We start from the raw sequence: 72089 nt of genomic DNA on the forward strand, positions 1-72089 counted from the left end.
TCCTTCTCCATCAGCAATTCGGTAGCAGCTTTTGTTTGCAAAAGGGAATTAAGCTTTCCTTTAAGCACCATCAGTCGCAGTTACAAAATATTAAACTCGCTTTTATGCTGACAAAGAGTAGAAAAACTAGGGATAGAATGAGATAACATACATGTATATGATTCTATCTATAGAGTAAGTATATATGATATGGGTACAGGGAAATTGGAATGGAGTTTTTGACGTTTACATGTAGTTCCGTAATTTCAAATTATTTCTGGAAATAGTTGGTGGTATTTACAAGTTCCAGAATCTATAAATTTAGGGGTTAGGGGTTGGGGTGTCTGATTCCGAAACTCCGAATATAAAGAAACGAAATTCCGTAGTCCCGAATAAGTAAAGACAAAATCCTGTGTTAAATTAAGGTTCTACCATTTAAGAATTGAATGCTTCTTTTTGTAACAGGATTGGGGTGTAAAAGCGTTGACCGAAGTACATTTTGTATGAAGCGTGGAAGCGCTTCATTCTAAAAATGTGCACACGGTCAACGCTTTTACAACCCTATGAAGTTACAAAAAGAAGCATTCAATACTTATAATTACATTTTTTAGCTATGATCATGAAAACACGAATTTTATAAATTTTTTATTTAATTCACCTGTGCACTTTATTGTGGGACCACGTGTTATCGTGAATGATAAGTTTTATTGACTGATGCAATTGCTTAAGGAATAACATGTGATGTGCAGTTAGCCAATCAGAATAAAGTATTATAATGAAACATACATCTAATGTATTTATTCCTCAATAATATCAAATTGGAATATGGGATAATCTTTCAATTTTTAAGGTTAAAGAAACATGGATAAAAACTAATCCATGCATTCATGTTTCATATTATTTATATTTTATTTATCTGTAAAGAGAAAGATTAAAGTTCGTGAAATGAATACGCAGATAGCACTGCCCCCTTGCGATGCCCAGTACTTGATTTGTCAAAAGTTGGTAAAACGGAGAAATGGATACGCAGACAGGACTGCCCCCTTCCGAAGACCAGTGCTATATTTGTCAGTCTACTTATCGTTTTTGGATTGTTCTAATGAAGTTATATGCAATACTCAGACTCTGTTCATAAAAAAAAACCTAGTTTACTAGAATTATTCCTTCTTTACCTTCAGTATCGCTTTTCCTTTTTCTGCAAGAGCCTGTTTTTAACTAAAGATCCATGATGATTATCGTTACTACTCTGGGTTAATGTTACCGAGAAACATCACCCGTTGAGATGCTGAGTTATATATCCAGGAAGAATAGTTTAAAAGGAATGATGACAAGTTATAGCAATTAAGGTTGAGGCAGAACAACAAATGACTATTATATTTATATATATATGTATAAAAAAAAAATCAGTGTCGAAATTTTAGTGAGGCAATTGCCTCACTTGCCTCAAGGGTAGTTACGGCCTCGAAAAGTATGAGTTAATTCTGTTTTTTTAACCATTTAAAATTACTAAAACACTTAATTTTGAAAATCTGTCAAATGAATGTATATTTATACATGCATTATTAGAAATATGATTAAGAAACGACTTTAAATCAAGATGAATAAATCACTAAATATGAATAAATTCCAGAGTTTACTTATTGCCTAAATCTGAGACTACTATAACACATAGTAGTCTCAGCCTAAATTTATGTTCGGCATTAGGATGAATAATCATCATCAGATTTCAGGCAATAAGCTTAATGCCTAGGCGTAAGCTTATTGCTTAGGATTTAAGCTTAATGCCTAATTTCACTTATTACCGCTAACATATACCAGAGACATATATACACATGTCTCTGCATATACATATATATATATGTAAACATGTCTAAATTGTCATCTAGTTAGCGGAACGTACGTGTTAGTCCGTATGTTGTTCCGATACTTAGATTCCGGTTCACAATTTAGCACACTAAAATTGGCGGGAAGTGATGTTGTCAAATTTTTAACACATTTGCAAAGAAGTCGGTATACCCATCTACATTGAAGTTGCTAATTTATCAAACTAAATTACACGAATGATGTTGTTGGTGTAAATATTACCAGTTTTAATTTGTTACTGTATAGGTAAAGGTCACAAATTTATATTCACCTTATCAATTTATCAGTTTTTGGAGTCCTAGCACAAAAATAAACAACATGAACAATGAAAATACAGCCTTTTTTTAGCTGATCAAAACATCAAATTACTGGGCCTTTATACAGAAGCAGAGGCTGAATGGTTTTTTGATGTCGTTTGGTATCACTGTGGGGACAAAAATTATCAGAAATCTAACAGAATAAGTGTCAGAAGTAAGACCGAGAATAACAATATGTTTGTATGAAAAACTAGTAATTATTATGCTTAGCACCTGAAACTACTATAACACAGTGTTATAGTAGTCTCCGTTAGCACATACATGTATTTATTGGAGAAAAATTCCAAATATATATTTTTTTTGAAAATGGTCATATAGCTGCATATATTAGAGATATATTTTTGGAAAAAAGGTCCTAATACATGTAATATATATATTTATTGTATGGATTCTTCAATATAGTGTTAAACAAACAACTCATTGCCATTAATAATAGTTTAGTATTTACAACCGTTTATATTGATAGGGACTGTTAATATTAATTAGTGGCTTTTTGTGGCACATTTCACTTTTTGTAGACCTTCCACTCCTCTGTTGGTAGGAAGCCATGGCAATAAAATACAACTTGGGGTCATTTATAAATAAAAGGAAACAATAAGCTTTCCCTGTTTGTTAAAAAGGTATTGAATTTACCACTTAAGATAATTGATTCTATTCAAGTATATTCAGATTTTTTTCTATGCATACAAAAACTTCAGTTGAATTTTATCCAAACATAAATTATGTTGTGACTTTTTTTTCCGAGGTATTTTGTGACTTTTTTTCCCGTGACTTTTTTCCTGTAACTTTTTTCCAGTTTACCACTTAGGCACTGGTTACATTGAAATGTAGCAATAATAAAAACGTTGTTGTTACATTGGAACCTTATTGCCTGAATTCATCTATAATTTTACCTGATGACATATTTATGACAAGTTTACGACTCTACACTAATCAACTGCCACAACAGGCAGTGGTGGATCCAGAAATTTTCATTAGAGCATACCTGCCAAATTTTCAAAATGCCCATGGGGGTTTTGCATGCAAGATGGCTGCCCCACTCCTAAAAAACCTTCAAGGGGGCCTTCAAATACAGTGTAATGTTGTTTTTTTGCTTCTTCATAGTTTTATAAGCCTTAATTCATTGTAAAATTAATTCTTTTGTTAAAATTGTGGACATGATTGCTCTTTAAAAATTTCAATTTGGGAGCCTTCATCATTTTGTCCATGGGGGAAATCCCCCACAAATAGTGACAGTTGGCAGGTATGTTAGAGGGGGCCCACTGACTCCTAGGAGGGGGCCCGCTTCAGTCATGCTTCAGTGATTCCCTATATAATCAACAGAAATTTTCTCCTCAAAAGAGGGGGCCTGGGCCCCTCAAAAACCCTCTAAATCCGCCTCTGAAAGGTGTCATAATATTTGTTGTTTTAAGTCATCCATTCATATCTGATGTGTCAGAAAAATCTTCCAAATTGATTTTAAAATTTGTAAATAGAATTGGTTAGTCAGCATTTTATCATCATACAATCACAATTGGCAATGTTTACTGTAGTTTCAAGACAAAATTGTAATTAATTTAAATGAAATAACGAAACCTGTTATGAACTCATTAGAAAGCAGCGTTTATCTTGAAATCCGTTTAAAATATTGAAATCAAATCTAGATGTGTTTCTGTCCAGTTCTGATTTTAAAATTGACACCATTTTGTATTCCCTTCTACTGTGAATAAGCCTCTGCCCTGAACACAAAGAAAGATAACTCAAATGTTATGCATTTTCTCTTTTAACTCGAAATCTTTTTTCAATCCTCTAACTTTAAGACATTTAGGTTGAGGTGTATTTAGTCATAGTGCAAAGATAACAAGGTCTTTGGAGGGGAAAAAAAGGGAGTTCTTCACTTCGTATCTCTTTAATACTGATAGATTAACTGAAAATCTCCATTCATCCTTTTAACTTAAGAACATTTATAGTGAAGTCTTTTGAGTTGTGTTGCAAAGATAAGAAGGTCTTTGGAAAAATGTTGGAGGGGAAAGAAGGGGGAAAGGTCTTCACTTTGTATCCATTATTTTAATGCTATTTTTATTAATTCTTAAGTTATTTTGCCAATTAATAAGTACAGGAATCCTGCAAATAAAAGAAATCAAGGCTTATTTGCTCATCTTCAGTATACCAACAGAAAAATAAAGAGATATGAGGCTATTTGAAAGTGATATGAGACTATTTTAAGAGTAAAAAATAGTGCACACAGAAACGCAGCAAAAACTATAACCCATAAAATCTGGTTGCATAATAAATCCCCCATGGAGATTTGTAAAAGTTGACAGGTCTGCAATATGCTTTTGATGATAATATAGATAATACATGAACTAACACATACACATATATACACGTAGTAAGTCTGAAATATTTGCAATGACCTTTCATGTATGCCTTAAACTTTAACATGATAACTTCATATAATTTTTTTTAGAATTCAATAACTTCATATAATTTTTTTTAGAATTCAATATGAACAGTCATGCCTATTTACAATTTGAATTAACCTATATTTAAAAAACTAATATTTTATAGTACTTTAGACCTAAATTAATACATGATTTGTAACTCCAATCCTGACCCTGCCAAGCCAGATGTGAGATGGTACATGTAGGTAGGAAAATAATTTTATTTTTTCCTAAAAGGTTGAACAATATCTGGATCCTGCAAGCCGGAAAATTGGAAATGAATAAAATAATATTTGACCTAGTTTTGACAATAATATTTTTTGAGTCGGACCATTTTTGCAGGTTGGTTGGGATTTGGGAAACAAACAATATTTTATTTTAGGCCTAATATGTATAGGAAAATTAACAAATTACAATCATTATTTATCATTAGTAATGTGTTTTATCAATGGAATTTATTGCATTTTCTGTACATGAAGATATGTGTAGAAATCACCTTTGCTATTTTTATTACAAACCTGTAAAATGGGAGACAATTGTTTAAATCAGGGAAAAAAGTGAAAAAATATTTAAAATTCTTTTTAAATTATCAATCTTTAAAAAACCTTAAATTGTCAGTGATGTGAATGAAGTACTTCCCTATATAGATATGTCTAGTTTTCCAGATTAAGTAGTTAAATTATAAAGTAAGGATCATAGAAAAAATATGAATGAGCTGTGAGAATGATTACAACACCCCTGCTTCCCCTAGTGATCATCATGAGCAAGACTGAAGGAACAGGGTGGAGGATTTGTATTGTCATAGCTACATGTATAAATGTAGACTTTTTTTGCAAAAAGAATATTAATATACTGGAGACAGATTAAGGCCAAATAAAAATATATGTGTGGTTCCAGTTACCTGACCGACCCTAGTTCAAACCCGACCTTAGAACTTTTTTTTTCCTGAAAAATAGATTTTCAAACGATCTGATTTTGAGGACAAAGAATTTCAATAATTAAAATCATAGATTTTTATCATCTGAATTTCCATAAGAAGTATCTTTTATGGCTAAAATGCAAGAATTCATAACATATAGTGCAACAGAAGTAACTAAAAGCGTAACACGACTGTTTTATACCGAAACACACATGTAAATGGCGAACTTCCGGTTGGGTCATGTATAATACCGGAAACAATTTCGGTAAACACATGATTTTTTCCCTGATTTTGACAATCCAAATTAAAATTAAGTAAAAAAAAATTTAAAAAAAAATTGCAGACCTACCGACCCTATTCTTTTAAAGTATGTAACTGGAACCACATGTATATTTTTATTTGGCCTAATGTTGCTATGTAATTAATTTATCTGTATTTTTTTTAAATATTTTCCAGATGTTAATCATGTAAATTAACAACAAAAAATCAAGTCTATGCACATACATATTATGGAAGGAACAGAGTTAGAAAAATACCAAAAGGAAGTATGGATGAGGAGCCAGATTGAAAGCCATGATATTCAGAGAGAGGCAGGTATAAAAGTATTTAATAGACATTTGTCTTGATTTTTTTGTTTTTGAGTAACCAAGCATTCATGTCTGCCTGATCATCTACATTTTTGAAAGTTTCTTAGCAAATTAAAGACTTTCCCTTTTATCTGAGGGTATCCATTTTGTGTATCCCATTTAACCCCCTGCTTCAGCTTGTTTTACCTAGTTTTCAATTTTGTATGTTTCTGACATGGGCTTGCCACTTGTATCATGATTGTATTCAAATAAGTTTATAACAGAATAAATGTAACGTATAAGGGTTATTTTAGTTTAAGACCCTATAATGAAACAAAAGCTCTTTCTATTTTATATTCTTTTTCAGCTACCAGTTCTACAAAAGTTAATAAAGATGACTCAGTGAAACTGATTAATATGTAAGTTTCCATGTATCTTACGACATATTTGTTTCATAAGTGCAAACCAACAAATTTAGGCAAGTGTTTTATTGTAGCATCTTTTGAAAATTGAAAAATAAAGTGAACATGAACAACTTGGATCTTTCACTATAAAACCACATCAACCAAATTTGAAAATCTCAAAATTAGAATGCAGCGAAATAGGCTACTAAGGGCTAAACACGAAAGAAAGTATCTATGAAAATAAGTAGTTTTACAGTATCATTTATTAATCTATACAAAGGCTTTTAAGCAATGTTTGTTCTTCAAATGAAAAAAAAATATATATATAATTTGACTAATTAGGTTACTATTGACTCTATATATTTGTAATTGAGATGAAGATATAATAACTGAATAATTCCTTAAATGGGTGACTATAAATCTACACTTTCCATTTTGAATGTGAGGAATACTTACCATTGCTTTACTTCTTTGGAAATATAGGACTTAATTCATATATACATGGCTGATGCACATTAATGTTTTTTTAATACAAAATGTGCAAGATCTCCTATTTTAAATCTTTCATAGACATAAACCTTGTTGAAAGTCATCCTTTTCCCCACTTCTTCTTTAGAAATAAAAAAATCAAATCATTCACATGAAACTTGCTATTTTAGCTTGAATGCACTGAAAGTAAAAGGTTGAATTATAGAATAGATCAACCTTACTAGGTATTGCAATGTTTCTAATTAAAGATGCTGAGGTTGTATTGGGTATTTTCATGCAAAACTCTGGAAAAGGTATTTTTTTGTCATTGATAATATGGATTCTGTGAAACTTTAATTAATTTATTATTAAAATTGATATAGATACACATTGTACCTAATTTATTCAATTCTTCAGATTAACAGAGTTAGGTGAAGATTTAAGAAAACAACATTTTGATAAAGACAGAAAAGAAGTCATAATTAAAAGGTATGTTTATATATAGAACGGCATACTATTATTTTCACTATATCAGCATCATCTTGTTAATGTCACTGTTTACTGAAATCTGTCCAGAGTTATAAATCTTCACAAATTATACTGTAGATATTATTTCTTGTATACACTTTCAACCTCCTACCTCGTAGCAACATGTGTAGAAATGATATGTTTGATCCAATTTGCAAAACTCTAAAAGGAGCTATCTTGGTCGCCATGTTGCACATTGGTTAAGTAGAGGTCAGCAGGAGACATTGTGTACCTGTATTCTTAATTTAACAGTATTTTATGTTGGTTCTCATGTCAAGAAGCATGTGAATGTTTTTATGGATCAACCCTGCCCTAGTAAGTGCAATTAAAATGGTTTGGATACCATCCCCTTAACCTGATATTTTCTTGTATTTCATGTCAAGAAGAATTGGAATATTTATGGTTGGAATAAAGGGGTCTTTCCTGTCCCATACTTTAATAAAATTGGAGAAAATATAATTGCCCTTTGCATACTGTATCTCCAATTTGGGAATCAATTTTTACCTGAAACAGATAGATATATGTATTAAAATAATTATGCAAAGTAAAAAGAATGAGATAAATACCACATGGTCAAATATTATCAAATCTGTTGTATGCGGATTGTCCTATGTATTGAACCCGCACTACACTTATGTGTTTTGATAGCTCCCTTAATAACTTCTGTTACACTATCCCCAAGTTTGATCAATCATTCACTCTCTTTAAGAAAATCAAGAATGGAGAAGCTATTTCAAAACTAAATCAATATATACATGTATATAGTTTTTTGCAGCCAAAGAAACCATATTACCAAGCAGACACACGTATTGAACTCTCCTGATTTAATTGACAGTGGACAGTATTTCTCGACCTTCCTTCCTTGATATCTCGAAAATAGAACTTTAACATTGAAAATTATAAATAATGTATTTAAATGCTGTAGACCGTGTTCATACATCTTTCAACAACCAGGGTTGTAGGCGTGATTTATATTGACAATTTAGTACAATTACCCTTTGCCCTGTTGATGTAGCGATTTTAGATACTTTCTGGACTATGTCAAATACTGCCTACATCTTGGAGATTTGATAATGTTTTGTCTTGAACAAAGTATTTAGTGTTTAACCAATTATTTATAACCAGTAATTAACAGATTATGATAGCTTACCAAATAATTAATGGTAGCAGTATTTAAAAGATTTGAAAAACTAAAATTTTACACACATATTACTCAGATAAATTTGATTTTTCAACTTCTAAGCTCTTTATTGTCAATAAGTATGTATGTCCCTCCTAAAAGTAAAACTCACAAAATATGGTTAGTTATAGGATTGGCAAATAGACTATTACATGATTTTACATTGCACTATAGATGAAATACCTTTTAATCATTTTCTAAAATTAAATTGATTTTGTATATATGAAGTACACAGTATTTACAAACTTGATTATGTTTCAATAGAATACAGCTTGGGAATTTTTTGGTCAGAGAAATATTTGAAGAAGAGAATATTAATGAGGAAAATAAAGAGAAGTTAAAGTGAGTATTGAATATGAAGTTAGGATCTTCCATAGGGGTTCGCAATATTGGATTTTGGGTACATAATTTGGAATTTAAAAATAACTTTGAATAAATAAACAATGTTGCTGTCCATCAGGTTGTCTTTTTCTGAATTTTCTACCAACAGACCAGACATATCTCTGTGTCAACAGTTTGTTACATGACACTGTCCATCTGCCTTCAGATTCTACCTAGAAAAGAAGGGCGAAAGATACCAGAGGGACAGTCAAACTCATAGATTGAAAATAAACTGACCATGCCATGGGTAAAAATGAAAGAGATCACCAGGCAAACAATAATACACATGACACAACATAGAAAACTAAAGCTAAGCAACACAAACCCCATCAAAAACTGGAGTGATCCCAGGTACTCTGGAAGAGTAAGCAGATCCTGCTCCACATGTGGCACCCGTCATGTTGCTCATGTTATTACAAACCCAATAAGTAGTCTAATTTGGTAGGTCACATTCATGAAAAGGAAAGTGGATTGCATTTATGACATAAGGAACATATCCTATATCATCTGTGCAACTGTTATTCCATTACAGTCAACCAACTCCTGATGGCGTCTTTAAAATTTACATTAGAACTCTTGGTTAAATAGCTTCCTTGTTATGTTTATATTTAATTATATATTGGCAGATACATTGCTGAGTTGTTAGAGAAGCAGTGTCGACTTGTAACAGAAATAATGAAAGCCTTAAAGGTATGAAGAAATGAAAATAATAGTTGAATTTAAAATGACATTGTTAGAATGGAAAGTCTTATCTAAACAAAAAGTAATGGTTCTAGTCCTCTTACTATTTATGGAAATCTTATGAAAAAATTGAGATGCACCCAAACAGATAATGTTTACAACAGATTTCAACAAAGACCTCTTTCATTTTATATTACAGGTAGAAAACTCACTTTTTGACATTAGTATAAATTTTTAATTATGTTTCTCTAATTCTTGGTCAATTTATCCCTTTCTGCACCCATTGTATATAAAAATTTAATCAACGTGTGGTTCGTTTGATCTCAGTAGTTCATTGGTTAAAATTCCGATTATGACGTCGAATTTTCTTGTTTTCCTCTTAATTTCCTATTGTGACGGCATGAAAAAAGGCGACCATGCCTGATGACGTCACATAGAAAGAACATATCTTTTTGCTGATCAGTTGCAAAGAAGAAATAAGTTTTGCCTGCTTATTATTTGAAAATCATTAGAGAAACAGATTCCACCACCAAATCTCCTGTAATACAATATTTATCCACTCTCGACAGTTAAATTTTAAATATTTAAAATGCTCAAAATTAAACTGTGGATAAGTATTGTATCACACTCGATGCAGTGGTAGAATCTATATATATATTGCTCAGTCATTCTATGATTTGTTTAGTTTTAATGCATTATAAAAGTGATATTTGAATTTTTGATTAATTGTAGACTATTCAGTCAAAATGTCAAAAATTATTTATAAACCTATATATATATCTAGATTACCATGATTAATATTTCTTTTCTAGAGAACAACTGAACTAAGAAGTAAACTTGATACTCTGAAGAAAGACAATTTTGGTAATTAATTACTTTATGTATTTGTCAATAGAAAAAAATCCATGAAGCAATCCTGAGACACATGGGTCTATGTCTGCCAAGTGATATGTGTGCTGTTTTATTGTTTATCAAATTTGTGAGATCTGATTCTCATTTAAATATAATTGATTTCAATGCTACTGCAATCTTAATGTACAACTCTATCAGTTCGTAGTAAGTTGGGTAGAGATATATTTGAATAATTAACTTGTTTAAATGATTGTTCTTAAAGAAGCAGTAAATAACAAATGATGTAACAACAAGAATATATGATATTAATAAACATGGTAAGAAATAAAATAGACAAATTAGCAAACATTTGTTAAATTGTTACATCATTTGTTATTTTCGACATTAAAAAATATAATTATGTCATGTGAATTTCTCCTATAAGTTATATTTAAGAAGTAACTGACACATGATTAGTCAAATACATTTAGATCAGGGCTTCCAAAACGGTCATATATTCCGGACATTTGTATAATGTCCGATAAAAGTCTGGCTGGGCAAAGCATGAAACGGTCATATACATTTTAGTTATCAAGGCTTTTTCGGTCATATTAACATAATTCACAATCTTTTTGACACAACCTTTTGCCTTTAACATCCACACATTTCCGGTCATAAAAGTGACATGATGATTAATTACTATCAAAACAACCCCTACTTCAATACTTTCTAATTTTAATCAAGGCTAATTAGTTGTTGGACAGGTGATATCTACCTATTCAGGTGACAGGTAAACTATGTTCAGTACCGGACATCATATAAATTGATCGGTCTATTCACAATTATTTTCTTACATTTCAGCGGTTTGTAGCTCATTGATTTAGTCCAAAAGATTAAAATTATAAGAAATTAGTTATCTACATGATTTGATTAAAAATTTTAAAAGGTTTAAATGAAAAATCGTTAGAACTACGTAGAATGAATTAGAACAAGTGTGCGCATGTGCAAAGGTGGGAAATTTAATTATGCATCCTTTATTTCTTCAAAATGCTAAAATTATCATTGATACCTGTATCTAAACGTTCATTTCAAGTATTTTGTTGAAGAAATAACGTGGAAAGAGCTTCTTCACTCAGTTATGCTTTGTAAACGTACACAGATTTTACGTATCTGTTTATGGTCCATGTTTTACCATTGTCAAGTCAACATTCGGTTTTAGAAAAACGTGATTTTAAAAACGAAAATAAAGTTTTTGACATGTCATTTTGCACAAATAAAGAGTCTATGGCAGATATGAGCACGCTGATGTGCACACTTTGAATGATGCACTGCCAATTTAACAGTTTACATCCAAACGTCAAATTCATATCAAAGTAAAGTTTAAAATCGTTTTTTAATCTAATGGTCATCTGATTAATTACCATAATTGCCTTTTGTGACTAGGTCTTAAGGGATTAAAATCGGGATCAGATATAAAATGTCCGGCTGGCTCAAATGTTTTTTGGAAGCCCTGATTTAGATAATTGATTTTTATGTAAAATGGCAAACTTATTTCTTATATTCAAAGCACTTACTACTTGTGCACTTACATACAAGTTTTAAATTCATATGAAACTTTAAAATATACAAGAATGAAGTATAAGTTTTTTGTAACTTAATAGCTAGTTTTTATTTTAAAACTGATGTAGAAGTTAGCCTAGTAGAAGAAATTTACTGTTTTATAATTGTTTGCGTCCAGCAAACAATTTGCTGATATATTTTCCATATGCAGTGAACCTAGCAAGACCTGTCTTGTAAAAATTCAGTGATCCAATTAAACACATGGATCTGTCATTGAAATAAACTATTATCTTATTGTACATGTTATACACATGCTCAATATCCATGCTTCTTTGTTGATTATTTACTAACTAAGGTGAGAATCAGCAAACTACAGTTTCAAAACAATTAATTGGCTGCCATATTTTCAAATCATAACAGACTGAGAGAGTATTTTGTTTGATGATTATATGATATGGATGCGTAAAAAGTTATAAAATAGTCCACAGTAGACTTAGTTTAGGATATATACACGCATTGGTTAAAAAATTGGATAAACTTTATTTTTCGCCGGTCACAGCTCTTTTCATATAACTTTAAACACTTACTTCAAGTTTATAATAAGTTAAAAATAATGAAAACACAGAGAAGGGTAAATTTTGCATGTATTTACATTTGTAAAATCCTCCTGGAATTTTGATGATGGAGAAATGTGGGTTGAGCAATGACATATTATGAATGAAATTGTTGATTGCATTTAACATGTTTAAATACAACACAATTCATCATGAAATAGGGAGTTTTCAAGGTTGCAGAAAAACTGCTGTTGCATGGAGCTATAGGATGATGTAAAGATGGAAATTAAAAACAAATAAACGAGAAATTTCCCCTCGTTAAAATTCTTTGCGATTACATCATCATAGATGTAATGGTACTGAAACTTATTCTACCCCCCACTTATGATATAGATGGTTAACAGCAGCTTTCTTGTTTCCATTTTGCCACGATCACTATTTATTATTTACTTCATATTACTAAGTTTCAGTTTTGGAGAAATGCTTTTACATATGATTAAATAGTACTTTAAAATTTCAAAATATGCTTCTGTACAGCGTAATTTAAATTCTTGTTGATGATACTTGGAATATTTATATCACATCAACCCCTGAACATTGATATTTTGTACATATCAAACAAAGAGGATGTGAAAAGGTGCTTGTGATAAGACAGATCTATTTTTTTTTACAGAGAAAAGAACAGAAAGTAGAAGAATAATGTTGGAGATAAAGGAGAAAAATGAAGCAAAACAACAAATTATCAGAGACCCAGAAACTATGCAGTGAGTGAAATTTGAATATAATGATTTTTTTAAAAGAGCTCTGAAAAATTAAGCTGTCTCCTTGACAGGGGAGATTTGTTGAAGTATAGAATGATAGCATTTTGAAAAATATATAAAACTTTATACTAGAATCAGGAATGTGTCAAAGAGACAACAACCCAAAGAGCAGAAAACAGTAGAAGGCCACCAATGGGTCTTTAATTCAGCAAAAAAAAAAAATTCACCTGGAGACGTGCTACTGCTGGCTCCTTAACAAAAATGTAAACTAGTTTAGTGATAATGGATGTCATACTTAACTTTATATGTTTTATTATACTAAACTTTCATGTAATTATGTATTAATTTCCTGTTACAACGAAGATAAGGAGAGCTATTGAAAAATACCATATTAATATATATATCAAATAATTATGAATCTATATGAAATAGGCATACATATTGGGCAACATTACAGCACATACAAATAATTGAGCCCCCTGATATAACTAAGTAGTGTTTAGCAATTTGTTTTGATATATTCATCTGATATTCATTTGATGTTGCAGATCCTTGAAAGAGTTTGATATAATAATGCAGAAGATTGTGATAGCCAGACATACATTGCAGGGACTTGTGCTGGGAAGTGGAGTTAACTGGGCAGATGACCCACAGTTGTTGGAAGTTGTCCTAAAACTAGGAGAAACTTTAGACTTTAAGTGACAGACTTGGAGAACCTGTTTATATTTTTCTATTCCTGAAAACCACAAATTGTTTTAATCATATGAAGTTTATGTTTGTCACATTAATATCATACTAAACTTATAAAATATCAATTTCAAGTGGCATGGCTAACATTTCTGGAAAAAAAGGTCATTAGAAATTTGACATAATACATTCTGCTGTTGTCTGCTCTATGGTCGGGTTGTTGTCTCTTTGGCACATTCCCCATTTCTATTCTCAATTTTATTATGTATCAAAATCAATAAAGCTGACTGAAAATTTCAGTGTGTGCATTATTCTTTAAAAAATAAGGCATATATGCATATTTAAAAGAAATTTAATTCATTGGTTTAGAACTATTGTTATGTCCTGGACTTGCAATTTAATTAAGTATATTTGACACTCTCTATTTATTACTGATTTTTTGTTGGGTCACAATTAACAAAGACACAATGGGGAAACAGACATGTGTAAAATACGTACTTTATAATTTCTGAAAATATTAATAAAATATCATTAAAACTAAGTAATAAATGATGCCAGTGTATTGAACTTGTAATGTGTTTCTTCATATTTGTCATAATTGCATTCATTTTATCATAGAATTCATTTTATCAAAAAAGGACACAGAATGCAAACTGGGTCATAAAATATGGTGATGATGGCATTCCTAATGATTTTACAATCATTATAGACACTTCATGTCAAATCAATCACACTTATAATTGGTCATTTATATGATAAAATATATATACTTTACAATACAATTTGTATTTGTTCAAAGTTTAGAATAATTTATTAATGATGTTAATTTATTGAGCGTTTTAGATATTTTTTCAGTCATATGCTACCAAAATCCATAAATCAGATTCATTTTCTGATAGAAATATTGTTTCCAGCTTTTCTTTAAAAAAGTCTCTGTAAAAATTCGTTAGTAGAATCTTTAGACCGGTAATATGGTTTGTTTTGCCTCCTTGCCAGTCCCAATCCTTACCCATTTATATCAGAACTTTGTTTAACTACCTGATTTACTTTGATCATGTGCTTGATAATAAAGAGGAAATACTTATATATGCCAATTAAACTTAGAGTTCTTATTTTCATGATATATACTCCATCTGCTTGTGATAAATAGTTTATAAATACGCTTTCAATAATTGGCTTTCTCAGGTTATTATTGTTTCAGTTCTTTATGACATAGAGGTGTCTCTACTAAATAAAGGCAACAGTAATATACTGCTGTTCGTAAATCCATTGAGAAAATAAAACAAATCCAATTAGGCCAAATAGAAAAGTATGTGTGGTTCCAGTTACATCTGCAAAAAGGTAGGGTAGGTAGGGATTTTTTTTTATTTTATGTTTTTTTTACATTGAGTCTATGGGAGCAATATTCTGACTTTAACAGTGCTTAATGAAAAATGACAATAAAATCTTAAGGGTAGGCTATTTTTAAGCCGAAAAAGTAGGGACTGTAGGGTTACTAGAACCACAAATATATTTTTATTTGGCCTTACCGACTAAAACTGAGGGAAACACATCAAATATAAGAGGAGAACGACAACACAGAAACACAACATTTCTACATTGCATTGACTTTTCTAGTACATTAATTTGAATACTAATAGAAATGAACCTGAAACAAAATCTGATACCAACAAAATCCAACAAACACTTAGTATTATCAAAAATGGATATAATTATTTATTTTAGCAATAATTCATATACTAGTATGTTGTTTTGAAAATAGGTGCCTCTTTACCATATATGGTTGTATTGGGTGCTATAAACAGTTTCGTATAAAAAAACTAGGGGTTATTCCCCGACTAAAAATAACCATGGAGGGAAACCCCTGTTTATTTACTCAATTGGTAAAAAGGTATCATGTTCTTTGTATTTGATTGTAAAAATTAGTTAATTAGCTTTCAATTAAAACAGGTTGAATGATTGAAATAATTTTAAAAATTATATTAACTTTACATGTTTTGAGGGGAGACAACACTGTAAACAGCAGGAGACCGTACCCTGAAACAAGATTTTTTTGAAAGGCCAGGTAAAAACCTACAAATTTCATACAGTTTTGATTATGTAAAATGTGCATGGATCACGTCTTCATGGATGTGCACATGAACTGGTTTCAAGTTTTTTATGTTCAAATTAGACCTTTTTTTCCCCATGTTCATTGGATGGAATATTTTAAATATATTAAAAGTACACATTTTTATTTCATTATAAGCTAGAGAACATTCTGATTCCAGTGATATCTAGTTTTATACAAGTATCTTTATTAATCAGTCCACCACTAAGGGTCACTTATGCATGGTCCCTCAAAATGTGACACCATAGAAAAAAACTGTTGATTGCACCCATTGATAATTTTATACAAGTATCATTGACCAGTGGCGGATCCAGAACTTTGCCTAAAGGGGGGGGGGGGGGGGGGCGCTGACTGACCTACGGGGGGACCCGCTCCAGTCATGCTTCAGTGATTCCCTATATAATCAACCAAATTTTTCCCACGAAAGGGGGGGCCTGGGCCCCTTCAAAAACCCTCTAAATCCGCCTCTGAAAGGTGTCATAATATTTGTTGTTTTAAGTCATCCATTCATATCTGATGTGTCAGAAAAATCTTCCAAATTGATTTTAAAATCCGCCTATGTTGACATCAAGGACAAGAACATTGAAATGGCAGAAACTGAATCACTTGGGGATATGGAGAAAACCACAGCTGAAGACGCTTTAACAGAGGACAGCTCAGAAATGACTATTAAACAATTGTACCAAGAAATTTTAGCAGATAAAAAATTTATCGCTCAAAGAACAGCTGAGATTTACCGCAATATAAAACAGAGCGAAGCGCGAATTGTTAAAATATGTGTCGGTCTCATTACGATTCAAGCTGAACAAAAAGAGGCAATGAATATTAATAATGAACAGATGGGAGCAATATCTCAGCAACTTCAGCAGTCTGAGAAGAGAATAGACCACAAGGCTAGTGGTAATTGCTTAACGGAATTTATGGTCAGACCAAAATTATAAGATATTTAATGTTGTGGTGAGACGGATGGACAACCTGACAACAACTGAGGTAGGAGACACAGTTCAATTTAAAAGGTCATGTAAACAGCAGGGTACCTTCCAACAACTGGCATCTGTTGAAAGTGAATTAGTTGACAATCGCAATAAAAAGTTAAAATTCCTGCAATGGACACATTATCTAAGTTCAAATTTCACCTTAGCAAGTACAACGCAAGTTTACCAAAAATATACAACAAAATCCGTGCCTTGGGTCTTTCCCTTATTGTAGTTTGCATGAACCATCAACCAAGCCAACTCTGTTGAAGGTGTCTTCACCTTGAGTCAAAAGTCTTATGTCAGGGCCCTTGGCTCTGCATGAGACAACAGTTCAATTTATTCAACAACAATCTTCATTTAAGAACATACTATAAACCTATAGTACTAATTAAGGATACCAGCAAAAGGCTTATGTGTCTTCTTACGCACACTTACCATCAACTATGAGTCAATACTATTTGGTTCAGAGCAGCACACCATTACAAAAAAAATGGCTGCAAGTGGATTCTATCAAGTTTCTCTAATGCTGAGTTCAGTGGCTTCTTACGGTATCATCTCCATTGAGTCAATGGCAAATCCCACATTTATCACTCCAATTATGACAACCTCGTCAGCTCCTGGAGCTCTTACAGTCTTTCCATAACAGCTAACTGACTCCACTGACCGATCCAGGAAAGAGCAGAGGAAACCAAAAAGTGTGTGGCAACAGCTCTTTTTCAGACTCATCATTGGAGAGAGAATATACCCGATGGCAAGAAAATCTTGGTGCAAGGGACCGGAGCCGAAGCCCACAGCTCCCAAAAATGAAAAAAAAAACTCAAATTGAAGAAGATCCTTTAATTGAGAGAAGTTCCTTTACCAATTTGAACGAACTGCTGGTAGATGACAATGGGAAAACAGGAAAAATGTGTGTAGGTCCCAGATTGCCAGGCCGATGTTGGCTTTGAGTACGCTCGCAAGGTAAACACAGATGATGATTCCAAGGCCTTTGATAAAAACATTCATTTGGAGCACCGCTTCAGCAAGAAGGACGATAAAACCAGATTGGAACCGAAGCATTCCTCCGAGGATGTAAAGATTTTTCAAGGCATGTAATAGACAGGAACCCAGAAATATTCAACAAGGCGTTAAAACAAGTAAAAACCAACATCCAATGGATTTAGTACAGCTTGTTATTGGGAAGATTATAAAGAACGACTCTGGACATTAATAGAGTAAACATACAATAGGATGTGTGCAAAGAGCCATTAACAGACGATGTTTTACTTAGGCTATACTTAGGCTAGATATTTTGGACACACTGAGCGCAGTGATAAACCTGGGTACTCCCACAATTACCATCAACAATAAAGTGATCAATGAGGCATTTGTTAACAATGAAAACGAGATTTCAACTCAGCTAATCTGCAACAACTAAACATTACAGTTCCGTCAAACTCAAAAATGACTGTTACCAATAAAACCAATAAAAGTGCTGACCAGGAGTACATTTTAGGACCATTCTCGCTGAATAGTTGCGAATTGGTTTCGCACGTAGTTGGAAAAGGAAACAGTTGCCCCTTAACCATTTTAAATGATGGCAATCGTCTGATTCGCCTGAAATAAGGTACACCTATTGATAACATAGAATAATTTGACGATGTAGTGGGTACGGCAGATGAAAACGCGATAAGTGACGTAAGACGTGGCATTGAAGAGACACGAGACAAGGTGCCCTCGGAACTGCCTCAAAGTTCAGATGAGTTACCTACTATTCCATCACAATAAACCGACCTATATCAACGTTCAATCGACTCGTTTCAAAATATTTCATTCCAACCACTAAAAGTGAAAGCGTTTAAAAAACAATTATAAGAACATGTAACATATTGATTAAAAATTTGAATTTCACTATTTGTTGTTGTATATGCAGCAATAGTTGCAAATGTAAGTGTTATAGAAAGAACCAAATTATTTTTTTTTTTAAATTTTAAAATTAATTGATAACAAATTCAAGAACATGAAGTCCAATTTTAAAGAATCATTACTTTAATTTCCGAAATTATATAGAATACCTTTCGGACAATCTTGATATTTACACCGTTTTACCGCCATCTTAAAAATGGCAGCCATATTGGATTTTTCAGAGTTGGTCCATAGCTGAAATCAAAGGGTATATAACCAAGAACTACTATGCAAAGTTTCATGCTTTCCTCATCAAGTGAGCAATTCTGCTCTATATCTGCACCAAACGGCTGGACTACCATAACTATGTACTTCAATTCATCAATTCACATGAATCTATCAAAAAGCAAACATAAATTCAACCATTATTGTATACAGTAATGTACAATTTAAGCTATTGATGCAATTCATTTATGATTTACATAATTATTCATGAAGCAGGTATCGTTGTTTTGAAAATGCTGCACATATTTTTACAATAGGCGCAATATCATTCCGCCTTTTGTCCATTATAAAGAGAACTTATTATTCTATAAATTTTCATTCGTCTTATGGAATGTTCTTGTTCTACATAAACTCCTCTTGGAAGAATCTTTTCATTGAACCATTTGCGTTGATCGGATTTTTGCATTTTGAATGGGTAGCTGCATGTCAGTATATGTTGTTGCAATATGATGTTCAGATGGGTATATGGTATCTCCAAGTAAGTAACAATCACAAAGTAACAGAAAAATATCGTGTGGACAAGTCGCATCCATCAATGTGTTAGTCATTGCGTCGTTGTTATGACCTAGGAAACAAGGTTTCATGTATTTTGTTTTGTTTTCTATGTCTATTATGACTTGCGAATGTCTGCTGTAAGGTCGGGTTGTTGTCTCTTTGACACATTCCCCATTTCCATTCTCAATTTTATAGTGTATATGACAATGCCAACTATAAAACAACTGTGTTTTTTCGGTTAGGCGATTTTTTCTTTGGAAGGTATAATTAATAGATCCATATACCTCTTCCCATTCTGGTCAAGATCCAAATATCTCTTCCCATTCTGGTCAATCATCCTTCATAAATTCCCATTCTTCAGCTGAAGGCCATGCTATCATTAATCTGAATGTTTGATGAATAATTTCATGGATAGCTTATGAATATTTTCGTGGAAAGCTTAATGAATCAAAGTTTTGCTAACATCAAACAACAATGCCATTTTTTCAAATGTAGGGTAAAATCTTCACCAAAATCAAATCCATTTAAAGTTTATTTTGCTACCTGATACGTACCGCTCTTATACTCATTTGTGTATTTTTATTCTTAATTGTATTTAACTTGCGTTATTATATTTGATAATCAATACTCGTTAAATTTAACTTTGCCTTTTAGATAGATTCATTTAAATTGTTGATTCGCAGTAATCCCTCATCTAGTGTATTCAAATGTCACACAATATAATAGAGTGGCAGAGTTGCATTAACTAAACATATATTAAACATTCATCTTTTACCTCACTGCTATTTTTGGTTTTGGTATAGGATTTGGTTTCAGTTTCAATATCGGCTTCTGGTAAACATGTCTAATAATATACTTTAAAAAATCATAAAAGTTTATAAATTCCACATACATATAGTTTAGCAAAATGTATACGATCTTCTGTATTAGTTTTGTAAGAATGAAACTTTATTACTAAGATTTATTCTGTCAAAAATCAACACATGAAATCTGTAACTAAATCTCTTGTTCTCATGACCAGTTTCTTTTGTATTGGATTGACACTTATTTTAGAAATAAACCCCAGTGATGCTAGTCCCTTTGTAGTAACTTTTTTATACTTCTGTCCATCAGAGGACACATGTAGTACTAATTTTTCATAACATGTAACATACACACTGCCGTCTTGTAGTGCGGTCACATCACTGACCCCTGATGGTAATTTTACTTTGGAAAACTTGTTATACGGGATGTTGTAATGGTACAGGTAATAACTACAACCATCTGTGTAAAATAAACCATCACATGAACCACAAAGTCTGTGAGGAATACAATCACCAGTTTCAATGGTCTTCTCTACCTCCTCTGTTTGAGGATCTATGATCAACAATCCTTCGCTACAGCCTACTACTAACTTGTTGTTTATAGTTGTGATGCCAAGACATGCTGTAGATAATTGTATCGATTTCACATCCTGTGTATTGTGAATGTCCAATATGTCTATACTTTGACAGCGATGTATTATAACAGCGACTGTAAAGTTGTTGAATACAGTTATATCATATGGTTCCTGTAGTTGTATTGTACCAACATGTGAACCATCTGTATTATAAATCTCCATTGAAGAATAATCATAATTAATACATGCAACATGTCCATCATCTGTTACCACAGCTTTGTTACTAATGATTAAACCTGGGAATAAAGGTGAGTTTTTACTTTGAGATCCTGTACCATTTGTAGTAAACTGATGATTGTAATAGAAGATGTCCTGTCCTAGTTTGTATGGTTTTCTTTCTTGCCCTATGTAATGAAATAAATAACAATGTGTTATTGTGCAATTGGAAACCTAAATCATACAGTAAATCAGGTACTACTGCATTTTAAGAAAATAAAATAAAACTGGTAATTGATTAAACATGTAATACCAGTACTCAAGACAAAAGGTAAATGTACTTTTGAAAATGAAAAAATAAAATGACTTAGTAGTGATATTTCAATCACAAAATTTCTAATCCAAGTAGGTTATATGCGATCAAATAATAACTCTTTAAAAAAAGGAGATATGTTACATTGTTTTTCTATTAAACATATATTGGTATTTGATAATCATTATTAACCTTGAGAACGATATGTGTGACAACACTTACCGTTACTTTGCTTATCAGGATTTTGTCTCCGACAAGTAAGTACTTTTTCAGCATAGAACACAAATTTCTGAAATAAAAGGAAACCAATTTGGTTGAACAGCTGCTTTTTACTATTAATAAAAAAAAAGTTGTCTGTCTTTTAAGCACCATCAATATACATGTAGAAAATCATAGTGAATTGATTTGACACAAGGGTTGATATAGTCTTACTATACAAGTTCTTGCTTGACATACTAAGGGGAAATGTGAAGCTTTGCTGAAAATTTCTTCATTTTGTCCTGAACTGTTGTGTATAAATGTCATTTTAATGCGACTTTAAACAATTTTGTGTTCTTTAATATTTTTTGGCAAAAAACATTTTTGTATTTTAAAAACTTCTTTTATAAGTTTACCCCAGGAAATGGCTCTTACCTCAGCGGAATAAAATATTACATTTTAAAAATGTGTTCTTAAAATTAGTCAGAGTGCAATTTCGATGTCTTTGAACCTGTATTTTTACCTGCGTCAATGAAGACAGGTTTCTTTTTACCTTGACCTCATTGTCATGGTTCATTGGACCATATCAAGTTTTTTTTATTATTCTATAACTATAAGCATTTGATCAAATACAGTTGGTATATTGAAAGATTGTAAGGGTACATATATATATAAGAAGATGTGGTATAAGTGTATGTCTGTTTGGGCAGTATTTTCATGGTTTATTGGTCAATGTAAATTTTAGTATTTATAAATATAGGAAGATATGATATGAGTGCCAATGAGACAACTCTCCATCTAAGTAACAATTTAGAAAAGTAGACCATTATAGGTCAAGGTACGGCCTTCAACACGGAGCCTTGGCTCACATCGAACAGCAAGTTATAAAGGACCCCCAAAATACTAGTGTAAACCATTCAAACAGGAAAACCAACGGTCTAATCTATATAAAAACAAGAAGCGAGAAACATGTATGAACTACATAAACAGACGACAACTACTGTACATCAGATCCCTGACTTAGGAAGGTGTAAACATTTGCAGCGGGTTCTAAGATCAGCTATTTTAGTAGATCAAATGCTTGTAAGGTGTAAATGTCTGTCTGACAGTTTGCATTTGACCTTGACCTAATGTGTTACGGTTCATTTATCAATGTTTAGTTTTGATGGTTTGGTCTTTTACTTATATATATTCAATTTGTCAACTATATTTGGTGCATTGCATGATTGTATGGTGCTTGTCTTGTTCAGATTTACCAATTTTAACCAAATTTTCATTGAACATTGATAATGTTAAGTTTATGTGATACTTCATCTTAAACATCAAACATGAATGTACCAAGTCAGGAATAAACTCATCATAGATACCATGATTAAATTTTGTATTTACGTCAGACGCGCGTTTCGTTACATAAGACTCATCAGTGACGCTCGAGTCCAAAAAAAAGTTGTAAAGGCCAAAAACAGTACGAAGTTGAAGAGCATTGAGGTCCAAAATTCCTAAAAGTTTTGCCAAATACAGCTAAGGTAATCTATTTCAAAAATTCAAAAGTTTGGTAAACAATTAATTTATATAGACAATAACTGTTTAGTGTCTTTAAATATCAGCTGTATTTGTACGAGGCTAGGAAACAAGGTGTATGCGAGCTTTTAGCGAGCTACTACACCTGTTTCGAGCCGAGTACAAATACAGCTGATATTTAAAGACACTAAACAGTTATTGTCTTTATCCTGCAATTAATTCTGTATATTGTTTGTGTTTTGAAAGACACAAAAACTAACATATTTAGCATTTATTTTCGATTTGTAATCCCTTGAGGCCCGCGTAGTAATATCAAAATCACACATTACGCTGAAGACGGGTTCGCAAAAAAGAATCTCGAATGGTCCACAATAATACATCACTCAAGGTGAATAATTATCTATTTTAACATAACAACTAATTTCAACAATAAAAACAAATAACAAAACATTGTCAAATTTGAAACAGACGTGTACGAGTTGTCCTACGCTTCATACTTGACATTCACTTAACGTGCATGCTGAAATTGACATGGTTGATATTGTAACACAATCATACACGTTCAAGTTTTGAAATCGACAATTGTCATCGTCATTGGAATGCAACTGGAATACACATTCAGAGGTCACACAGGTTCAAACAATACTCAGTCCGGCAGTGGGCGGAGCTTTAAAGCGATATCTGTATAGTATACAGATACAGCATAGCGATATCCGTAGGGCTGTGTCTGTATAGTAGGATACCCAATTGCAGGATAAAGATATGACCATAGCAATGATAATTCACGTCAGCACTGAAATGCTAACTACTGTGCCTGTGATACCCTCGGGGAATTTAAACTCGACCAGCAGTGGCATCGACCCAGTGGCTGTAAATAAACTCAATATATAGATACCAGGATTACATTTATTTTGTATTTACGTTAGACGTGCGCTTCGTCTACATAAGACTCACCAGTCACGCTCGAATCCAGAAAAAAAGTTATAAAGGCCAAATACAGTTGAAGAGCATTGAGGACCAAACTTCCTAAAAGTTTACAGCTAAGGTAATCTTTTCCTGAAGTAGATAAACCTTAGTTTTTCAAAAATTTAAAAGTTTGGAAACTTATTTTATAAATATGACCATATCAATGATAATTCGTGTCAGCACTGCAGTGCTGACTACTGGGCTGGTGATACCCTCGGTGAATTAAAACTCCACATCAGTGGCATATGACAGTTATTTTCCATACTTCTGGTGTATTTGAGCTTTTGATTTTACCATTTGATAAATATCTCTGTTTTGAATTGTTTTCGAAGTTGAGTTTTTTTTGTTATTTGATTATAGTTTGTTAATCAGGCCATACACCTCAGCATGTCCATTCTTGTTATTATTGTTAAACTTTACATATATTATTCTTACCTGTATTGCATCATTCATAACAGGTATTCCCCGTACAGCTGTATTTATTGTCTGGATAGATGAGTTTATTTCCTGTAGGGCAGTGTTCCCTCCTTGTACTGATCTATCTAGGCCTTGTAGGGTAGCGTTTCCTTCTTGTACTGATCTTTCTAGTCCTTGTAGTGTTTTGATTACCCTTTGTACCTATTCCTTGTAAAGATGTATTTATCCCATTTACACTTGTGCTTATTCCTTGTATAGAAGTATCCATCTCTTGAATGGAATTATCAATCTGAAAGTTTTAAAGGATATATTGACAATGTAAAGCTACTGAAAACAGTCCCGGTAATTATCTTGAGCTTCTAATATCAAAATAAGTGAAGTTGTAGATAAATGCTAATAAAAGGACCAAATATCCACTTACTGGAGTATCAGAAGCAGTGTCAGTTTTTATTATTAACATTTTATTGAAATTAAACTAATGCATAATTTAAACTACCTCTTTAAATCTCTTGTTGACATCTACAAGGTGTATGTAGTATTGTTTACAAAGTTGTTCATCAAGTGGTCTGTTCTTCATATCTTTAAGGTCACTCTGTCTGGTTTGGTCAAGTTGAGTGACATGATATGTAAGATCAGGCCACAGTGAATTGTACTTTGGCTCCGTTATACCACAATTTGTGTTATGACTAAGGTAATCATTCTTGAATTGCCTGAGATACCGGACTGCCTGTGCTTCGGCTGGTCCTAGATTGAAGCAGTTAACGAGGATGAAAAACGATTTTTGATTTATATTTCATTATAACATCATTATGACCGTGAGGGCATTTCGATGTATTGTTGCAAGAAGATTTCTACTTACGTAACTTTCGTTTTTTTACTGGTAACCAATCAATAAATACGCGGACATAAATAAACTCATCATAGATACCAGGACTAAATTTAGTATATACGCCAGACGTGCGTTTCGTCTACAAAAGACTCATCAGTGACGCTCGAATCCAAAAAAGTTAAAAAGGCCAAATAAAGTACGAAGTTGAAGAGCATTGAGGACCAAAATTCCTAAAAGTTTTGCTAAATACAGCTAAGGTAATCTATGCCTGAGAGAGAAAAGCCTTAGTTTTTCAAAAAATTCAAAAATTTGTAAACAGTAAATTTAAAATATAACCATATCAATGTCAATTCATGTCAGCACAAAAAGTGCTGACTACTGGGCTTGTGATACCCTCGGGGAAACAAATCTCCACCAGCAGTGGCATCGACCCAGTGGTTGTAAATAAACTCATCATAGATACCAGGACTAAATTTAGTATATACGCCAGACGCACGTTTCGTCTACAAAAGACTCATCAGTGACGTTCGAATCCAAAAAAGTTAAAAAGCCAAAGAAAATACGAAGTTGAAGAGTATTGAGGACCAAAATTCCTAAAAGTTTTGCCAAATACAGCTAAGGTAATCTATGCTAATATCGAGTGCAACATAACTTTCATCATCGCTTGTTATGAATTCATCTCTTCAATAAATACTCAAAAAAATATTGATTTTAGAACATAAATTAAAAGCACGAAAATGTTTTGTCGTTAGAAATATAAATATAAATAGGAAATCATTAATATCAATGCACCCGTACAGAAAAAAATGTGCTAATGCATGCGGACAATTATCTCAATAACAGTTTGCCGGAAATTATGAATGTCTGTTTAAATCCGATCTGTTAGAAAAATCAAATTATTACGAAAGATCGTCCACCATTCATGCACCTGCACTGCACTATTAATAGAATAGTAAACTAGAATGATATAGAAATGGATGAAATTTGTATAAACATATTACTGTTATATACAAATATGAATATGATATTATTACAATGAATATTATGTTATTATGGTGAGGTTCAACTCCCTGTCATTCATTGAACATCAACGCACACACTTTTCTCAGAAAAAAGTATATCTCTGTACATAAACCTCACTTGTGACCATCCACAAGAACTTACGGTCATCCGATGTTCAGTACTTCAGTACTTTGATTTAATACCCATATAGAGTCAAAAGTATAGGCGTTGGCTTTCTGATTTCAGTGGTTGTCGCCTGTTAATGTGGTTCATAAGTGTTTATCGTTTCTCGTTTTTATACGACCGTCAAAACTTTGACGGGACGTATTACGGTATACAAATGTCCGGTGTCCGTCCGTCTGTCCGGCGTAAACATGTCGCAACGTAACTTGAGAACGACTTATTCAAATTTCATGAAACTTTATATAGTTGTTTCTTATGATGGTCAAATGATCTGTATACTTTTTGGTGAAAATAAAATAAAAACTTTTTGAGTAACGGCACTTTGTAACTAAAACAGGGGTGTGTTTTTTTCACATGTCGCACTGTATCTCAAAAACGATTTTTGATTATTGCTTAAAGCTTTACACCTTTTTAGTTATATTAATCTTAAGATCTGTATACTTTTTGGTGATGATTCAAAATTTCATTTTTCAGTTATTGAGTATTTTGTAAAAAAGGGGGAGGTTTTTTTTACATGTCGCGCCGTATCTCAAAAATGATTTATGGTTATTGCTTAAAACTTTACACACTTCTTTGTTATATCAATCTTTTAAAGATCTGTATACTTTTTGGTGATGATTCAAAATTTTATTTTTGAGTTATTGAGTATTTTGTAAAAAAGGAGGAGGTTTTTTTTAACATGTCGCGCTGTGTCTCAAATACAAATTATGATAATTGTTAAAACTTTACACACTTCTTTGTTATATTAATCTAAAGATCTGTATACTTTTTGGTTTTGATTCAAAATTTTATTTTAGTGATATTTAGTTTTTTGTAAAAAAAAAAGAAGGGGGGGGGGGGCTCACATGTCCCGACGTATCTCAAAAACAATATATACAATATATGGTTATTGCTTAAAACTTTCTCAGAAACTTTATATGACTATTGCATTAAACTTTCACACCAGACGTATCATGCGCTCATTTATTATACAGATTATACCAATGGCTTTCCCGTTTCAGTAGTTTTACACTATTAAGGCTTGCTGTTCGGTGTTTGTCAAAGTTCCGTGTTTAAGGCTGTACCTATTATGGTTTACTTTTATAAATTGTTACTTGGATGTAGAGATGTCTGTCTCATTGACACTCATACAACATCTTCCTATATTTATTTAATCTTGATGAGTCAACACAGAAATGTTATTGTCGATTTTTAATTTTTTTTTTTATCAATTCTCTTTTCAAAAGTGGGGGTTATATTGGTTTATATCTGTCTGTCCTTTTGCCCGTCTGTCTGTCTCATTTTTTTCTTGAAATGTCTATACCAAGTCAGGAAAATGGTCATTGTTATAATATAGTTCGTTTCTGTGTTTGGGTCCTCAATGCACTTCAACTGTGTACTTGTGTGGCTTTATAGCTATTTTGATCTAATTGTCACCATGGTCACTGATGAGTCTTTTGTAGAAGAAACGCGCGTCTGGCGTATTTAATTATAATCCTGGTACCTTTGACTATTTACATTTTAATGTTGTGTTTCTGTTGTGTCGTAGTTCTCTTTTATATTTGTGGCGTTTCCATCAGTTTTAGTTTGTAATCCGGATTTGTATTTTCTCAAACGAATTATGAATTTCGAACAGCGGTATACTACTGTTGCCTTTATTCATACTAATTTCGTAGCATTTTGCTGAAGAATCTCCAAGTACGGTTTTTTTTTTTGCTATAAAGCCTCATGAACATGTAAAATTTCAAAAGGCGGATCCAGGGGGTGGCTTGGGGGCCGCCCCCCTTTCGTGGGAAAAATTTGGTTAATTATATAGGGAATCACTTAAGCATGACTGGAGAGGCACCCCCGCCCCCTTACAAAAAGTTCTGGATCCGCCACTGCGACACCGTTCTATATATACCATTTAATGCATTTAGATTTCATATTGCTTTTCAACTTTCTGTTTACCAAATACTTATGTATTCTTTTACATTGTTACCATGTATGAGATTTTAAAAGGATTTTTCGTGTAACTTTCTATCAGGGCTTCCTGCAACTTAGTAGAATCTGGTATACCTTTTGCTATGACAGTACGAGTAGAAGATCCCTTGGCCCATCTAAATCCACCTCTGTGTACTCCTCAACTTGACTGTAACCATGGTAACAATTAGTAAAAGATCAAAACGTGTTATATTATTTCAAACTTTCTGGCAATCTTACGGCAAACTTGCCGCAAGCTTGCAGCAATGTTTGCCGGAAGTTTGCAGCTAGCGGCAAACATCTGCAAACACTATTTTCTGTGTTCCTGCAAACTTTTTGTGTGCCGCAAGCTTGCAGCAAGTCTGCTGCAAGTTTGCGGCAAACAATTCAGTTTCATAAGAGTAAATATCTAGTTTTCTACAAATTTAACCAAAGATGGCCGCCATGGCTAAAAATAGAACATAGGGGAAAAATGCAGTTTTTGGCTTATAACTCAAAAACCAAAGCATTTAGAGCAAATCTGACATGGGTATTATTGTTCATCAGGTCAAGATCTATCTGCCCTGAAATTTTCAGATGAATCGGACATTCTGTTGTTGGGTTGCTGCCCCTGAAATGGTAATTTTGAGGAAATTTTGCTGTTTTTGGTTATTATCTTGAATATTATTATAGATAGAGATAAACTGTAAACAGCAATAATGTTCAGTAAAGTAAGATCTACAAATAGGTCAACATGACCAAACTGGTCAGTTGACCACTTTAGGAGTTATTGCCCTTTATAGTCAATTTTTAACAATTTTCTTAAAATTTGAAGATTTTCAATAACATTTTCCACAGAAAGTACTGTTATAGATAGAGATAATTGTAAGCAGCAAGAATGTTTAGTAAAGTAAGATCTACAAACACATCACCTAAACACAATTTTGTCATGAATCCATCTGTGTCCATTGTTTAATATTCACATAGACCAAGGTGAGCGACACAGGCTCTTTAGAGCCTCTAGTTTATGAATCTATTTAAAGCAATGTTTGTTTTTAAAGTGATGGAAATATCATATACATAATATGACTAAATAGATAACTATTGACCCTATATTTGTAATTAGAGATTAAGATACAAAATGTATCTAATACTAGGTAACAAAAATTAAGTTATTTCTAAAAATGGACGGCTATAAATCTACTCTTCCCATTTAGAATACATAGCATAATTGCTTAACTTCTTATCTTTAATATGGCTGATGCACATAAATGTGTTTTGAATACAAAATGTGCAAGATCTCCTATTTCCAGCAATTCATAGACATAAACTTTGTGAAAAGTCATCTTATTTCCCACTACTACCTAAGAAATAAAAATCAAATCATTCGAATTAAACTTATATTTTTAGCTTTCATGCACAACAAGTAAGACTTTGGACAATAGAATAGATCAAACAAGCTAGGTATTGCATTGTTTCTTATTTTAGCATCTGAGGTTGTTCTGGGAATTTTCATGCAATGATAGAGAAAAGGTATGTTTTTGTCATCGAAATATAATAATAATGTTTTATACATAATATTACATTTGATTACAGATACACATTATTCTTAGAAATGCATAGGGTCAAGAAATATATTTGAAAAACATAATGATTTTCATCTGATGACGTCACTATTATGAAGTTTTCTATCTTTATTTCCCTTGTGGAAACATCCTGCGCAGCTGGGAAACACAAAATAATTTAATAGAAGCTTTATTATAACTATTGGCATACTCTCACCAAAATATAAAGTTGTTTCTTGGGTGCGCACATACTTTTTCAATCTAAAATATGCTTAAAATTTGACGAAAAAACAAGGAAAATCACGAAATTTAACAAAATATGCAAATTAGGTCATGATTTGTTGCCATGGAAACTTGTTTGATGTCAAATTTGTTTTGTTTTTATTAGTACCTTATACCTTAGTGAAGTTTTCAGCAATTTAAGAATATGTATGATAACTTTTAAATTTGCAGTCATTTTTGGGCTAAATAAGGGCCTTATCGCCCCTACTCCTTTGTACATTTCTACAGATTGACAGAATTGAGAGAAGATTTAAGAAAACAACATGTTGATAAAGGCAGAAAAGAAGTCTTAATAAAGAGTTATGTCTATTTATAGAACACTGCATAACAGTACAGTATATATTAATTTATCAAAGGAAAATACAATCATCTTGTTTATGTAACTGAAGTTTGTCTATTGTGTGCTGGAAGCTGTCCAGCATTTTTATAGCTTACACAAAATGTGTGAAAGATATTCTTTGTGTACACTATATATCCCATCCCTTGAAACCACAGGGTTATACCAAGGAGGTTAATATAATTATATAGTTCCAATTGTTTGCTATACCTTGATTAAAGATGCCCTGTATGAAACTTTTTTCTAGAAGTCAGCAGAAGAAATTGTACGAGTATTTCATTTCCTAATTTAACAGTATTTTAGCTCACCTGACCTGACAGGTTTCATCACTTGTCGTCGTCGACTGTTAACTTTTACAAAAATCTTCTTATCTGAAACTAAACTTGGCCACTATCATCACTAGGGTGTGTAGTTTAAAAAAATGTGTCTGATTAACCATGTCAACCAACATGTCTGACATGGCTAAATTAGAACATAGGGATAAAATGCAGTTTTTGGCTTATATTTCTGAAACTAAAGCATTTAGAGTAAATATGGTAGGGGGTAAAAAGGTTAAGATCTACCCACCTTTAAAATTTTAGACGAATCCGACATTCTTTAGTTGGGTTGCTGCTCCAGAATTTGTAATTTTATGAAAATTTTGCATTTTTTTTTATTACCTCAGATATCATTATAATATCTTACATCACATACTATTAATCATGATTTTAAATGAATTTTTCTTTTAAGACAAAAAATGTTAGTTGAAATGATGACTTCTAGGTTTTGACTGATGTCTCGTTTATTTATATATATTGATCTCATTACCTATACTTCTACTTTCTCGGGAAAATCAAAATGAATTGTTTGAAATATTCAAGAAAATATAATTGCAATTGGCACATCTCTTAAATTTGTGAACGATAGAAATATGGGATAGTTTGGGAAGATAAGATGAACTAAACTTGTTTAAAGGATTTTAAAGGACACAGTGCATGTTATATTGAAAGTTATGTATAGTGTTTAACCAATTTTCTGTTAAGAAATTAAGAAATCGTCGATAGATTTAAGCAGAACTGTTGATTCATGGTAATGGCATTTAAAAGATTAGAAAACCTAGAATATTACACACTTTTTCCACAGATAAATTTGTTTTTTTTATACCCCACCTACGATAGTAGAGGGGCATTATGTTTTCTGTTCTGTGCTTCCGTTCGTTCGTCCGGACGAACGTTCACCCCACTTCAGGTTATAGATTTTGGTCAAGGTAGTTTTTGATGAAGCTGAAGTCCAATCAACTTGAAACTTAGTACACTTGTTGCTTATGATATGATCTTTCTAATTTTAAAGCCAAATTACACTTTTGGCCCCAATTTCACGGTCCACTGAACATAGAAAATGAAAGTGGGAGTTTCAGGTTATAGATTTTGGTCAAGGTAGTTTTTTGTCGAGCCTGCAACTTTTGTTGCAGAAAGCTCGACATAGGGATAGTGATCCGGCGGCGGCTACGGCGGCGGCGGCGGCTACGGCGGCGGCGTTAGCTCACTTCTTAAAAGCTTTATATTTTAGAAGGTGGAAGACCTGGATGCTTCATACTTTGTATATAGATGCTTCATGTTACGAAGTTTCCGTCAGTCACATGTCCAATGTCCTTGACCTCATTTTCATGGTTCAGTGACCACTTGAAAAAAAAGTTCAAATTTTTTGTAATGTTGAATTCTCTCTTATTATAAGTAATAGGATAACTATATTTGATGTGTGCGTACCTTGCAAGGTCCTCATGCCCGTCAGACAGTTTTCACTTGACCTCGACCTCATTTCATGGATCAGTGAACAAGGTTAAGTTTTGGTGGTCAAGTCCATATCTCAGATACTATAAGCAATAGGGCTAGTATATTCGGTGTATGGAAGGACTGTAAGGTGTACATGTCCAACTGGCAGGTGTCATCTGACCTTGACCTCATTTTCATGGTTCAGTGGTTATAGTTAAATTTTTGTGTTTTGGTCTGTTTTTCTCATACCATATGCAATAGGTCTACTATATTTGTTGTATGGAATGATTGTTAAGTGTACATGTCTAGCGGGCAGATGTCATGTGACCTTGACCTCATTTTCATGGTTCAGTGGTCAAAGTTAAGTTTTTGAGTTTTGGTCTTTTTATCTATTGCTATATGCCATAGGTCAACTATATTTGGTGTATGGAAATATTTTATGATCTTTATGTCAGTCGAGCAGGTTTTATTTAACCGTGACCTCATTTTCACGGTTCATTGCACAGTGTTAAGTTTTTGTGTTTTGGTCTATTTTTCTTAAACTATAAGTAATGTGTCAACTATATATGTTGTATAGAAGCATTGTTAGCTGTACCTGTCTGCCTGGCATGGTTCATCTGACCTGGACCTCTTTTTCAAGGTTCATTGGTCTTTGTTTAGTTATCTTGGTTAATGTAAAGTTTATGTGACAGTTGTAATAAAGCTTAGATTTATACTTAAGACTATCAACATAATATCAATGATTAGTATAGAAGGCGAGACATTTCAGCGTGTGCACTCTTGTGATGAAGGTGAAGTCCAATCAACTTGAAACTTAGTACACTTGTTGCTTATGATATGATCTTTCTAATTTTAAAGCCAAATTAGACTTTTGCCCCAATTTCACGGTCCACTGAACATAGTAAATGAAAGTAGCAGTTTCAGGTTAAAGTTTTTGGTCAAGGTAGTTTTGGATGAAGCTGAAGTCCAATCAACTTGAAACTTAGTATACTTGTTGCTTATGATATAATCTTTCTAATTTTAAAGCCAAATTACACTTTTGGCCCCAATTTCACGGTCCACTGAACATAGAAAATGAAAGTGGGAGTTTCAGGTTATAGATTTTGGTCAAGGTAGTTTTTGATGAAGGTGAAGTCAAATCAACTTGAAACTTAGTACACTTGTTGCTTATGATATGATCTTTCTAATTTTAAAGCCAAATTAGAGTTTTGACCCCAATTTCACGGTCCGCTGAACATAGAAAATGAAAGTGGGAGTTTCAGGTTAAAGTTTTTGGTCAAGGTACTTTTTGATGAAGTTGAAGACCAAACAACTTGAAACTTAGTACACATGTTCCCTTTATGGTATGATCTTTCTAATTTTAATGCCAAAATAATTTATTGCACATGATTTAACATTGCACTATTATACATAATTTGGTAAATTTGGAGTACACAGTATTAACAAAGTTTGAAATGTTGTAAATAGAATACCGCTTGGATTTTTTTGGTAAGAGAAATATTTGAAGAGAAAAACATAGATGAATAATTTAATTTTGGATGCAATACGTCTTCTGATTGGCTGACGCTGTTTTGTTTATCAGCTCATAGACATATTTGTCATGTGACCGTGACGTCATCAGCGTTTTTTCATGGTTTACTCCGGTTTAAAATAGAATTTGGAATTAAATAATAAGAAATGACTAATATTTTTTCTGTCTGTTCGAAATAACATAAAAAATGTGGTGCACATTTAGCCATGGCGTTGTCAGTTTGGTTTAGATTTATGAGTTTGACTTTCCCTTTGGTATCTTTCGTCCCTCTTTTAAAATGACCCGCTTTTCGCGTTATTCAGTGTGCACCACATTTTTATGTAATTTCTCCATAGATAGAAACAAATATTACAATCATCCCTTAATGAAAACGGAAAGTTAAAGTGAGTATTTAATTTGAGGTTAGAATTTTCCACAGGTATTGTCAAAATTGGATTTGGGGTACAGAAGTGCGTTGGAATTTAAAAATACGTCTATCTAAATCAATCTTAAATTAAAGTATTATGGAATTATAACCCCAAATCATATGTCATATATAATAATAGATATTTAAAAGGTTTAACTTATTTTAAAGCTGAAGCATTTCCTCTAGTTGATTGTTTTGGTGCAATCTTTCATCTGTGAATTCTGAAAAGGAAATGCTACAATGAAGGTTTGACATAATTATCTAATATTTTAACATATTTTTCCTTTAAGATTCAAGGATTATAATGCAATCAGATTTTACTTTTGTTTAGTTGAGTAATTATTACATTGATACGTAAGACGTGATTTTTTTGAATATAAGAGATATACTACTTAAAGAAGTTAAATTAATGACATTATCATAAATTCAGTACTGGGTCATTACCTGACATGACCCGTCATAATTAGTCCCATGATCATAAGTATTATATATTATATGTAAAGCTACAATAAGATAAATTTATTGCACTATTAGATAGATGATTTTTTAGGAAAGACTACTCTTGCTTGCAACATTTCTGGACAAAACCTAATTATATTAAGCCATTAAAGAAAGCACTCATATAGATAATTCCCCTGACTGAAAATCAGATAAAATAATAAAATAAAACAGTTCATTAACAGATAAAAAAGTTCTCTTATAACTTGGAAAAAAATAGCACTTTCACTTAGTTTCAGGTCAATTGATAGAAAAAATGTCTTTTAATCCCGTAAATTGACCATACACAAGCTATATAACTGTGTCTCAGAAATTCGAAATACAACATGTAGCTAACAACAAACTCTGTGACCTAGTATTTGTATCATCCTTTGAACTTATGAAACTAAATACGTTTTGTAAAAGTTTGCCATCTTTTGTTTATACCCCATACACCTTTTTACAGCTTTTGACAGCACTTAGGTGTTGACATGAATATCAATTATGCGGTCATTTTTATAAATTTCCTGTTAACGAAACTTTGAACTTTTCTAAAAAAAACTAAGGATTTTCTTATCCCATGAATAGATTACCTTAGCCGTATTTGGCACAACTTTTTGTAATTTGGGATCTTCCATGCTCTACAACTTTGTACTTGTTTGGCTTAATAACTTTTTTGATATGAGCGTCACTGATGAGTCTTATGTAGACGTAACGCGCGTCTGGCGTACTTAATTATAACCCTGGTACCTTTGATAACTATTTTAACAGTAGTCATTGTAAAATTTTAAATTTATAAATTATATATGTTTTGTTTTATGATACCATAAAAATTCCCCTGTACCTATTTCTTCAAATTGTATTTTTAGAAGTGATTTCAAAATCACTTTGAAGACCCAAAAATATTTTTTTACACTTACATTTTTAACTACTGATTCTTTATACTGGCATATTAAATTTTAAACCTGGTGCCTTTTGTTAGCTTTTATTCGTGTGTTTCTTTGTCAAATATGTTCTTCTATTAATTTGTATTGTAGTCCTGTAATGTTATGTTGTCATTTTAATGTTATATTTAACATGGCTATTAAAGCGGGAGGTTTGGCATGCCACAAAACCAGTAATAAGTATTGATATCAATATTGAATCTTCAAGTTCTTGTGCATTTTCTGCTAAGACAGAAACTTGTTGTACGTCTTTTTCTTGATGTTGATAATTAATTTCTCTGAGTACATCTCAGTTTGAAGATTATTTTGACATGCTGGTCTCTTTATTATAATCCTTGACTTTGAATTAATATACAATGTTGCTGTCCACCAGGTTGTTTTTTTCCTGAATTTTCTATTGACATACAAGACATATTTCTATATCAACAGATTGCTACAAGACACTGTCCCTTCGCTTCGGTGCTGATTTAAACATATGTGGTATTTATATATAATTATCTATTGGCAGATACATTGCTGAATTGTTAGAGAAGCAGTGTCGAATTGTCACAGAAATAATATAAAGCCTTAAAGGTATGAAGCAATGAAAAATAACATCTGAATATAGGTGAAATTGTTAGAATAGAAAGCTTTGTCTAAATAGAAAAAAATAATAGTATAGGCCCCTTATTATATAGGAAGCCTGCAATAATAGATGAACCCAAATAGAATGATAATCACAAAAATTTCAAAAAAGACTTTCTTCATTTATAGTTATTAAAGGTAGATAACTCATTTTTTTCTGAAATTTAACAAATACTTATGAATATTATAGATGCATCAAAAGAGTTGTTCTAACAGATTTAACTACTAGTATTAATTAAAAGTATGTATGAATCTGTCATAATATTCAATGCATTATGATAAAATTAATATAAATGTCAATTAAATCTAGTCTATAGATACTTCTTTTTTATAATCATTTAGAAAAATGTGGAAAGGAGCGCAATCTACCATAACGGTTATGAATATTTCTTTTCTAGAGAACAGCTGAATTAAAGAGTAAACTTGATATAGAAAATTCCGGTGGTTGGGTGGTTCAAGTAGCCGAACTTCAGTATCACTAGCCTGTCAACATTGAGGTTGTGAAAAGTAAAATCACAAAAATACTAAACTCCGAGGAAAATTCCAACCGGAAAGTCCATAATAAAAGAGCAAAATCAAATGATAAAACACATCAAACGAATGGACAACAACTGTCATATTCCTGACTTGGCACAGGCATTTTCAAATGTAGAAAATGGTGGATTGAACTTGGTTTTATAGCGCAAATACTCTCTCGTGTATGACAGTCGCATCAAACTCCTTTATATTTACAACCATGCGTGAACAAAACAGACACAACAGGCAAAATTGTCAAAATATGGTTACAGCAGTCATCACTGTGTCACAATATCAAAAGAAACAAATATTTAACCAAAAAGCACAAAAAGCATCTATCATATGTTAAACCCACATTCACTGCTTTGCGTGTTTGACGTTAGAAAATGTAAATGTCACACAGGATGAAAGACAAAATAATTTTGTCGTTCAAAGTATTTTAAAAAATGTCAGTTTTTTGAACCGGAGTTCGATGGTTCTTTCCAAGCATTTCAGCTTCCACCACCAATCAAAATCTGACCACCACAATAGAGCTGAAAATGCATTTAAACACCAATCAATCAAATCATTCATATAGGTACAGCTGATTTCAATGTTCTCTTATACAACTGTACCAAATTTAAATGATAAATTATATTTTTGATTTATTTATTTGTGTTGATGACTGTTCTAAGAAGAATGTGAAGCAGTGAAATACTCTGATTTTAATCCATGTAAGCGATAGGAAATGTGTTTAAACTAATAGGCTTACATTAAAAAGAATTTAATGAACCAATTAACAAAAATCTGTAATATTGTTACAACATTTGTCATTTTTTAGTTTTGACCCTAAAATATAATTGTTTCATATGAATTTCTGCTTTAAGTCACATTTAAGGACCTACTTATATTTTCCTTTGTAAATTTTATTTAATTAGATAATTTCCTTTGATGTAAAAATTGCGAATTCATTTCTTACATTCAAAGCATTTGTCACTTGTGCACATCCATGCACATTTTACAGACTTACTTTAAGTTTTTGACGTTAAAAACAATAAAACTTAAGAGAAGGATCAGATTTCTATCAAATTCTGACAATAACTGGGTCCAACAAATAAATTTGTCAAATTCTACTGGAATTTAAATAATGGAGATTTTATATTCTGTATAAAAAACAATTTATAACAACTATTATATATTTCAATATGATTATAATGTTTTTCAGAACAAGATCTTTTCTGTTGGAAGTATTTTCATATAGAATAGAACATTTTACCTATGTTTGCATGTTTTTGTACATTTTAGCATTGCAGGATATTTCTTATCCCAACAAAATTATTTTTATTTGAAAGACAATACATATACCTACTCATAAACATTTTATTCCTCAAAACTTCTGTTCTCTGGAACCAAAATGTCATTTTTTTAAATTTCATTTGAATTGTGTGTCGAGCAATGACGTTTTATAAATGAAATTGATGATTTCATTTAATTGAAGCTTAAATACTTAAGGCAATGGTGATTAACAAGACTTTTTTATGTTTCGAAAATAACTGTTACATGAATTATTGCAATTAATATGCATGGATCTATAGAATACTATGAAGTGGAAATTTAAAACATGAAAATGCTTAAAATAATTTGGGTCTAAATTTTCTGTGATAACATCATTATTAATATGATGGTACTGAAAAACTATTCTACTCCTACATGTGATATAGATGTAAACAGAAGCTAACTTTGTTTTATCCTATTGCCACCATTTATATATTTCACTATATATTACTCAGTTTTTGTTTTGAGAAAAGATTTTTATATAGAGAAAAGAACAGAAAGTAGAATGATAATGTCAGAGATAAAGAAAAAAAAATGAAGCAAAACATCAAATTATCAGAGACCCAGAGACTGGGCAGTAAGTAAAAATATGCATATGATAATTTTTAAGGACAGTTCTGAAAGTTGTCTTTTTCTTTTTTAGCCATGGCGTTGTCAGTTAATTTTCGATCTACAAGTTTGAATGTCCCTCTAGTATCTTTCGAACCTCTTTTTGAAGCTGTCTCCATTACAGTGGAGATTGGTAAAAGTATAAATGACTATAAATAAAACTTTAAACTAGACGTACATCTAAAGATGTATGTTTTTGTACAAAAAAAATAGGAAAATAGCATTTAAAGCAGTGATTTATTCTAATATATACTTCAAATTAATTAATAAAAGGTAGACATACAACATAACAGCACATACAAATCAAAGAGCCCCTTAATATCACTGTGTAGTCTAGCAAATTGTCATGATATATTCATTTGAACTGTTGATATTGTAGATCCTTGAATGAGTTGGATATTATAATGCAAAAGATAGTGATAGCCAGACATACCTTACAGGGACTTGTGCTAGGTAGTGGTGTTAACTGGTCAGATGACACATAGTTGTTGGAGGTTGTCTTAAAACTAGAAAAACTTTGGACTTTAAGTAACTTTACATAAAAAGATGCTGTTAACCTCGATAATAACTTGTTTACATATTACATATTGGTAAAAAAACTTTGTTTTAAGCATAAACGATCATCATAAATGTTTGGAAGCCAGTGTTCAAAACGAAATAAGTAAACAATTGTAGATAGTCATCAAAAACAGATTTCGACATGAATAAATAGTCAACATCGTCTAAGGTTTTCTTTGCAAAAAAAGATATTTGTTCTCCTCGATCGATTTATGAATTTCGAACAGCGGTATACTACTGTTGCCTTTATTTACCGTTAAACTATTTTATAAATGAAAAAATATTAACAAAATATAATTTAATCTTGTATAAAATGATTAACATTTAAATGTAGTTCCAATGGAGGTTGTTTATAAAACCACATCAGTACGAGTTCAAGTACAAGAGCACTACAAACTGTATGTTGATTTTCAATGATACCTTCAGCAAGTTTTATAACATGGTATTATAAGAGATGAAATCAGTATTTTGGTGTAAATCTTTCTCAATTCCTTCAAGATAATGACAATTATTGATTTTAGTTTTCCAGGTTCACTACAGTTGTAACTGATAAAATAAGTCTGTTTGTTTGTTAAACTTTTATCTCCAGATGAAAAAAATGAGCTCAAATAATTGTTCATTTGTTTGCTTATTCCTCACAATAAAACATATTGGTAGATATTATCACAGTTATCTCTCTTATACCTATTACCATATCCTCACAATAGTAAATAGTATTTTAGGTACTGATAAAAATGTTCACAAGCAGTTATCTCCGTTGTACCTGTTATATTTTTTCCGTACAATAGTTCTCAAATAGTGCTGCACATAATTATCTAGTATATAAAATTGATTTTGACAATTATAATCTGTTTTTTCACTTAATATCCCTCGATAAGCTCCTTGTTAACTTTAATCTTTTTGATAGTTTCTCATAGCGCAGAATTCTTCTAATTCTGCTTATTTACCATTTTTATGCAATAATTACTGTAACTTTATTCATAAAAAATCATTCTTAGAATTGGAAAAAGGCAGACACCAAGGTTAATAGTTTGATATATGAGTCAAGAAGAAGTCTCCATATATTTGGGAACACATATTCAATATGTTTACTGCAAAATTGATTTATGCATCATTGCAAGAATTATTCTTGAGAAACACTGTATTTTGAACAGCGGTAAACTATTTTTGTCTTTATTTGGCAATTCTGGTTGAATTTACATAGTGACAATGATGGGTAAATGGGTTCTTTTCAATTCGAATTGTTAAATAACATTTTGATCATTGGCATCGTTCTTATAAAAATATTGTAAATATTTTAAACTTCATCTATATAAATTTTCAACCTGATTTTTCAAAAGACCATTTAGTATTAAACTTTTTCTGAACAAGATTGGGTGAAAGTGTATAACAATAGCTATTGATTCTTATAGGTTGTCAGTCAGATGTTTACTTGAAATAAGAAAAGTCGCATTATGAACTGGACATATAAAGTTAATGAACTGTATGTGCTTAACTTCTTATAATTATTGTGCAGACATAGCGCTTTCTTCTCCATTTGCGTCAAATCACCTCTTGTGCTTGAGATGTTTGTTTGATTCTATTATGAAATACAGATTTTATTTTATCATTAAAAGTCTCCAGAGTACAGGAAGTTTATCTGGCTATATTATAAGAATAGTTAATTGAATTGTATATACTGTTCAGTCTTTTATATATAGATTATTTAAGATCGCTATATTGTCCGTGTCACAATTGCCTTGGAGAATTAAATTTTGTATTTGAAATGGGTTCCTAGTTTGCACTAGTATGTATAAATGCTATATGTCATGTTTACAAATGTGTTCATATTTCTTTAAAAAATTTTAACTTTTTGTTGTTGTACAAATAAGCTTATTCTTTTCACATTAGTTTTATATGAATAACTCAAGGTCACAATGATCTTCCTAATACGAATTTCAACACCTATCTTTGACGTATCAGCTGATTTCCAAGATTTCTTTTATTTCCATTAACAATTGATTAAGTTCATTTTAGAACAAGTTGAAAATTAAACACCTGTCTGTCTTTATTTATTTTTAAAAGTTTTGTAATCATGTGGCATTTTCCACACTTCACCATTCATAATATTTTGATTTCAAGCAGATAAATATTTTGTGCTAAATTTAATAGTGACTTTTTTGCATTTTATATTTATACTTATTAACCAAAATGGCCCTGACACTTTACATATTTCCATCATATGTTCCTCCTACATTTATAACCAGGTTCAACCCACCATTTCTTTTTAAAATGTCCATTACAAAACCATTGTTATATATATTATAGTTCGTTTCTGTGTGTGTGTTGCATTTTAAGTGTTTTGTTTCTGTTGTGTCGTAGTTCTCCTCTTATATTTGATGTGTTTCCCTCAATTTAAGTTTGTGACCCGGATTTGTTTTTTTCTCAATCGATTTATGAATTTCGAACAGCGGTATACTACTGTTGTCTTTATTTATAACATATCTTTATGTATATATTCAAACCCAATATCTTTCCTTAATTGGTAAACATGGTATAGAATCTTTTATATCGTTAAAAGTACTCATAATAATTTTATTCATTAAGACTAGAACTTAATATAAAATGTTTACACTCGATGCCTTTCTTTATCTCTATAACTTTTATTTCATGGAACTGTCCAAATACTTGCTTTATATGTTTACAAATACCGTATTTTTTAAAATATGTATTCAAAGCACAAAAGACGTCTGCTGTTTTATTGCTGCGTCTATAAGATGATAGATGACTTGTTGTCTGATCTATTGAAATGGCGGTATGCTGATCAGTCAGTAAACATAAGCGAGACAGAAGACATCTAATTTATTGATTCTAGCTCATTCGAATAGATCATATTTTGATTACCACCAAATTAAGTACTAGCTCACCTGAAACGAAAGTCGTGACTATCCTAGATTCGGCGTCAACATTTCGTTCCAGACTGTATTTTTTTGTTGTTTTTTTTGTCAAACTTTGTTTTTAAATTTTCAGGAAAACCCTTTCATAACGAAGAAATAGTGTCTGTAATAAGATTTTAAAAACAACTTTTTTCATGCATTTTCACGTTTTTTTCTGATAAAAATGGTAAACAAAATAAGTCACGTGGTTAAATCGTAAGTTGATTCATTACAGGAGTTTTTGTCCTTGCATTTGATTTCAGGGTCAAAGGTTTTCATGGACAACCCGCAATTCTGTCTTTGTCAAATCTTCATTGAATTTTACGGAACTGCCAGAATCTTCTTCATGGTAAAATTATAAAACAACAAATAGAATCTAAATACATTTTTTTTAAATTTTCCATATATAACGGTTAGATGAACGCATTTTTTGGGATTTAGGAATCTGGTGGAATATTTATAAAAGTAAAGAGTAAACAAATCTTTATATTTTGTAACTTTACACGTTGCTGTTTCTGATAAAATGTTGAAATTTCTAAATGTCTTATTGCCGGGGAATAAGTTATGTATGCATATACCTATCTTATGTATTGAATGATTACGATGGTCTCCTATCTCAATACATGAGTAATTTATAATATAACAGATATTTTGTCAAACTGTTTGTTACAAAAACGTTGACGATAACAACATCTTATTATATATAGATTATCGGGGTTTCTACACATTGATATTTGTTAAAAATCCCGTGGTATAGTTTTCACCATTTTGACATATATATTTGCTCGACGCAACTACATTAACTTCGTCCTCGGTTTACATCCCAACTGGTCCGTATATCATACTGACCTCGTCAAAAGTCCATAATTGATAATCGTACTTTGGAATCGTATTGACGTTTTTGACTCACTTTTTTTGCATTTTTCAAAAATCAGAAACGAAGTTCATTTTATCAATATTTCTTAATGGTGTGACTATTTCGTATACATATATGCTCATTTTCATGCATGACATCTCATGATTATAATAATCACATCTTAAAATTCACTGACAGCTGTCATAATCTACACAACTCTCTATAATAGCAGACGTAGTTTGTGATCTGTATCTAAATCGTATTATTTACTAGTTCTGCTCGTTTTTAAATGACCACAAACTTGTATGCCCGTATAATGGTATTGCGATATCGTCGTCGTCCAAAGACTTTTTGTTTCCAGACAATTACTCGAGTATATTAAGTGTATGTATATCTCTATGAAAATTTGCTGTAATGTTAACTTTAAATATCTCAAAAGGAAGGTTGGATTGAATTTAAGAGATATGTTTTGGAATAAGGGGCCAAAACCAAACTTTTTATTTCCAAGTCTTTGTACAAATTGCTTATTTCGTGACCAATTTCAATGGGGTATAGTCTCCATTTCTTGAGACTCTTCAATATGCTGAATCTACCTGTGTATATACATTTGGATTTCGATCCCAGTTTTTAATTGAATTTAGTCTACATTGAAATGGTCAAAATTAAACACTATTTAAACTTTTAGGGTTCTTTGCTTTGTCGAATATAACCGCGTACTTAGATATCAAAATTTGGGCACAGTTTTCAAAATGTTCCAAATTAAGGACCAAAGGATTAAAAATTAAACTTTGTATAAGTATGATAAAATTGAATTGTTGGGTTTCTTTGATATGCTGAATCTAAACATGTACATAGTTGTTTGAAGTTCTTTGATATGCAAAAGATTTTATTTTTAGATATCTTTTTTTATTGATTTATCTCATTCTGAGTGTGTGTTGTCGGTTATTCTCTTATATTTTTATTATCATTTATCATTTCCAAATTAATGTAACTATAAAGTATACAATCTTGCTTAAGTTTCAAAATATTCAAGGACGTCAGATAATGAATGTCTAGACTAAATGTTTCGTCGTGTGAATATTTTCTTTGTCAAATGATGTACTATATTGTTTTCTTTTACATTGCATTTTATTGAAACCATACATCGGATGTTGATTTCTGTCCTTGTCGTCGTATTTATGACTTTCATATTTGCGCTTTATCAAAGAGCAAAAACTATATAAAGATGAAATCTTCAAAAGTGCAGAATGTACACTTTATGTTCAAGTCATTTGTAAAGTGTCTGCACGTTATAAGAGTTTGGGTCTTGTCTTACTCGTGTTTGTTCTGTTTCACTTTTTTTTTTAAAGAAACTCATTTGAGAGGCAGTTGGTAAATAATATTTCTTACAAAAAATATGTCTTTCAAAACAGAGATTTTTTAACCAACCAAAGATCTGTCATAAAAATGAAAAAAATATATTCCATAAGATCTGGTTTCTCCACCGATAAATATTGACTGCAAGAAATAGTTAATAGTGCTGTAAGAACGATCAATTGATGCATGGTTACTTAAAAGTGTGTTCAACCCAAGAGGCTGGCACTGCGTTTAATATTTCAATACAAAGATATGATAAAACGTCTTTTCTGCCCCCTTTTTTGATCACCTCGGTAGTTGAACTTTTCATCTCAGCATCCGACAAATTCCAACACGATTTATAATATATCGCTACAATAACTGTCTTATTTTAATGTCTGTTGGCACAATTTATCTTTTTTATCTTGTCCCAGGCAACAGCCTTCGAATACAAACAAAATACATCAATCTACAAAAAGAGAAATAAAAGTAATGGAATTAATATCCTCGTGTTTTGCCTTGTAATAAATGACTTGTCGTTTCTCAAGTCAAGGCCAGTTCGATTTGTTGATAAATTTATATACCTAGATAAAATACTTTTGCGTCTATTGAATGTACCGTTCAGGTTTAAATGACACAAGATAAGCAATGCATTAAACATACTAAATACAGCATCATACATATACCAAAAAAACGGATTCTTGTAATAATTGTGCAATTTTTTTAATTGTATCTCAAGAAACAGAAACTTACATTACAATTAGATATGCCTTTCTTGCATGGGTCTTAGAATTTTCTTGGTAATGAAAAAGTCATATTAGACATTTCTGTTTGAAAGTGGGTTAAGATTTAATTTGAAAATATTCAATTATATATGCATATTTGCTATGTTCATCTTTTCCCCACATTTCAATTATTTAAGAATTGAGTGCTTCCTTTTGTAACTTCATTGGGGGTGTAAAAGCGTTGACCGAAGAACATTTTGTATCAAGCGCGCTTCATTCTAAAAATGTGCACACGGTCGACGCTTTTACAACCCTATGAAGTTACAAAAAGAAGCATTCAATACTTATAATTACTTTTTTTTTTAGCTAGGATCATGAAAACCCGATTCTTATCAAGTTTTTATTTGATTTACTTGTGCACGTTATTGTGGGACCTCGTGTCATCATGGATGATAAATTGTTTTGTGTAATGAAGTTGATTGAGGATGAACGCGAGATTGCAGTATAGCCAATCAAAATAATGTATTATAATGAAACATACATATAATGTAATTATTAAATATATTTTTTTATACTCGTTCTATTTGAGCAGTCAAAATGCGTTGACTGTATATGTCTATGCCATATACCCGGTTATCCATTTTACTATCAACTATTTTTTGTTCAAATGAATACAATTTGCAATTTTCTTAAAAACATAATCGTTTACATGTAGTGCACGAGCAATTAGGACTACGGAAGGCGGAGCTTATAATTCAATAATCTGGGTTGGTCATGAGTTTTTATCACTCGAAATGGAAGTATAAGACGGAATCAAAGATTTGTCTTTCGTCCAGTAAAAGATTAGTATAAGAATGAATTGGTTTCTTACTGTAAATATTAATTGACGAAAATCTTGTTATCTGAAACCTACTGTAATATTAGTTTTAACATTTTTCGGATTTTGATCAAAGTGAAGCAAATATAGGGGCAAGTAGCTATGCTACCTCTTTGTGTTTTTGAAAGCACTAAGACAATATGCTTGGTTCCAACGAAAATTATTCCCTCACAAGGAATTAGCTTCTTGTATAGATTGTTAAACATGCGGATTTCTTAAGTTTGAACTGACGCATTGTTTGCATCGAAATGAAAAAAAAACAGACTTCTCATCATAAATCACGTTTTTAAGCATGCATGTTTTATGGTTAATCAGATTCATATCAAAAGTTTTTCTTTTTGTATTAATTGTTTTCCTGATTGAACGGAACACGAAAACGATATATAAACGTAACTAATAAAATTAACAAATGAATGACGAGATTCGACAGCAAGGGAATATTGAACGTCGATAGCAAGGACGCTTCATGTCAAAAGGTTTCAATGGATTTGCAGTGACTAATGATTATATTTGATTCTCCAAAAAACTTTTTTAAACGATTTTTTAAAACGATCGGACCAAAATGACTGTATACTATAACTAACTACACATGAAGGCACACAATAATGCAAAATATTACAGCTTTCTGTCAAATGGTCCTTGTAGTTGCATTCTCAAGATGTTATTGTCGTAAGACCTTATATAACTCCCGTAAAAATGGTTGGTTTAAAATAACTGTACAATATGATTATAAAAAAAAAACATTCATGGGAAACAATCCAACAAAGTATGAAAGCTTTCTGTAAAACAGTCCCAAAGGAGTTGCGTTTAAAATGAGTTATTGTTACGACACAAAAACCAAATATGACCAAAGTTCCATCACTCCAATAAGAATTGTCAAGCCAAACTGACGATAAAACAACTTACCAAGTAAAAAAGCTCTAATACGATATCTGAGAATTAATTGGTTTCGGAAAATGAACAGATGGAAGGAAGGGTATTTAAATAATATCACGCGCAGCATGACGCGACCGGTATGACGCGACCGGCATGGGGGACAAATACATTAAATTCGACCATGTATGCCTTTTAAATTTTTTAGACTTCAATGAAGATACCATATGAGCGAATTGTTGAAGGAATGTTCTAATAAGAATTGTCTTCTTCATCAGCGAACTATAAATATATTCCACAATTCAAGATTGAAACAGGATTTTCTAAGGAACTATTAAGTAAGTTTTATAAGAAGCTTGCTGTTTTTCAAGATGTACAGATAGTTGAACTCTGAATTACATCTATCATTTCCTAATGTGTCTGTGCACGCATACATGATTAGTAATAATAGTTATTATCATATTAATAAAAAACTAAACTTCCGACGAACGTTACAATATGTTTGTCAATGACAAAAATTCTTGGGGAGCTGCTCGCTGTATTGAAGACCCAATGTGGCCTTAGGCTGTTGTCTGTTCTATATTCGGGTTGTTGCCTCTTTGACACATTCCCTATTTCCATTCTCAATTTTATTCGTCAAGGATACATTTGTGTACAAAGACGATAATTTTGAAGTTTCAGTCATATACTCGCATTGAATGCTATAGAAAAAGAACTACAACACAGGTGTACACATTTTACCAACTCATCAGATGCGCTCCCTCAACTCGTCTCCTAGTTGGTGTTTTTTATTTTACATAGTTGTAAACAGCTGTACTGATAACTTAATAGGTAATTATAGGTAATTATATGTTATGTACTATTACTGTAGAAGTGCATACTTCTCACTTTTGCCTGGCTACAGAAGTCATGTTTATGTTTTATGATATCTCGACCAATCCAATACACGTTATATGGCATGATGTAAGTTAAAGCAGTCATCATTTCATTAGTAGAACAGACATCATGTAACACGTTGCATCGTACAATACACGTTTGTTTTGATTAATAATATATACTACTATACATAATATTTTCAAAATAGTTAAAGATTGATACTTTACATATATCTAAGTGCATATTTTGGTTTTCAACTTTGTACTTTATTTGGCCTTTTTAACTTTTTTGTATTCGAGCGTCACTGATGAGTCTTTTGTAGACGAAACGCGCGTCTGGCGTATATACTAAATTTAGTCCTGGTATCTATGATGAGTTTATTTACAACCACTGGGTCGATGCTACTGCTGGTGGAGATTTATTTTCCCGAGGTTATCACAAGCACAGTAGTCAGCACATTTTGTGCTGACATGAATTGTCATTGATATGGTTATATTTATAAGTCTACTGTTTACAAATTTTTGAATTTTTTGAAATACTAAGGCTTTTCTACCTCAGGCATAGATTACCTTAGCTGTATTTGGCAAAACTTTTAGGAATTTTGGTCCTCAATGCTCGTCAACTTCGTACTTTATTTGTCCTTTTTAACTTTTTTGTATTTCGAGCGTCACTGATGAGTCTTTTGTAAACGAAACGCGCGTCTGGCGTATATATCAAATTTAGTCCTGGTATCTATGATGAGTTTATTTGGTCGGGTTATTGTCTCTTTGACACGATCCCCATTTCCAGTCTTAACTTTGTGTAGTGTTAAGAGTGAAATTCATTTAACATATTCCATATTCTTTTCCCTAACTTTCTTACAATTACCTTGTGACAATTACAAAAATGTATGTATATCTTATTTTGTTTTTAGAAACAATATTGACTTGTGCAAATACTTGATATAGCAGTTTAATGATGAACAGGCTTTTACGTTTAAATGTTCTGTTAGATGATTGACAACATATTTGTTACGTTCTGCTGATGTGTTTTTCAACAAACAATCATCATTCCTATGAGAACTTATTGTGCATCTCTTCTAATCTGATAGACTTGTTTCTATTTATAAAAGACAGAATTCATGCAGACGTTTTTCAGGTAGAACGAAATGAACCTAGCATTATCCTTTAGTATCACGTGAAGCTACACAGATGATGTCCTCTCAATTATTTGGCCAAGATTTAGTGACTAGGTTTAACGCATCTCTCTAATCGATCTTGAAATAAAGGATACCACAAATTCGTAACGACAAGTTGTATGACTTCATTTGCGCAACTGTGAACTTTCCATATCTATCGAAAGTTTTGAACAAAGGTTTCCAAGTGGTGAAGTTGAAACTATTTATTCAAAAATTTAACATGCTAGATCACGTGCTGGTTGACCGTTACGGAATATATGTGTTACAGATGACCACAGATATATTTCAATTTGTCGCTACTACAATTTCTCCCTCTTTGCTCCGATTATAACATCGCCAGATTGTTATTTGGTTGTCGCATGAAGACAGGAATTACATACCCTTTCAGAGCACCTTATTTCAACCGGTCTTATTTGTGTTTGTGGTCTCAGTCTATAGTTTTCTATACAGTGTACTTAAGCTTTGTTAAACAGTTCGTTGCTTTCTAATCTAGTTTATGGCGTTGCCAGTTGTCTATTATGCTTCATGACTTTGCCAGTTTTCTTTCAATGTGTTTTGTGTGTCCCCATGGAATTTCTAGCGGCCTCTTTTTGACGACCTTCCATCGGATGTTCAAAATAGAGGTTATCTGTCCAGGCTTTGTACATAATAAACAAACGTATTTGTCACTGAAGTCAAACTTAATGGTACTTTGTAATATGTCTATGCCAATTGTGGTTGCGATCTTTACAAATGATGTCGTAATATATTAGTAAAAGTCAATATATAAATAGAGCCGTTGGCACTGGCTGTCCGCTATGGCAGACGACTCGTACTTAAATTCACATGCCAATAGCTACAGTCTGGCGTATATATAAAATTTAGTCCTGGTATCTATGATGAGTTTCTTTCTATGCCATATACAGTCACTTACTCGATATCACTTTTCTCATGAATATTTAAATAGTAGAGCCGGGACTATATTTGAATATTCATGACAACCGCTTCAATCTGTCCTTGTTTCCAATGTATACAACGAAGCCCGAAATTTATAGTGTGTTTGTTTGTCTTTTCTTTTTAAAGTGTTTTAGTACTTAATATATTTCCTTTTCATGGAAAGTTTCAATTGTTCTTCGACAGATGGGTTTTAATTATTATTATACTTGTGTTTTTAAGAAATTGCACAAAACTCTTTCATTCAAACCAACTAACGTGAGTTGTTCTCTTGCCAAAGAAGTTGAAGGTCTATAATTACATAATAGTAAATTCCCAGGATATGTGATGCTTCTAAAATCAAAAAAAAAATGTATCAATGAGTTTGTAAAACCACTTCAGCTGCTCTTCTTGTCTTCAACAGGCCCTCTACATTGAATTTGGTACAGTGATCCTGGTAGTTCATGGTCCACTTATATTTACCATCTGGACATGATTGATAGTCACCAAGGGCTACATGACAATACAATCTTTGACCTTTACAAGGATAAATAAAGACTGTATTAGTGAATAGGACCATCAACTTTTTTTTCAAAAAGTTCGCACATCTGACTAAAAATTCTGATGGTTTATCTGCTGATATTGGCAAATTTGAACTCCTTGTAAGTTTTGTACATGCCTCTATGACCAACCCCATAATGTACTGTTCTAATCAGAGGTTAAAGTTCATCAACTATACAATTATAGATAATTTCGTCCCCTTTTTATGCATGATTCATTCAAAACATCATACCGTCTTAAGAATTATTTTTGGAACCTAGTTTTGGCTTCCTTATACTTATACATCCCGTCATTGTGTTATTGTAATATGGTAAATTGGGGTATTCTTGTCTTTAATGTTTGCTTATATGCTTGGTCTATATGCCATTTTGTGCTTCTTGTTACATGTTTGTAGGTGATTTTTTTTTAAATGATTGATATAAAAACTCAATGTTGACTGCAGTATTTTTGACATTTACCAATTATGTCTGTTTGTATTGTTCATGGAATTTGATGCGAATGTCATACAAGTGACAGGTTATCCTAGCTATAAAACCAGGTTTAATCCGCCATTTTCTACATAAAAACCAAGTCAGGAATATGACAGTTGTTATCCATTCGTACAAATGTATGACGTGTTTCGCTTTTGATTTTGCCATTTGATTAGTGACTTTCCGGTTTAAATTTTTTCCCCGGAGTTCAGTTTTCTGTGATTTTACTTTTTTCATAGAAACACAATTTATTGTTTTATACTAAAATCAATTATCCATTTTACTATTAACTACTTGTTGTTCAATAGTCAATTTGCCAATTACCGATTTGGTTCTGTTATTACACACTTTTTGAACAAAATTAATAATTTCCCTTTGTCAATTGTAGACTGGTTCAATACAAGACAAAATTGGCTTTTGCCAATGCAAAGCATGATGAATTGAAAGTTATGTATCGGCTGTTTAATTAATTTTTAATGAGAAATGATTAAACAACAAATTAATGTAATTAAAAGATTTGAAAACCTTATAGATTACTCACATTACGCACAGGTAGATTTGCTTTTTCTGCTATCTCTCCATTGTAAAACAAAAATGATGTCCCTCATAAGGGAGACTACTAAAAAAAGGGATCTCTAATTACAGGTTCAATTACGGAAATTGGCAAATAGCCTATTGAATACAATTTGCTTTCTTCTTAAAAGCATAATTATTTGCACGTAGTGCACGCACAATTAGTCCTACGGGAGAAGGAGCTTTATAACTCTATAATCTTGGTTATCACACATTTTTTTCAGATTTTGATCCAAGTGAAACAATGATAAAGGTAAGAAGCTGTGATATCTCTCTGGGTTATTTAAAGCACTGAGAAAATATGTTTGGATTTGACGAAAATTATTTCCACACAATAAAAATATTAGCTTCTTGTATACTAGTATATTATTTTACATGCGAATTTCTCAAGTTTGAACTGACTTATTTTGTTTGCATGAAAATGAAAAATCAGACTTCTCATCATATATCACGTTTTGAAGCATGCATGCTTTATGGCTAATCTGATTTCATATCAATAATTATTTTCTTTTTCTTTTAATCTCTTTTGTGAGTTTTGATTGAACGGAACACGTTTGATAATATATACATTGTGTCATAGATCAAATTTATTTGTTCAGTGTATGTTCACTTGTTTTTTTAATATGCCTTTTGATCGAGTTAGGCCATTTCAATTGATATTTTATAGTGTGTCTTTTTCAGTTGTGATGTTACATTATTGTTCCAGGTAAGGTTGACGCCCATTGAAATGTTTAGACCCGCTGCATTTGTTTGCAACTATCCTACGTCGGGAACCTTGTGATCATTGGTTGTTGTCTGTTGATGTGGTTCATAAGAGTTTCACGTTTCTCGATAATTGTTAGACCACTGGTTTTACTGTTTGAATGGTTTTGAACTAGTCATTTTAGGATCCTTTATAGGTTGCTGTTTGGACTGAGCAAAAGCTCCCCGTTGAAGGGTGTATTTTGACCTTTAATGGTTTACTTTTGTAAATTGTGACTTGGGTGGGAAGTTGTCTCATCAGCACTCACACCACATCTTAACGTACGACCAACTTATTAATTGATAAAAAGTAAAATCACAAAAATACTGATCTCCGAAGAAAATACACTTTGTCAAATGGCATAATCAGAACCTCATACATAACAAACGAATGGACAACTTATATTCCTGACTTCAACAGGCATTTTCTTAAAACCTGGTTTCATAGCTAGCTTAAACTCTCTCTTGTATGGCAGTCTAATCGAATTTCATTATAATGATAACGATGTGTAAATACAATAAACAGACATAATAGGTAAAAATGTCAAAAACAGAGGGACAGCAGACAACATTGTATTATTATCTTCATTGATCACTTTAAAGTATAAATAAAAAATATAAAAAAATATGTACCTTGTCGAAAAATGTATAAATTATTTGTATGAGCTGATGAAACAGGACGGAATGCGACGCCCGCGGAGCATATCTCATGTTTCGTAGCGAGTACAAATTAATCATATGTTTTCCGACAAGGTACATATACTGTTTTTGTCCTGAAATTTACACCAAACCTTGACACTTTGGTTATAAAATCTAAACCATTGTCTCTAATTTTTCAAAGAAATCAACATAATTTTAACGTAGACCGCGAAGTGGACCTCAATATGATCTGGTATACAAAGAGAAATTTGCACATTGTCGGTAGCTCAACATGCAAGCGGGTCAACATAAATCTTTATTTGTTCAAATGCAATTAAAGCAAGAATTTATTTGCGTACCTGTTATGGTTGATTGTAGGATATTTACAATCACATAGTAAACCAATAATTACCGTGGCACAATAAGAAAATGACGGCATGTATAAGAACAGAACCACCCCGTATGTTAAAAAGAAACACAAAAAGGCATAAAGACAAAGCATAATAGCAAATATCAAAGACAAAAACACACAAATTATCATAGAACAATAACACAATGATGGGATGTATAATTATAGAGCCACGGCAAACATATACCATCAAAAACAGACTAAACAGTAAAAGTAATATCAATATAGACAAATAAATAAACTCATCATAGATATCTGGATCAAAATGTTATATATACGCCAGACACGCGTTTCGTCTACAAAAGACTCATCAGTGACGCTCGAATCAAAACATGTTTAAAAGGCCAAAAGAAGTAAGAAGAGCATCGAAGACCAAAAAACTTGTGAAGTTAATACGGATTATTTAACAACAAGGTCTTGGTACCTTCCGATGAAATGTTTTTAGAAAAAAGACGAGACGTTCTTTGACTACTCCTGGTTCATCAACTTGCTTCTGGTGACACTAGTGACGTTTTAAAGATCTGCACGCACTGTCTTGAATACCGAATAAGCTGGGAAATGTATATCCGATATGCAGGTGAAGTTGGTATATGCTACTAAAGTGGGGGGAAAAGCATAATTTAAATTTAAAATCGTCTCGTTTGTCATAGAATCTGGTAATAAGATGACCATGTATGTCAAATTCGAGGTATAAGAATAAAAATGAGGCGGAGGAAGCTGTGTCTGTTGTTTCTTTAATTTTGAGTTCTAGTGAATATATTGATGGAACCTAATCAGAAAAGTTTGGATTAATAATGAAAAAACATCATCAATATATAATGTATCTGAATGTGAATTTAAATAATCAGGCTTCTTTGATCTTTTTGCTTATACAAGTGTCTGAAGGAACTCCAATTCATATGAAAATAAAAAAGGTCGGCAAAGAGAGGCGTACAGTTCATATCCATAGCAAGTTTGTTGTTCTTTTGATACTAATTATTGCCCTCGGTTTCGCCTGTGGCAATTATAGTTTGTATCTTAAGGATAACAAACTTATCATTACACTCATAACCAGTAAATATATGGTAAATTTGTTAAAGACTATTGCTGTAGTCATATTTCTCAATATTGCCGACAGAAGTCAGGTTTATGTTAAATGTAGATCACGCCAATACACGTTGTATGACATGGTGTAAGTTAAAGCAGACGTCGTTTCATTAGTAGTACACAAGTCAGACATCAATTATCACGTTGCATCGTACAATACACGTTTGTTTTGATGAAAAATCTAATATATACATAATATCTTCAAAATAATCAATGATTGATACTTTACATATATGCGTAGTACATATATAACTAATACTGTAATATTGTGCACTTCATTTAATATATTCCACATTCTCTTTCCTGAATTTCTTACAATTTCCTTTGGACAATTTAAAAATATATGTACATAGATATAGGAAGGTTTGGCATGAGTGCCAATGAGACAACTCTCCATCCAAGTAAAAAAAGTAAACCATTATAGGTCAAGGTACGGCCTACAACTCGGAGCCTTGGCTCACACCAAACAGTAAGCTATAAAGGCCCCCCAAAAATTACTAGTGTAAAACCGTTCAAACGGGAAAACCAGCGGTCTAATCTATATAAAAACGAGAAACGAGAAACACGTATGAACTGCATACAGTCTTTGGCTTTTTTTTTAGAAACAATTTTGACTTGTGCAAACACATGATATATCAGTTTGATGATGAACGTTTTTTTTTTCCTACAGGCCCAAAGATTTTTAAAGCAGAGGAAAAAAGGTACAGTTATTTGAAAATGACCACTTTTACGGTCAAATATACTGTCGGATCATTTGCTTACATTACGCATACGTAAATTGTTACCAGGGTTATAACTTAATACGCAAGACGCGCGTTTCGTCTACATAAGACTCATCAGTGACGCTCAGATTAAAATAGTTATAAAGCCAAACAAGTACAAAGTTGAAGAGCATTGAGGACACGAAATTCCATAAAGTTGTTTCAAATACGGCTAAGTTAATCTTTTCCTGGGATAAGAAAATCCTTATTTTTTCGAAACATTCAAAGTTTTGTAACAGGAAATTTATAAAAATGACCATATAGTTGATATTCATGTCAACATCGAAGTGTTGACTACCGGGCTGGTGATACCCTCGGAGACGAAACATCCACCAGCAGTGGCATTGACCCAATGGTGTAAATTGTTATCAAAGGTACCAGGATTATAATTTAAAAGGCAAGACGCGCGTTTCGTCTACATAAGACTCATCAGTGACGCTCAGATCAAAATAGTTATAAAGCAAAACAAGTACAAAGTTGAAGAGAATTGAGGACCAAAAATTCCAAAAAGTTGTGCCGCGTGTAAAATGCTGCAAAGAACCGTTTTACCAGAAAACGATACTAGAATGCCATCTTCACAAGTTCCACTTTGAAAGCACAAATTGGCTACTGATAGCTTATAGCTGTAACGATTCGTTACATTCGACTGTACTGGTATAATGTCAAAAGCTAAATTGTAAATCATACAATGTAAACTAACAAAAATTCTTTGAAACTATCATCATTAAGATGCTCGATTTTATTTTGTTGACAATATATATGTTACATTCTGAGGTTATGAGCAACACGACGAGTGACGAAACAATCTGCATTCATATGAGAACTAGTGGTGCCCTACATGCAGACATGTTCTGTTATTCATATGAGAACTAGTGGTGCCCCTACATGCAGACATGTTCTGTTATTAATATGAGAACTAGTGGTGCCCCTACATGCAGACATGTTCTGTTATTCATATGAGAACTAGTGGTGCCCCTACATGGAGACATGTTCTGTTAATTCATATGAGACAGGCTTCATTCAAAGTTTTTCAAGGTGAACGAAAGAAGTTGGCACTGTCCTTAAACATTCACATTTAAGTACAAAGATGATTTTCCACAAAACAATTAAAAATTTGGAGACTTTATATAATGAACGCAACTATCCCATCGCTCTAGATATAAAGGATACCGCAGAAACAAAAAACGTTATGACAAATTGTATGACTCTTTGTGAGGTTTCAATTTCTATGGAAACTTTTGAACCAAAATTACCATAAATGCTAAAATTGTATTTATTCCGTCGAAAGTTTTACAGGTTGGATCATGAGCTGGATGACCGTTAATATTCTGTGACAGAGATGACCACGGATATGTTTCATTTGTCGTAATTGAAATGTCGTCCCCTTTTCTTCGATTGTAACATCGTTGGGTTTTTACTTGGTTTCGCATGTTGACAGGATTTGCATACCCTTCAACAGCATCTTACTTTAACCGGTTTGACGTGTGGGTTCGTGTTCTCGGTCTTTAGTTTGTATTCAATGTATTTAAGCTTAGTTCAACATTTCGTTGTTTTCTATTCTGCTTCATTGCGTTGCCAGTTTTCTTTCAATGAGTTTTGAATGTCCCCTTGTCATCTTCGTCTGCTTTTTTTTACCAATCGTAACTACTCGGCAATTCTCGCTACGCAGTACAATAACTTATTTTGTCATGCAATCAGAAAGGGCGAGTACGTAGTTCTGATTGCTCTTTGACGACCTTCCATCGGTTGTTCAAAATAGAGGATATCTGTACAGACTTTGTAAATAAACAAACACGTATTTGTCACTGAAATCAAACTATAGGGTACTTTGTAATCTGTCTAAGCCGATTGTGATATTAACACAAAATTCTTGACACATGATGTGGTGATATTTAGGTAAATTTAAAGTCATTGACAATATCTAAAAAGAGCAGTTCGCATGTGAACATGGCTGTACATGTCCTCAATAGTAGACGATTAGTACTAAAATACATATGTCAATAACCGGCAACATACAAATGTTCAAATTATCGTGTAATAGACGCAGTTAGGTATGTACCAATAGTTAGACATACGGGTCAGTCTCCCTAATTCCAAAATGATGTGATAAATGTTTACAACGAATTGTAAAGATAAACATCGATTAGCTGGAACTAGTAAGCTTGTAATGGCGTATTCTGTGAAGGAGATCAAACTCACTGACATAAGTTTTGACGTTGATTATCGTAATAGATCAACAGGTGTCATTTTATTGGTCATGATTTGAAATAATACGTGTTAATGAAAATTAAGACTTTTCAGTTAGGTAGGTTAATGCTGTCGAGGTTAGAATCTCGTGTTAGATAAATACCCTTTATACCTTGCTGATCGGTGTGAGCCAATGCTCCGTGTTGAAGACCGTACATTGACCTATAATGGTTTAGTCTTTTACAAATTGTGTCTCGGATGCATAGTTGTCTCAATTTATATCTATAATTGCATATTAAGTAAAATATGAACCAGTTATTATTATGACAATCAGTCATCGGTGTCCATATTTGTAATACACATGCGATATACATTTGAAACACCCGCACTTTCTCGTAAAAGACATTTTGCATTCCATCTTATCATGCTTATGCAGCATTTTAATAACTCCGAGCATTTTAATGCAACATTTTCCGAATGTTAAAACTTAAGATGGGTCTACGAAGACAACAAAACAAGCATCAGTTGCTTCTTATCCCATGTATACATATTTTAGTTTATTTATTGAAACATATTAAGCTATTATAAAACATTTCTAGTTTTTATTTAATGTGAAATTAATTTCTTAAATAGTAAACAACAAATATAAATGTCTTATCTTGAGAACAATATGAATAGATCATGATAGGATAGTATTCAAACATATAAATGATGTCAACATTTGGTTCAGAGTTCTTACAAGGAAATTGGTACTGAATTATAAAGATTGAATTAAATTCACAGTATGCTTTGGCAACGAGGTAACATAATTTGAATATATATGATATATATATCACATGTAAATAGAATTAAATATTTGGACTCTTTCTGGTAGCGATATATTGCTTAATAATTCAAGTCGTGTATCAAATTTAAATTTAGTGGAAGGGTAAAATTTAATATTGAATCGAACTGTCAGTAAATATATAGGTAGTTTTGTTTACACTCTGTCAGATATCAAAGAAAAACTTATGTTTACTGATGATGCAGAAATTGATTCGAACTAAGGGACTGTAAAGTGTAAATTTGATGTGACGTATTGACAAGTTTTACTTTTATGTTTTTCTAAAGGAGGGAGGAGTTTTGTTTACAATCGAACAGCTGAGGGAAAACGAAGTTGTTAAACGTTTAATCTTTTGAGAAAAGGGTGATAAAATATTGATATTGTCAATTAAAATGCAGCTGCTTCATTTTGGGTATGACGTAAGTTTCATATTAAAGGTTTTGGTGCACATTGAAATCGGATATCATATTATTTTATCAAGATGCACCTTTTTCTCTTGTGACATACAAGGTTAAAATATATTTGTTCATCTGGAAGTTGTTTGTCTTTCTTTAATAAAAGCTTACGAGTATCGATCAATATTTTGTTAAATCACGTTTTAGTCATGCATATATGTGATAAATTAGAACGTTGCATGTGATTGTTACCATTATATACTGCTCTCATTAGCATCTGTTCATCATAAGTTTAAGGTTTAAGTTTTCATCAAGTATATGTTCAACACCAAATTATTTTTGAGATGCGAAACAAATACGATACTCAAGGGTCTGGATGGGGGTCATTCATTTCTGAATTCATTTATTTATTCTTTTATTATTTCCTATTCATTACATGTTTTGTCCAGTATTCTCTATTGTTCTTTTTTGCAATACTTTCCTGTATTCTTTATTTGTTTAACCGATTATACTCAATTCCATAAATCCGACCTCTCATATGCTTACCATATTCCAAAAAATTTAAGAATGCAGAATCTCCAAGAAGAAAATTACATTGGTATAGAAGCAATCAAACCGACGTGGTTGTATTGATATGCTTTGACATTCGTCAGGGTCGTCAGGGGAGTCCCATCTTTACTCTCGCCACAACTAAGAGAAATCTTTTTCACTACCATATACTTGTCTATTGCATGGGAAGTCTAATTTACTCCACCCCTAGTGTAGGTACTTTAACAACCTCTAAATTCATATTCATATATTATTGCTGATAGTATACATGTTGGTTATCATTTTGAAATCCGACATATGCAACCTTGATTGAAACGACACTAATGTTGAGTATCCAATATACTGAAGGGAGACCCAGTTCTTCCTTATTGGTTGAATTCAAGGTAAGATATAAAACAGACATATTTTTTCAAGATTTCCTTTTTAGTAAAATTGTTCGGAGTAAGATATTTTAGATCTGTTTTTAAACAAAAACCTTATCAAAGACACATGTACGAGCCATGCAATTACTACATGTGCTGCGCGTTTTGTCTACAAGAGACTCATCAGTTTAGGTCATACAAAACAAAGCCCAAATAAAGTACGAAGTTAAAGAGCATTGAGTGCCCAACATTTTGAAAGGTTCCTCTTATGTTTTATGGTTCTTTAGCTATAGAACCTTTTAGAAGATAATTGTTTTAACTTTAACAATGTGAAGTGAACTACAAATGTACGCCTGTAATTCAGTGGTTGTCATTTGTTTATGTGTTACATATTTGTTAGGCCGTTAGTTTCTTGTTTAAATTGGTTTACATTGTCATTTCGGGGGCCTTTTATAGCTGACTATGCGGTATGGGCTTTGCTCATTGTTGAAGGCTGTACGGTGACATATAGTTGTTAATTTCTGTGTTATTTTGGTTTCTTGTGGAGAGTTGTCTCATTTGCAATCATACCACATCCTCTTTTTTTATACATGTAGTTATAACATTGCCAAGTGAATTACATGAGATATGATTGAATTTAAAGGATTTAAAGTAGGGAATTATTTCAGATAAGAAAATGTGTATTGAATATACATGTACATGTACAGAAGGAAGAGAGCAAAAGTTCTCAATATTAGATTATATTTTGTTGGTTTATAAACATCAAATATTACTTTTCCCTCTTATACATGTATTATCTATTTAGAATTTTCAAATCTTTAAATGCCATATTTCTAAAATTTAAGAACGGTATAAACCTTCAAAATCACATTCCTCATTTGATGCAGCTACAATGTACTTATAATCTATAAAAGAATTGTGTTAAAATATTTTATCCTATTTCAGAAAAAAAAAATTGTTCTGTACTTTGATGGTACTAAAAATTCTCTTTGCTGTGGTATGCAATTCAAATAAGACAAATCCACTTTGAACAATAAAAATGTATAATGCATCCTTTGAGGATTAAACTTCATGATTCATACTATCATTGACATTTAGAAAGTATAATACACAGCAGCTATTACAAAGGATATACTTATATTATTTATGTCATGGAAACACTTAAAAAATAGGTTTAGATGACTACAGGTCAATGTAGCCATAAAGACAGATGTGATGAAAGAAACAGGAGGTTCATAGCTGAGTGAAAACGATTGCACTATTTATAACATAGAATTCATGGAAAAGTACTAAAAGAGGGGGTTGCAAATTCTTCCCCAACATGTGAATATACGTAATGCCAACATATATTACCACGATACAGATAAATCTGGAAGTTGTAAGTGGGTTGCGAAGCGATAGTTCTGGCAAAATCAGTGGGCAAAATTTGAACGTGTCCTGTGATAAGGGTTGACTGGGATGATAGGCGTGAACTTTGGGGGGAATATAAGGGAAGGACGTAGCCTTGCAAAAGTGTTCTCAAAGTGCAGAAAACGTGTCAGTCCGACTTTACACAAAGCATCGGATTTAATAACCCTCCATACTAGTTGTGGCTGCAAATTCATCTCGTATGAAAGAACTTTGAGATTTACCTAAATCTTTCTCGTCTCAAAATGGCACAATTCTACCCTCATATTTTAACATACATGTTAAAAGAACCGAGTGCGAGATTATCTCGCTGTATTGAAGACCCATTGATGGCATTCTGCTGTTTTCTGCTCTGTGGTCGGGTTGTTGTTTCTTTGACACATTCCCTATTTCCATTCGCAATTTTATATCTTACTGAATATATGAATGTCGAGAACCTTTATGAAATGTTATATATAGATTGATATAAGAAGATGTGATATGAGTGCCAATAAGACAACACTCCATCTAAGTCACAATGTGTAAAAGTAAACCATTATAGGTCAAAGTTGGCTTACATCGAACAGCATGCTATATAGGACCCTAAAAATGGCTAGTGTAAAACCATTCAAACAAGAAAATCAACGGTCTAATCTACATAACAAGAGTACACACACTGAAATGTCTCGCCTTCTTTACTAATCATTGATATTATGTTGATAGTCCTAAATATAAAGCTTTATTACAACTGTCACAAAACCTTAACATTAACCAAGAAAACTAAACATTGACCAATGAACCATGCAAATGAGGTCAAGGTCGGCTGAACCATGCCAGACAGACATGTACAGCTAACAATTCTTCCATACAACACATATAGTTGACCTATTGCTTATAGTTAAAGATAAACAGACCGAAAAACAAAAAAAATAACACTGAGCAGTGAACCTTGAAAATGAGTTCAAGGTCAAATAAAACCTGCTTGACTACATATTATAGATCATATAATATTTCTATACACCAAATATTGTTGACCTATTCCATATAGTATTAGAAAGAGAAAAAAAAAAACTCAAAAACTTAACTTTGACCACTGAACCATGAAAATGAGGTCAAGGTCATATGACACCTGCAAGCTAGACATGTACACCTTACATTTATTCCATACACCAAATATAGTAGACCTATTGCATACAGTAAAAGAAAAACAGACAAAAACACAAAAACTTAACTATTACCACTGAACTATGAAAATGAGGTCAAGGTCAGATTACACTATCAGTTGGACATGATTATAGTATCTGAGATAATGACTTGACCACCAAAACTTAATCTTGTTCACTGATCCATGAAATGAGGTTGAGGTCAAGTGAAAACTGTCTAACAGGCATGAGGACCTTGCAAGGTACCCACATACCAAATATAGTTATTCTATTACTTCTAGTAAGAGAGAATTTAACATTACAAAAAATCTTAACCTTTTTTTCAAGAAGTCACTGAACCATGAAAATGAGGTCAAGGACATTGGACATGTGACTGACGGAAACTTCGTAACATGAGGCATCTATACACAAAGTATGAAACATCCAGGTCTTCTACCTTCTAAAATATAAAGTTTTTAAGAAGTTAGCTAACGCAGTCGCCGCCGGATCACAATCCCCAAGTCGAGCTTTTGCAGGCTCGACAAAAACGAGAAACGGGACACAGTGACACTTATGAACCAACAACAACAAACGATAACCACTGAACACCAGGTTCCTGACTTAGGACAGGTGTAAACAAATGCAGATGGTTTACACGTTCAAATAGGCGTAATTAATACATGATACCGAATTAAAATAGATATTTGTGTTTTTGGTTTCCCTATCATCCCTCTGTATGCCTCTTGATACATCGTGAAATTCGACGCTTATCATTCTGTCCGTTTAGCGTTCGTCTGATTCCCTGAAGATTTTTCTCCTGTTTTGTATATTAGAATTGGATAAACGAGTTGATAAGATAACCTACTGGGAAAACGGTACTATTACATTTTCCCAGTATTAGGTTGGCTTTTTGTGTACCCAAGACAGGTGAAGGAAGTCAACTTTACTTCGGAGCGCCGTGAATGGATGTAAGGGTACAATATATTTGTTTATTTATCTATGAATAACGGTAGTGTTTATATTTACAATATAAATTTTAAAACCTATTGAAATATTTTCTAGAGAATTATTCGAAAAGCCTTTCAAAATTTTATAAATTTGCTGTAAAATGACGGTGGGCATAGATAACATAAACAAGCTCCGTTGGAAATTGGTGATGATACTATTTGGCTTCAATTTTTAAAATAGAGTAATAAAGTACTAACACCACACATAAATGTTTTATCCAGGTTTTTATTATAAAAAGTGGTAAAATTAGAAAATGTTAGTATTGTCGCCTATGGCAGAATAAATAGTACCGTTTTCCCTACTGCTTCATACTTATATTTCTGTGTGAAGAAAGGAATATTCATACTGGGCCATTTGATCATATTAAGTTTATGAATTGATAAAACTGAGAAATGGGAATGAGGAATGTGTGAACGAGTCAACACCAGACCAAAGAGTAGAAAATAGCAGAAGGTTACCAATGGATCTTTAACGCAGCGAGAAAATCCCGCACCCGGATAAATACGGCAAATTTTGACTGTGTCGACTGACAAGCCAGCTGGAACTTTAATTTAATACCTGAGAGACAACAACATTTAGAAACAAGTTGAGATGGTGAATTTCTATGTTTGGCCGCGAAAAGCATTTCTGGACATAAATATGAAAAATATAAAATATCATCTTATTTCTATGCAATCTATATAAAAATTTCCCGGTTTGTACAGCATTCGATTATTGTTATACACATACTCCATAGAACTACATTCATCGTGTATACCGAAACATATAATTCTAATAAAGCTATGAAAAGTTAAATTTTTTATGACTTTATACAAATTTCTTGAATATTCACAAAAATATAATCGGATACATTTTAATCGGTTTCAAAATCATTACAAAACTTTGAACTATTCGAAATATTAATAAAAGATGTTCCTGAATGTGGCCCTCAATAAATACTCTTCAAACTTTTTTTTTTATCTTTTAACTGTTCAGATTCGCGTGCACCTGCTGAGTCTTTTGAAGACGAAAAGTCCATCATATGAAAATTATAAACCTTGTAAACCCCTCCCCCCAAATTAAATGAAATAAAAACGTTTCATTTTGAAAACACTTAATTGTTTGTACATGTACAATTACATTAAGACAATTATAACAATAAAACAAGACATTTCCATTATTACTAATATGACTAGTTGAACAACGCTGTCTATGAGGGTCTGGGTGGGGTTCTTCATTTCTGTATTATTTATTTTTTAAACCATTTTTCTCTTTTTCTCTATTCTTTATTAATTTTGTCCTTTTATTCTCCGTTCTTCACTTTTTAACACCCGCTATTCTCTATTCTACAATTCTTATATTTGGGGTCATTTTTTATCTATTTTCTAATTGTTGACCCATTAACTGTAGTATTAGTCAATCATTCTTTATTCTGTAAACCCATCATGACCCTCATATGTACATAAGAATTTTGGAAAATGTTGAAAGACATCACAAACGAAAATATCACATAAGTTTGTTTTAAAGCATGAAAATCATTCTGAGGGCATACATAGTGTTTATACCCGGATTGCAGAACCTGCTAAATTGTCAATTGCAGCAATCAACCAAGTATCTCTATAGTAGTACTATACTTTATTTCACTTCCATGGTCTATCATCATGGCTCAAATTTTATAACTGGAAGGATATTATGCCATTTGGCAACTTCGTGCGAACATGGCCGAATCATTTCCAACCAATGATCGACGCCAGATTTTGGCCCATGTTTTGCTATCACCACACGGCCTATCACACCATCTCTTGTATGTCGACGACCTCTCATTATCACAAGCTCTAGCGCATGCTCACCAACTGTTGAATTATGAATGTCAAAAAGGAATGGTTGGTTCCACACCGGACTGTATCCACTCACAGTTTTTGTTTCTTTGGTCATAATAAGTTCACCGTGTAGATAAATATTTAGTATAATGTAATGGACTGAAAATATAAAAGAGAAAAACTTGTAAAAACGAAGAACATGTATTAAGCATAGCAATTCAGTATGCTTTAATAAATCAACTGTGCAAAAGGGTGCATCTTAACTTTCAAATTCGGTTTGTTTTCATAAATTATTGGTGCAAGTCTTCCTCCTGCATCTTTATCATTAAATTCAGTTTGATTAAATAATTTAAAGGTACAAAGCAGCAAAAGGACCATCTAAAAATCTTCCTTCTACATCTTAAGGTGGTACCCAACACTTTCTCTAAAATTAATTTGGCTCGTTTAATTTTCATTAAATTTTGTCAAATTATTTACTTTGACCCTTTAACAAAAATGTAAAAATTTAAAAAATTTTTGAACCAACCGTTTTATCAGAAAAATCACACTGGTTATATATCAGTTTGACAACCACCAATTTTGATCATTGAGAAGCTTAATATTCCTTTTACAACACAACGTAATTAAAACGTTTAGCTGACTTTACCGAGTTATCTCCCAGTAGTGTTAGGTACCATCTTAACCATTGCATTTTAAAGTACAAAATAACCAAGTCTTACAAAAAGTTTCTTTATTTGGAACTTAGAAAACAGAGATAACATTGATTACTTTGTCCCTTTACTTGACAGTCTCCTACAACGCCAATGTAATTTCACTTAATCACAAATCAACTAATTAACCATTTTGTTATACGAAAAGACACATTCGTATTACGCAACTAAAGGAACTCGGACAAAGATTTGATTTCGAAATTGAAAGCTTACAAAAAGAAGGATTTTCACTAGAAGTAAAAATTATGTAATCAATAACAATTATTGCTATTTCCAGAATGCAATATATCAGGAAAAATCAATATATCATATATAATGGTGTATTGGGCTTCAGAAATAGAACATGAGGCTATTTATGTATGACAACTATACTATCTGGGTTCCTGTAATTAATCATACTTTTTTTTATTAGTCTTGAAGCTATGAATCATAGTATGTGGGATGATAACGCTTTCAAGCTTTGAATTCCGTAATTGAATACTATTCCCCAACGTCAGTGGTCATTCTTTTGGTGAATGTAGGTTTGTAGTTGTATGCATTAGGTTTTTTTTTTGCATTTGGTTGTAATTGCGAAAGCGTGGTCGAAATGTTTGTGTGCAAATAAAACTAGTTTAAGTCGACCACAGTTGTTGTCTCAGTGGCAGATCCAAGGTGTGGGGGTAGGGGATGGAACCCCCTTTTATTGACGATTAATGCATTTGAATGGGAACATAATAGTTTATCCGGCTGGGGTCTGGGATCCCCTTTTGAAAATGGCTGGATGCGCCCCCTGTGCCTGTACCATATCAGTCTATCTAGATCATGTGTAGCTTGTTTTTTTTTTTGTTTTTTGTTTTAATGTGGGAATGACAATATCAGTTCAGAATAGTCGGTGTTGTTTGTAGATATAGTCAGTTGTGTACTGTACATGGTATATTTGGTATAGTCAGTTGTGTACTGTACATGGTATATTTGTAGATATAGTCAGTTGTGTACTGTACATGGTATATTTGGTATAGTCAGTTGTGTACTGTACATGGTATATTTGTAGATATAGTCAGTTGTGTACTGTACATGGTATATTTGTAGATATAGTCAGTTGTGTACTGTACATGGTATATTTGGTAATTCCTTTTATCCTTTTTAATATATAATGCAACGGTTAAACTGATGAAATATACTGCCAAAATGTATGGTGGCCGAACGCGGCCATTTCGCCTTTTCGCGTTTTCGCGTTTTCTCCTTTCACTTTGCAAACGCGAAATCGCGAAATCGCGAAATCGCAAAATCGAGAAATCGGGAAATCGGGAAATCGAGAAATCGAGAAAGCGAAATCGAGATATTGAAAAATCAGGAAATCGGGAAATCGGGAAAGCGAGAAAGCGAAAACGCGAAATTCAGAAATCAAGAAAGCAAAAACGCGAAAACGCGAGAGCGAAAACGGGAAATGAAATAGATTTCTCGATTTCGTGTTTTCGCTTTCCCGATTTCTCGATTTCTTGATTTCGCGTTTTTGCTTTCTTGATTTCTCGATTTTTCGATTTCCCGATTTTTCGATTTCCCGATTTCTCGATTGCCCGATTTCTCGATTTCGCGTGAAAGTTAAAGGAGAAAACGCGAAAACGCGAAAAGGCGAAATGGCCGCATCCGGCCACCATAGAAATATACACAAGAACTTAGTATTACTTCTTATAAATAAAAAAAAACACAGTATTTTTCTATTGAAATCTGATATTTCAATTTCACACGGGAAACTCATTTTGGATCTTTTTAATGCTCACTATGCAATGGTTTAGCTCATGATTGAATGTTGTGCCTCCTTAGGTCTCTGTTTGAAACTTGTCTCATTGCCAATCATACCACATCTTCTTATTTTTTAAGTTCTTTAAGCGGTTTAAGAAGCTATTTTCTGGTTAATATTTTGATTTTGAATATGCTATGAAATAAGTCTAAACAATAATTTACAAAAAGCCTTGCTTGATAATAATTGTGGCAAATAAGTTTCAAATATCATTATTACATTTCTATTCAGGTTCCTTTAATGACAGATTATCAAAAGGCTATATCAGACACATGTTCATAGAGGTTATCAGACAAAGGACAATTCAAACTTTAGTTTTGTTATATAGGTTTTATTTCCATAAAATCAATGAATTAAGGAAGTTCGCTACTCAGTTTCAAAATAACCAGCTTTTGATAACATTAGTATATATTGATAGGGGTTTAATAAAGTAACCAAAAGAGTGAAAATAATATGAAACCGTGTGATTGTTTTCTAGCTAAAACAAGCCATTTAAATTTTGGCGGGAAAATGTTCCACTCTTGATTTTTCTTAGCTTTATCATTGACATGTTTGAGTTCTCAAAAACAATTAAAAAATAACAAAGATTTTATAAGACTTTTACAGATGGCTTATAATTATACATGTAAAATATTAATAAAAAGAAAAATGGAGGTTAGTTAGCAAAATATTTTAGGGCAGTCAAACGGATAAAATCAGAGGATTCCGAAAAACTGACAGGAATTCCATAACATGACAAGCGAACATCCTTAAACTGTCAATGTGATTTCAATGAATTGTCTCAATGTTTACCTGGTTGTCCAAGAAGTCTATCTGATTTCGGTAAATGTTCTGCTCGTCTTATAAATACTTTCATTCTTTTGGCCATACTGTTATACTGTAGCAAAACAAATATTTCACCCAGATTGCTGTTTAAATGTTTGTCTGCAGTAGAATGCTACAAGAAAAAAATATTCTGATATTGAAATCTACAAATTAAACTTGAAATACTAAAACCTGAAAAATATTCAAACCAATTGAATTACAATATTATATAATAGCTCTTATAGCCTTTTTAATAGCTTATTACAGATGATAAATCTTTAAGATTCAAGAACTATTGGAAAGAAATGTGCAAAATCAGATTCCATGATAAATTGTGGGTTTATATGAGTCGATATATAAGATAAGACAATGACTTCAAATTATTCATTTTGGTTTGTTAAGTTGCCTTTAAAAATTGTGAATATTCTAACATCTATGATCTACATAGATGTGTTATTACTTATAAGCAAACGGTTCTGGTTTTGGCAATTAAGCCAGAAAAAGACAAGATAGTATATATAGTGGTCACTACGTTTGGTAGATTTGAGATGATGGCACGATTCCTGTTTATCAAAACAAATTGATCTTTACGGAATTATTATATAAAAGATAAAAAAAAAAAAAAACCTTATTTTTACTTTTATGTAATTTAGATGTAGTCCTCTATTAACTTCGGTTCCGAATCGACACCACTCATATACGAGAAGGCTACATCTAATACATAGTAATTTTAACATCTATATGACTAATACATTTTCTTGATTTAATTGATTCGCAAGTTTAAATATTATTGCTAATTATTTATGTTTATACATATTTGAGGATGGGGTGTGTTTTGTTTTTATTATATTTTCCTCCTAATTTGCCTCGGTCTATTCGTTTCATGGATGTATATGAGATTTGTCTTTTTTATGAAAAATAAATAGACCCATTTCTTTTAACAAATAATATAGTACATATGTATTAAACTGTTATAATATATATATAAATTTCCAACCGATCAGTTTTCCTATTAATTTTCTTTATGGAGGAAGAAAGAATAAGTAAATTTTAATGTCTTAATACTTTAATTTAAAAGGGAAAGTTGTTTCCGTCATCAATTGATTTGAGAAAGTGCCAAATTTTTTAATCAATTCAAGATAAGTGTATCTTTATATTGATATTGAAATCACCACCTGTCTATTAAGCGATAAAATATTAAGATTGCATGTTTATAATAAGTAATTTTTAAACAGCGTATTTTTTTTTCTTTCTGAATTTAACATATTTAACTAAGTTAAAATAAAAATGAAACTTGATGGAATGCAGAGAGCACAATCTTTAAAATGTTCTACAAGGGGACGACGTGACTATGCACAGAAACTTATTAAAATGCCTTTTTTTTGTGCAAAATATTATTAGATATAAGAATATGTGGTATGAGTGCCAATGAGACAACTTCACGCCACCCAAGTCAAAATTTATAAAAGTAAACCATTAAATAGATCAAAGTACGGTCTTCAACACGGAGCCTTGGCTCACACCGAACAGCAAGCTATAAAGGGCCCTCAAAACTACTAGCGTAAAACCATTAAAACGGGAAAACCAACAGTCTAATCTATATAAAAAACAAGAAACACTTATGAACCACATCAACAAACGACAACATTCCTGAATTAGGCCAGTACTGTGCAAACAATTGAAACAAGTTTAAACGTTTTAATGGTACCAAACCTTCACCCTTATCTGAAACAATAGTGTAACATCACAACAGAGAAAGTCACACTATAAAATATTAATTGACATGGCTTAACTCAATCAAAAGACACACATAAAAATGCACATTAATTCTCAAGTTTTTGTCTTTTTTTATTAGCTGATTCGGATTATCAAACTTAACCAAACGATATTGTTCTTGTGAAACTTAAAACAAAATAGTATTTAATTTAATAAGTTCAAAAAAGATTTTTCTTTGAACGTCTCATGTGGTACTCTTAGAAGGTTTTGAGTCGTATCTATCAAACAGAAAATTGAAAGAAAAAGGAAATCAATTTGACATTTTAAAAATTCGTTAGTTTCTTTCATGTTCAGCAACTCCTTCATAGGCAGTAATGAAATGTTGGAAAAGAAACAAATATTTATTAAATTTTAATTCGGATGGAATTCTCTTTAATTAAAATGTTAAAAGCAAACGTGGAGCTCTATAATTAATGTTAGATCAATAGATGAAATAAACATTTATTTTCTTTTAATTTCGTTCGCCGTATTTGCTAATTTCAATCTGATATGTATACAGAGTATATACAGAAATTAATTGGAATCTCAGCACGTTTTTGACTAGAAGCTAAAAACCAAGCCAAGTGGCAAATATTTCACGCATATTGTGGACATGCAAAAGTTACAAAACTTTCTCGATTACCACTAGAAAAAAAAACAGAGTTAAATGTCAGCTTAGCCTTTTGTGGTTCTCATGCGCAGAATTTTATATCGAATTCCATAAAAACAGTATTTTACAAATATCAAGTCATGCATAATAGACAAAGGAGGTCTAATTAAGAGATAAATACTGTAAATTACATGTAACGGGTTTTCAGCATATAACTTGATGATTGTATGAGAAGTTACTGTATACACGTCCATTAAGTTTGTAATAATTAAGATGATATTTTGAGGAGCATAATTTTTATGTTGAGTTATATCTACGCTTAAAAACAAAACTAAATACAAATGAAAAAAATATGAAATCTATAACAAAACTGAATTTAAGATTGCTTTTACTTCAACTTCGTACTTTATTTGGCCTTTTAACCTTTTTTTTCCATTCGAGCGTCACTGATGAGTCTTTTGAAGACGAAACGCGCGTCTGGCGCAAATACAAAATTTCAATTCTGGTATCTAGGATGAGTTTATTCACTCTAGATCCTAAGTTTTTATATTGTAATATTTTACAATAAAAACATAAGGGATGTTCTTGAATTACCTTTTTTAGCCTTTTCCTTTGAAGAACAACTTCCATTCGTGTTGGAGATGGCGATTTTATATTTATTTCAGTACACTGTATAAATGCTTCACCAATAAAGTTGGTCTTTGGTTTTGACTTTTTCTTAGAAAATAAAGACAGTCTAATTGTACAATGTTCTAAATCTTGTAACGATACGTTACTAAACTGTAAAATTTCGTCAAAATGTACAATTTCATCGACAGGCACGACTTTCGTGTTTATGCCTTCGTTTGATTTAGGGAATAAATGAGCAGTAATAAACACTTCAGAATTATGTGTTTTGGAAGGAAGATCCATGGCGTCTTGTAAATCTATATTTAACACAGAATTTGCTTGATGGTAGTCTAAACAAAGCGTAAGGACTGTGTCGTTATCTGGTCTATAAATAACACCGGAAGCTACCCCACTGGTCAAGTTGCCCATTGACTTTGCCCTTCTCATCATTCTCAATTTCTTGATAGCGGAAATTTTATTCATGTCAGATAAAGATTTGTCACTTTGAGGACTACCGCTTAAAGTAGTTTCAATTATATCTGAACCGGAAGGAGTACTTGATCTATCACCGGAGGGTGTACTCGATCTATCGGACAAATCCAATTCGGAATACTCTTCTTGTGGGTATTCTTCGCTATACATAAAAGTGTTATAATTTGTGTCGTCAACAGCAT

At 32.1% G+C, this 72089-nt stretch overlaps 3 protein-coding genes across 4 annotated transcripts in view; 1 reads left to right on the forward strand and 2 right to left on the reverse strand.

Moving 5' to 3' along the window:
* Window positions 1-1920: 1920 nt before the first annotated feature.
* LOC143071930 (uncharacterized) lies at window positions 1921-14236 on the forward strand. Of its 2 annotated transcripts, none has more exons than XM_076246626.1 (9): window positions 1921-2088; window positions 5958-6095; window positions 6435-6486; window positions 7357-7428; window positions 8912-8989; window positions 9655-9718; window positions 10522-10573; window positions 13328-13418; window positions 13964-14236. In XM_076246626.1, exons 2-9 carry the CDS (start codon window positions 5996-5998, stop codon window positions 14115-14117), a joined length of 663 nt encoding a protein of 220 aa, XP_076102741.1. In that variant the 5' UTR covers window positions 1921-2088; window positions 5958-5995; the 3' UTR covers window positions 14118-14236. The 2 variants fall into 2 exon arrangements, with proteins under 2 accessions (XP_076102741.1, XP_076102742.1); XM_076246627.1 differs by having other exon boundaries at window positions 1934-2053.
* Window positions 14237-20694: 6458 nt separating this feature from the next.
* On the reverse strand, window positions 20695-25496 carry LOC143070565 (uncharacterized). The gene is made up of 4 exons (XM_076244809.1): window positions 25359-25496; window positions 24881-25151; window positions 21983-22049; window positions 20695-21635 (listed from the first exon to the last, which is right to left on the reverse strand). The coding sequence occupies exons 2-4, from the start codon at window positions 24896-24898 to the stop codon at window positions 20830-20832; spliced, it is 891 nt and encodes a 296-aa protein (XP_076100924.1). The 5' UTR covers window positions 24899-25151; window positions 25359-25496; the 3' UTR covers window positions 20695-20829.
* A 38057-nt stretch (window positions 25497-63553) lies between these two features.
* The window catches only part of LOC143071931 (synaptotagmin-11-like), a 15530-nt gene continuing 6994 nt past the window's right edge, over window positions 63554-72089 (reverse strand). Inside the window, exons 3-5 of the mRNA XM_076246628.1 lie at window positions 71401-72089; window positions 68430-68574; window positions 63554-65306 (exon numbers count right to left, since the gene is read on the reverse strand). The exon at window positions 71401-72089 is cut by the window's right edge and continues 210 nt beyond it. Coding sequence (XP_076102743.1) covers window positions 64987-65306; window positions 68430-68574; window positions 71401-72089 — 1154 coding nt within the window. The 3' untranslated portion in view covers window positions 63554-64986. The remainder of the gene's footprint in view (window positions 65307-68429; window positions 68575-71400) is intronic.

Source organism: Mytilus galloprovincialis, chromosome 4, assembly GCF_965363235.1.
Source record: "Mytilus galloprovincialis chromosome 4, xbMytGall1.hap1.1, whole genome shotgun sequence".
NCBI classification, from domain to species: Eukaryota; Metazoa; Mollusca; class Bivalvia; order Mytilida; family Mytilidae; genus Mytilus; species Mytilus galloprovincialis.

Coding starts and splice junctions, on each gene's coding strand:
- LOC143071930 (XM_076246626.1), top strand. CDS start 5,996: ATGCACATACATATTATGGAAGGAACAGAGTTAGAAAAATACCAAAAG. Junction 6,487..7,356: donor TCAGTGAAACTGATTAATAT/GTAAGTTTCCAT, acceptor TCAATTCTTCAG/ATTAACAGAGTTAGGTGAAG. Junction 10,574..13,327: donor TCTGAAGAAAGACAATTTTG/GTAATTAATTAC, acceptor TTTTTTTTACAG/AGAAAAGAACAGAAAGTAGA.
- LOC143070565 (XM_076244809.1), bottom strand. Junction 21,636..21,982: donor TCCTGATAAGCAAAGTAACG/GTAAGTGTTGTC, acceptor TTCATTACATAG/GGCAAGAAAGAAAACCATAC.